The sequence below is a fragment of the Chionomys nivalis genome, chromosome 5 (assembly GCF_950005125.1).
Source record: "Chionomys nivalis chromosome 5, mChiNiv1.1, whole genome shotgun sequence".
Classification (NCBI taxonomy): Eukaryota; Metazoa; Chordata; class Mammalia; order Rodentia; family Cricetidae; genus Chionomys; species Chionomys nivalis.
The window spans coordinates 93,714,285-93,786,373 of NC_080090.1; the positions used below are offsets into that span (position 1 = coordinate 93,714,285).

At 42.2% G+C, this 72,089-nt stretch overlaps 2 protein-coding genes across 3 annotated transcripts; both read right to left on the minus strand.

Moving 5' to 3' along the window:
- Positions 1-4,676: 4,676 nt before the first annotated feature.
- LOC130874851 (60S ribosomal protein L26-like) lies at positions 4,677-5,132 on the minus strand. Its single transcript, XM_057770382.1, has one exon. It carries the CDS (start codon positions 5,112-5,114, stop codon positions 4,677-4,679), a length of 438 nt encoding a protein of 145 aa, XP_057626365.1. The 5' UTR covers positions 5,115-5,132.
- Positions 5,133-10,624: 5,492 nt separating this feature from the next.
- Slc35f5 (solute carrier family 35 member F5) lies at positions 10,625-45,893 on the minus strand. 2 transcript variants are annotated; one of them, XM_057770812.1, is made up of 16 exons: positions 45,629-45,893; positions 44,539-44,629; positions 44,269-44,410; positions 39,463-39,606; positions 38,049-38,111; positions 35,909-35,990; positions 34,491-34,681; positions 32,535-32,616; positions 31,249-31,336; positions 28,103-28,167; positions 24,699-24,803; positions 23,879-24,038; positions 21,532-21,622; positions 16,552-16,706; positions 15,254-15,350; positions 10,625-11,522 (listed from the first exon to the last, which is right to left on the minus strand). In XM_057770812.1, the coding sequence occupies exons 1-15, from the start codon at positions 45,666-45,668 to the stop codon at positions 15,275-15,277; spliced, it is 1,575 nt and encodes a 524-aa protein (XP_057626795.1). In that variant the 5' UTR covers positions 45,669-45,893; the 3' UTR covers positions 10,625-11,522; positions 15,254-15,274. The 2 variants fall into 2 exon arrangements, 1 of the variants encoding a protein (XP_057626795.1); XR_009057168.1 differs by lacking the exon at positions 10,625-11,522 and having other exon boundaries at positions 16,552-16,678.
- Between the last annotated feature and the right edge of the window lie 26,196 nt (positions 45,894-72,089).

The window sequence follows — 72,089 nt, forward strand, 5'->3', positions numbered from 1 at the left end:
GGTCAGAAAAGAACACCATGTGCCCACTTCCGTCACCTTGCTACCTCCTTGAGCCTGGGCTTACGTCTTGACTAGGTGGACACCAGCAAGTCCTAGTGATCTTCCTGTCTCTACCCTCCTTGAGGTTGAGATAACAGACATTGACCAAACTCCCAGTTTATTTGTGGCTGATGGGATCTGAACTCTGATCCTCATGATTTACAAAAGCAAATATTCCTAATAGCTAAGCCATCTTTCCAGCTCAAAAGGAACCATTTCAAGTGCTAGTACAGAAATATCCTCTCACTCTCTTCACTGGTGATCTTTCTGCAGGTACCCAGCACTGGTTAAGGATATAGCTCAGTGGCAGAGCGCTTGCCTAGCATGCACAAGACCCTGGGTTCAATCCCCAGCATCCTCGGCATCCCTAGAAGTCAGTAGATAAGGACACTCTTCTGGATGGACACAACTTCTTAAGTCTTGTATGTCTCCAAACTCAAATCAATGATTTATCCACAATTTCTGTCTTAGTTAGGGTGTCTGTTGCTATAATAAACACTATGAGCAGAAATAACTTTTGGAGGAAAGGTTTAGTTTAGCTTTTAAGTCCGGACAGCCAGGGCTACCCAGAGAAACCTTATCCTGGGTGTGTGTGGATGTGGGGGCACTAGTCCCAGGAAAAGCCAGTAGAGAAATATCAAACACTTAGCATTCCGGATACAAGGATCTAGCACAAGTTCATAAAAGTAGCTGACTGTCAGAAAGAAGCTACATATGAAATGAAATTAAAAAGTAAAGCTCGCCATTTAAAAACTGGTAAAGAATTCAGTGATACACTTTTCTAAGCATAAAAGCTTGTGCAGGAGGCTGGTGCTAAAAGTGCTTGTCCCCAAGACTGGCAACCAGAATTTTGGGGTCCAACTTCGACGGGTTCGTACGTTCCAGGGTAGGGGTGTGTGGATTAGAAATGTCAGGGAGACCAAACAGAGATACAAAAGAAATATACAGAGACACAGAATAGTGTCAGGCGGGCAACCCAGCGGATACTGAATTCGCCCGTAGTTATCTTCCGTATGGTTATAGACCCCCAACCCAAACGGGAGGGTGAAGAAGGCAAAAGACTGCTTTACCGCGATACCAACAGAGCAATTGCATCTTCAATACCAGAAACATCAAGTAACTATAGATCCAACTCCCGCAAGTTGTCCCCTACCCGCCTCATGCGTGCTCATTGTGTGCTCTGGCATGTGTATGCTCCCACCCCCAATTAATATTTAATAAATAAATGTGATTTTAAAAAAAACATGAAGGAAATGCCTTCTCTACTCTAAATTCCTGTCTCAAAACTGCAATCACATTTAGTTATAAATTAAATGCTCTCGTTGCCATTTCGCTGACATTATGGTAACTATGTCCACCCAGAGAGTATTCGTTAATTTTCACATCTAGTCTTTCCTTCTGAGCTATACCCCAAGGTATCTGGGAACATGGCTCATTGGATAGAGGTGCTAGCTGTGCAAGCCTGGTGGCCTGAGCTCAGTCCCTTGAATCCACATGCAGATCTGGACGTGGTGGCAACATCTATAATCTCCACACTCCCATGGCAAGATGGGAGCAAAGACAGAGTAGCCTAGAAACTTCTGGGCTAGCTAGTCTGGAATATGCAGCACAGCAGGGCTTTCCACCACTGGAAGGGAAGATTCTGGAAAGTTGTCCTGCGCACTTGTGTCCTTGTGTCCTTGCATTTGCATACCTGCATGCTCAAGTATGCACACATACACATGCACATGCAAACACACACGCATGCAGTGCTGTCAGCGCTTGGTAGTCTGATAACAAATGTCTACTGAGCATAGGAACATTTTAAGCATTACTTTTTAATGTGGTAGTGTTAAAATGGTGTTTAACTTTGAAGGTATGCAAACCACAAGTTTTTAGATGATAAAAAAAAATCAAAATAAAAACAAGGTAAGCAACTATGAATTTTGGTAAAATTACTCCTATCGTTAGAAAATCTTTGTCTCCACCAGCGAAACAGAAGCCTCCAATTAAAATAACAGAAAGTTCCTGGGGTCATTATTTACTTCAAATTTTTAATGAGCCCTTAAATATATTTGAGATTTAAAGGACATTTTCCCGTGTCTGTACAGTAGTCTCGTGGAGCATGATACTATTAATTCTTACACAGGGAAATAGAGCTGATGCTCTTAAAGAGAAATATGGAATCAAAACTTTCAAATCTACTTACAAATGGACCTTTGACCTGGGGGGCTAGGTAAATGGACCTTTGACCTGGGGGGCTAGAGGCCAGCTTTTGTGGTATATATAGTGAGCAATGGAGACTCTATCTCAAAGAAGGTTTAAGGGACGAACTGAAACCCAAGGTTGTCTCTCGCTTCCACATACACACTATGGCATGTGCAAACCTACACTCATATACACAAGCACAACAAGAGAGAGAGAGAGAGAGAGAGAGAGAGAGAGAGAGAGAGAGAGAGAGAGAGAGAGAGAGAGAAAATGGGCCGTAACTACCCAGATGGAATTCTGAGGACACCAAGACAACTATGACTACTGTAGAATATATAAGCTCTATCTTCAAATCCTATAAACTGACCAGGTCGTATATGCCCCATCACTATTAAAAACCCAGCATACAATATTGTACAATATTTCACAGTATAAGTTAAGTCCACAAACATCAGAAAATATTGGTCTCTTATGTCTGCAAATTCTGGTAATATTACCTGTTAACAAAGCCTACTTCAAAGGGTTAGTAGGAAGAAATGACAGTGGCCAATAATGCTTAGAATGATGATGGCATTCAATTCATTTGCTAATAAGATTATAGAGAATATTGTTTCCTAATTGGCTTCTGTGTCCTTTAGGGAGGCTTTATTTGTTCGGCAGGCATGCCAAAGATGGGTGCTATAGATCTGATGAGAAAAGTGCCTTCTAGAAAGTCCCAACCCCAAATTGGCCCTGCATGATTGATATCAAAGTGGACATTAGCATTCTTCCTGAGACAAGGCCAGACACCTCTGAGAACATTTTCACTTAACCTTGTGAGCTCACTTCTACTAAGACAAAGAGTCCTATCCATCAGCTGCCAAACAAAAACCAGTTTAATGTGCAGAATTAATTATACCAGGCTGACAGAAGCCAGTATCTTAATAAACACTTTTAAATTTACTTATAGGAGAAGCATAGATGCCCAACACACACTGAAAGACACCCCGCCTCCTGCAAACTCCTAGAGACATCCATCCAAGCTCTCATGACACTGTCTTGTATCTGTTTTGTTGTCCTTGGAGTTCTGTTTATCATCAACCAGGAACTTTTCCAGACAAAACCTGACCGTGGTGATACTTGTTTATGTTTTAACAAATAAAGTTTGCCTCAAGATCAGAGTGCAGAGCTAAGCCATGAGAGGCCAGTGGTAAGTACACACATTTATTCCCAGGACTCTGGAGACAGAGGCAGGTGGATCTGTTAGTTCAAGGTCACCCTGAGCTACGCGAAATTGATCCAGTCTCAAAGAGAAACAGAGCTCACACAAAAGTGATCCCAACACTTGGGACCACACGCCTTTACTCCCAGCACTAGGGAGACGGAGACAGAGTGATATGGCTGGGCAGAGAGAGGAATAGAAGACAGGAGGAGAGAGGAGTTCATTGTAGTCTGAGGGAGCAGACTGAAGCAGTCAGTCTGAGGATGCAGTCTGAGGACAGGATCGCCCCTTTGGTCTGACCATTGGTAGAGGTGAGAACTCTCTAGAGGCTGGCTGCTCTGCTTCTCTGATCCTTCAGCTTTCAGCCCCTGATAGCTGACTCTGGGGTTTTATTATTACAAACAATTAGAACTCATGCTATACTTGAGTATAATTTCTGGGATCTGTGATAGAAAAGCATAGACTCCCACAGCTTGTCCTCTGACCTCCACAGGAGTGCTATGGCAAGCACATACACAGAAAGATAAATGAATAAGTAAAAATTTCAAAACCTAAGGTAGATAGTGACATCTACTGTGAATTCAGGCTTAGATATGTGCACACATGTGTACACACTTATACATATACCCCCCAAAAAAGCCCAAACCAAAACACAAACACACTGTCTCCATTGGGACCATAATTTGAGATACTGTAATAACAAGTTTTAAATGATGTGGGGGAACAAAAGGAGAAGACTGAAAACAGAGTGCAGAGATTCTGTCAAGACTTGGAAAACTAACTACAGGCCAATGCTGGAAAGGTCATTAGCTGCTGCTTGAATGGGACTTGTCCCCAACTTTAATTTATAGCATTTTTCTTGGCATTTACTTATTTGTGCGTGCCATGGTGAACTATGGAGTTCAGAAGACAACTTTAAGAGTCAGTTCTCTTCCTTCACTGCCTGGCAGCAAGTGTCTTTACCTACAAGGCCAGTTTGTTGGCCTCCCTGCTGTTTCTAAAGGTCTACAATGAGATCTCTAAGATCACAGGGCCAGCCAGCCTGTCTGCCTTCCTCACTCTCCCCCTCTTTCCCTTATTTATTTATTGTGATAGCTAATCTTACTTGTGAACTTGACACACTTGGGAAGAGGGACCCTCAGCTGAAGAACTGCGTCCATCAGACTGGCTTCTGTGGGGCATTTTTTTTTTTTTTTTTTTTTTTTTTTTTTACTCAAGCAGTCTTTAATGAAAACTGTATGAGACGCCCCTATTCCTGCATCTTCTCAATCGTTTCTTCCTTGTATTTGCCCTTCTCCTTTCCTACTTGCCGAGACTTGGCTTTCCTTTCCAGGATCTTCTTTCGGTGTTTGTCCAGCTTTAGCCGGGTGATCACCACCTTGCTGGGGTGGATGCCCACGTGGACAGTTGTGCCATTAGCCCTTTCTCGCTGCACCCGTTCAATGTAGATGACGTATTTCTTCCTGTACACTTGGACCACTTTGCCAATCTGCTGGCCTTTGTAGTGTCCCCGGACAACCTGAACCTCGTCATCCTTTTGAATGGGCATCGAGCGAACATTGTACTTCTGTCTCAGCTCTTTGGAAAGGGGGGGAGACATGATCTTCCTCCGAATATGAGAAGGTGCATTGAAATGCCGTTTGCGGTTCTTGCTCCGGTCGGAAGTCACAAAGGGATTGAACTTCATTTTGGCGGCTGCGATCCAGCGATGCCCGCAAGAGGAAAGAGCTGTGGGGCATTTTCTTAACTGCCAATTGATGCTGGAGGGCCCAGCCCACTGAGTGGTACCATCCTTCTATAGATGCACCTGTGCTGTGCGAGTCTAGTAACAAACCAGTAAAAGGTACTCTTCTGTGGTGGTTGCTTTAGTTCTTGCCTCCAGCCTTGAGCTCCCGCCCTAACCTCCCACCACGATGAACTGTATCTGTACATAAACTGAAATCAATTCCCCGCCCCCACTCCAAATTGTTTTTGGTAAGAATGCTTTATCAACAAGGAGGGTTCAAATGGGGACTCTTTCCCTGGGAGGTGGAGATAGAAGCCATATCCTGGGTAAACTCAGGAACAAGGTTGGGGTGTGGGCAGGATGGGAACTTGAGAGATCTGTTGGGCCAACTGGGTGAGGGAGGCAGGTTGGGAGCAGGACAGAGCAGTAGAGTAATGAAAAATACTGTTTGACTGGTGGGTGTTGGGGGAGAAACCGGGTGCCAGGGAAACTCCCAGGAATTCTCAAGGATGACCCCAGCTAAGACTCCTGGAGAGGGTCCCTGAACTGGGCCATCTACTGAATTCAGATTGATGACTACCCTAATTGTCATCAGGGAGCCTTTATCCAGTAACTGGTGGAAGCAGAAGCAGAGCTCCACAGTCAAGCACTGGTCCTGCTGAAGAAAGGGAGGAGGGATTATATGAGCAATAAGAGGTAGGAGGGAGTCAATCATGACAGGGGTGGGGGTGGAGTGGGGAGGGACTGGACCCACAGAGACAGCTGACCTGAGCTCCTGGGAGCTCAGGGATTCTGGACTTAGGGAGCTTGCATGGGACTCACCTAGACCCTGCATGTGTCTGATAGTTGTGTAGCTTGATCTTACTGTGAAGTTCCTACCAGTGAGAGCAGGATCTGTCTGTCCCTGGCACTTAGCTGTTTGGGAACCTGTTCTCCATGCTGGATTACTTCGCACAGCCTTGATACAGGGGGAGGAGCTTGGTTCTGCCTCAACTTGAGGTGCCTAGTTTTGTTCGCACCCATGGGAGGCCTGCCCTTTTCTGAATGGAGAGGGGGGAGTGGATAGGGAGTGGGGTAGATGGGAGCAGGAGAGAGGGAACTGTGGTTGGTATGTAAAATAAATTTTAAAAATAAAAAAGGGAATGCTTTATCACAGAAAATTAGGATATTTGTTTATTTATAATTAACTTTTGAGGTAGAATCTTGCTACATTATACTAGCTTCACACTCTAGGGTTCAAAGGTTCCTCCTACTTCTGTGTCTTTAGTAGGTAGTACAGACTATGGTGCCCAACTTTCAGCACTCTACTTTTTGAGACAAACCCTAAAATAGAAATCACAGAGGTCAGGCATACATCTGTAATTCCAGCACTTCAGAGGTTGAGGCAGGAGGATTAGGAATTCTAAGGAAAATTAACTAGATGATGAGTCTGGGGCTATCCTGAGAGTACAACCATCTCAAAACAACACAAAGAACAAGAAGGAGATGAAGGAGGAGGGGAAGAGGAGACAAAAGAGGAAGGAGGCTCTGAAGAAGGGGGTGGGGAGAAAAGGAAGAGGATCAGAGGAGGCTGCAGCATAGACAGTTGCTTAGCCAATGGCTACAGCATTTACATATAAGAATTACCCAGCTAGGGTTTGGAGAGATGATGACTTAGTTTATAAGAGCATAAACTGTTCCTACAGAGAACCCAAGTTCATTTCTCAGCACCCACAATAGCTGACTCACAACTACCCATAACTCTACTCCAGGGGATTCAACACTCTCTTTTTGACCAAAGGCACCACACTCATGTGCATATATCAACACAGAGATATACATATATTGACATAATAAAAAATGGGCTTCCAGTTGGCACAGCAGGTAGTAAAGAGCAGGGTCTTCAGACCTCTATTGAGCCTGCAGGTGGTGCATATTAGTCCAGAGGTTATGGGCCACCAGGGCTGGAACAATAAACCCTTCTTGTCAACTTCTGGGCAGGCCACAGCAGGACTGGAACCCAAGTAGGTGTGGGTTCTGTCATATGTCAGCTGACTGCCCTACAGACTGCCCCACATTGGGTGTCATTTGTCAGGGGCCAGCCTTGACAAAAATACATAAGGGCATGAGGATTTAGAAATATAGTAAACAATATGAAGACATGAATGAAAATAATAAAACAGAGAAACATATAGGATAGTATTGGGAGGGAATTCCAGTGAGTATTAAAAATTCACCCACATTTAATTTCCAATTGCTTAAAATACCCTTGACCCCAAAAGGTAGGAGTAAAAGACTGTTCATAGTTAAACATTCTGTTGCTAGAATCAAACAAGTCACTAAGTCACGCTCACACCCTAAACCAAAACATTCGGTAGGCAAACTACTCCCTGGAGGGAATCCCAAGTTATCTCCATAGAGGGAAGTGAAACTTAGTTGGATCCTTAGACTTTTGTTTGAAGTAGGAACAGATCTACTTCACTATTCCTGGAGCACAAGGTCTGGCTATTAGCCACATTTGTTGACAATAACTCTCTGAACAACACCTAGGTGGGGCCTTTGTTTGAGGTAGAAGCACAACAACCTTGTAAGTTTCAACTCTCTGATCTTTTGTCAACATGGAAATAGGCTGATAATTTTGGTCCTCCACATTCATACACTATTGACCTAACACCCCAGAGTACCTGCAACCTATAGAAATGACCTACCTGAATGTGAGGTCTTTACAGGACACGAGGGTGCAAGGAGTCATTGCTACCAATGTATGTAGGAACCAGAATAAGTGGCTGCTAGGTGACCCTGGTAGGGTGAGGCTGAGCCAGGGAGGTTTCTTTGTTCACTGTCTAATGTTAGAGGTCAGCAGGTACACTGAATGTACACTAAAAAGTTCATCACGGTCAATGTGCTTACCCCCAAAGTAAATGTGAAGATCCTGCTGCTGAAAACTTGATGTGCTTTGAGAGAAATCCTGTTGGGACCAAGGTAAAAGTTTCCTCCCTGCTGGTTACCTTCCATAGTACTCCATGTGCTATGCAAGCTCAGAAGGAGAAAAGTCATCAACAGGCTTACTGAACTGTGGACCTTGAAAAGCAATATGCCCACTGGAGTAATAATGGTATGGCCACTAAGGGGGAAACCAGCTACTCTAGTTGCATTTGAGGCTGTCTCCACCAGAGGGAATCTGCTTGTGTATAAAGCTGTTTAGCCTTGGCTGGAGACCTAGGCCCTACTGAGAATATCCTCCTGGTATCTTAGATGAGGTAGGGGCTCCAGGGGCCCCTACCCTACCAGAGGAGATAATAGCAAAGAAGGCTGCTGGGGGAAAGAAAGTCATTGTCATTAGTGATGTAGCCACCGGTAAGTGACTAGTGAATCAGTAGACAGTGTCACAGTGGCTAGAGAAGCAAAAACAAAACATGATAGAAATGTGGGAACTTGTTGGAAGGATGGGGTGGGAAGGTGGGTTTGTGGGGAAAAAAGGATAAAAGAGGGTGGAGGTTGAGGGTGCCAGAATATATTATATACATGTATGAAATATCAACAAATCAATTAATTTAAAAAATAATAAATCACCCAGAAAAATAAAACTTGAGGGGAAAGTTCGCAGGTAGGAGAGGAAAGTGGTGGTAATTCACCCAATGTTCACTCACTCAATGGTTCTTCCCCCAGGATCTGCTGCAGATTCATCTCCCATGTTAACTGAGGCTCACTCATCAGTCCCTACATCCCAAGTGGCAATGACCATCTGTGAGACATGAATGCAGAGCAACCAAATTACAACAAAACCACCCACTCCGCCCATTGTGTTCAGGCAACCATCAGAAGCTTGAGTTGTACTTCCATGGTCTCAATTATTTCACCCTGGAAATTGCTGAAGATTTTTGTAAACTGTGATAGCAAACCCAGAAAACTACAGATACAGATAATAAGCAACCAGAATTAGTCTGAGTAATTGACATGTGTGGTAGTTTGAATGTAATTGGCCCCCATAATGTCACAGGCAGTGGCACTATTAGGAGGTATGGCTTTGTTGGAGTGGGTATGGCCTTATCACTGTGGGGGTGGGCTTTGATGTTTCCCATGCTCAGGATACCATCCAGTGTGACAGTCGACTTCCTATTGCCTGCAAGATGTAGGACTCACAACTATTTCTCCGAATCTAAGTAAGACAACATACTGCTTCAGTACGTTATTTCAGAAATCCACATTGTGTGTGTACACGTGCGCATGTATTCACGTCTGCAGAGTGTGTAGAGATAAGATGTGGAGAATGTGGGTAGGTCATTTTCAGTTGCCAGTCCTCTGGGACTGCCCACCTTGACTTTCAAAAGTGTTATTGTGTGTTCATGTATACAGTCACACACAAGCCAGAGAGTGTGTGGTGACCAGGAACAACCCTCAGAAGTTCTTTCCCACCTTGATAATAGTTTCCCTTGTTTCTAATGCTGCACTGCATACTTTACACTAGTGGGCCGGCCAGCTTCCTGGCAAGTCTGTCTTCACCTTCCATATCACCAGAGGAGAGCAGGGATTAGAGAGGCAAATCACCACAAGCGGCTCTTTTACAGGGATTCTTGGTTCAAGTCAGTTCACCAGGCTTGTGCAGCAAGCTGAGTCATCTCCCTGACCCCATGACTTGTTTTTTGAGGTAGGGTCTTCTACTGACCTGGACCTTATCAAGTGGGCCAGCAGTCCCCAAGGGTCCTCCTTTCTCCATCACCTCCATGCCTGCTATTTTTACATCAATTCTGGAGACTCACCCAGACCCACATGCTGGGCAAGGCATACTTCCCTGACTAAGACATCTTCCCATCCTTTGTACGTGTTTTACCCTGCCAACCAGCATTGGTTTTAGCATAAGAATTACTTGTGCCCCCAAATGAAAAACACGATTGTCTGCTATTTAAGTTAATATAATACAGTGGACTCAGGACTAAGCAGAAAGACAGCTAACCTTCATTTTAGATTCAGGTTAACACCAGATCAATTTTAAGAATGTGAACAGTATAAAGTGGAACTCTATAAAGGGAATTTTTAAAAATAAGATTCATTAAGTGATTTGGAGAATGGTTCTTACTTCACTTGGAACCGGACTGGATTCTGACTGCCCAGAAGTCAGAGTCCTCAGACATGAGCTCACTGACCTGACAGGAAGCAGTTCCAGAAGCACACACTGAGTATGCCTAAAACCTCAACTAGGAATATTTTATATAATTTTGAGATAGGCCTCACTATCCAAGGCTGGCCTTAAATTCACTATGTAGCCAAGCATGACTCTGAAATCATGATCCTCCTGCCTCCTAGGATCCCGCGTGCTAGGATTACAGGTGTGCACCACTTCGCTTGGTTTATGCAGGCTGGGGATGAAACCCAGGGTTTCATGTGTGCTAGGCAAGCACTCTGCCCTGAGGTTAACTCTCAGTCCCGTGATTTAATAATGACAGACAAAAGAATCAAATGTCATCTTTTCACCAGAGTATCTCCTTGTCTTGTTTTTTTCTTTATTTTAACCATTTACATTTACTTAGGAAAGTAAGATTATTTAAGGAAGCAGCACCCAGTTTTAGAGTAATTTATATGTGGAAAAAATACAAAATTACTTGATACATCTTTAATACACAAATACATATACAAACATTTTATTCTAATAATATTCTTTATCGCTTCAATTTAAACCATTCCATTATGAAAATTTCTTAATTGAAGAGAGAATATTTCTTTAAAACTCTAAATTAAACAGAGCTTTCTCAACTAATTTATAGCCACACAGCCTTTAGAAATATGTGATTTTTCCAGTCTGCAGTTTTTCCCCTTTAAAACTGTTAGGGCTTGTCACATTTTTAAAGATACAAGGCACCAAACACCAGGGAGGGATCACACAGTGAGTGCATTCGGACCAGATCTCTTCTCAAACATCTGTGCTCTAAAGCACCACCAGCTTTGTATGAACATATGTGTGACATTAACTAGCATTTCTTCTGTGTGGTTATTATGCAATCTACGAAACTCAAAATTATAATCTGCACCCCCTGCAGGCAATGCCGGTTAGCGTCTGCCTGTCAGGATGCTTACCTACTCCGGTGATTTCTCGGAAAGAGTACTACTCAGTCTGAATGAGGAGTTTAAGTCCCCAGAAAGATTGTGTTCCTTGATTTGCTCCAGTGATTTCATGAACTGAACTGATACGTAAGGCAGGTTGGTCCTTTAGAGCAACTAGACTGCACACAACCTACATGGAACATCCTTCATTTTGAAAAAGAAGAAAGCAACATGAGGAAAATGTATTTAGAGTTTCAAAGAACTGAAACTGGTATTGTTCAGACTAGGCACTGAAACACTTCTACAAAGAACTTGCCAGATTGTCTCTTCGCTGTAGAATGTTCCATTACGCTAAAAACAAAAGGATACAAAAAATGGTTATTTATCATTTACGTCATCTCACTTTTCTGTAGCACAGAGTCTGAGAAGCAAATTATCTTAATGCTGAAACACCCATTATATACAATGCTTATATTTAGTAACTAGATACTTGATCTTGAGTTAAGAATTCAGGACAGGGCTGATAAGATAGTTTAGGGTAAAAATGTGCTTGCCACTGAGTCTGATGACCGGAGTTCAGTTTTTGGAACCCACATATAGAAGGAAATCCAAGTCCCTCAAGTTAGACTCTGAGCATCAAGTAAATAAATATTTTTTAAAAAAATAAGGAACTAAAAACAAGTTTCATAGCAACAGCAGGTCTGACACCAACACTAGCTGGGTACTGTGTACTAGCATTCAGTTTTATTTCTGGCATATTCTACCGTTACCCCTGTAGCAACAAAGCCCCCGTTCAGCCTGTTCTAGTCTATGCTACTTGATGGTTCTTCACCTTTTCTAGTCTTCACTATCTCAGCTTTCTCTGGCTCTGGCTTTTCCAGCACTGAACACATTCTGGTGGGGAGGCAGATGAACGTGACTCTGAGAGTGATGAGGAGCACTCCACAGAAAGATAACCCATGAACAATGTTATGACACAGGACACTCTAAATAACCACCTTCACAGTTATTTATAAGCTAAAGATTTTATTTCTATTTGTGTTTGTCTGTCTGTGTACACAAGAATGCAGTGCCTGAGGAGGCCAAAAAGGTCATGGGATCTCCTGCAGTTGTGAGCTGTTAGGGAATATTACTTTCAGGTGTGTGACTTTTTTTTTACGCTGCATTTGTTTAACTCTGTGAAGCTGTGCTACTGTGTCAGTCTAAAATACCTGATGGGCTAATAAAGAGATGAATGGCCAATAGCAAGGCAGGAGCAAGGATGGATAGGGCCAGCAGGCAGAGAGTATAAACAGAAGGAGAAAACGAGGAAGAGGAGGAACAAGAGAACGAGGAGAGGAGGACACTGGGGGCCAGCCACGCAGATACACAGCAAGCCATGGAGAAAGCAGCAAAGAAAAGTATACAGAAATAGAGAAAGATAACTCAGAGGCAAAAGGTAGTTGGGTTAAATTAGGTTAAGAAAAGTTGGCGAGAAACAAGCCGAGCTAAAGCTGGGCATTCATACTAAGAATAAGCCTCTGTGTGTGATTTATTTGGAGGTGGGTGGTGGGCCCCTCAAAAAGTCAAAAGAGAAAATCATCACACAATAGTGAGATGCCTGAGATGTGTGTTAGGAACCAAGCTCAAGTTCTCTGCAAGAGCCCCAAGCACTCCTAGCACTGAGTCATCTCTCCAGCCCGATTATTTTTAATTTAAAGATGGCGCACCTGTTCCACAAGCCTCACTTAAAAGACAACGGATAATAAAAGGCCATTTTCCTTAAAAGGAATGAACTACATAAACAAAGAGAACAAAGAACGGCAATCAACCCTTGGGTGGCCATGAAGAAATACAGCCATGCCAGAAAGGGTGAGGAGGTAACAGATAGCAGGAATCGGGTACATATTGCACAGAATGTCAGCTATGCAGTCAGGCTTCCCTGTGCTTATACAAAAGAAAAACTTCAAAGTTTATTCTCTAAACACAGTAGCAAGAAAAGCACTAGAGAAAATATCAGGAAGAATTTTAATTCTTATTTAGTCATAAAAAATGTAAGCACAGAATATTGAGCTATCCCAAAGTATGCAGCGACTATCCAGAAGTAGTGGGACGTTTCTGTTTGTTCTGTTGTTTCTTGTTTTTGTTTTCTGAGACATGGTCTCATGTAGTCCAGGTTGGCCTCAAACTCACTGTGTAGTAGAAGATGACCTTCATCTCTTCCTGCATCTACTTCCCAAAAGCTGGGTTTACATTATGTGTCACCATGCCCACCAGAAGATGGAGAGGCCAGAATGACTTGGAATCAGGATGCAAATGTGGTGTGGGAGTACAGATCCTCATCTATCTTAATGAAAATGTTTGCCAACTGGAGATGGAAAGCTAGACAGACAAGCAACAGAGACGTTAGCACAATCTGCACAGAGATAGGCAAGTCCAAGGGAATCAGCTACGACTTGGGTTTCTAGGCAGTTAACATTTGGCTCCACCCCTACTGAAGGAACTATGGGAAGTTAGTGTCTGCTGAGGAAAGAAAAGACATTTCTTCAGTGCTGTACCCACTGGCAGGTTGCTCATGCTCTTATAAAATAACCCCTCATCATGTTTCTATAAGAAAACTGAAGTTCTCTGTCTCTCACACACACACTTTCTCTCACTCTGTCTCTCTCTCACACACATATATACACACAACATGCACACACGCAAGGTGGGAAGGGGGAAGAGATTGATTCACTCTAAAATATTTTATGTTTTCTTTGTTGTATGGTAAGAGAAAATGTTTTTCTAAAGTTTATCTTTAGATAAAATGATTTAGCATGAAGAAAAATGGAATAAGAGGTTGGACAGATGACTCGGTCTGTAAAGTGTTTGCTACATATGTGTGAGGACCTGAGTTTAGATCCCAGAATCCACATAAACAGCCAGGCACAGCAGCACATGCCTGTAATCCCAGCGCTGGGAGGTGGAGACAGGATGATTCCTGTGATTTGCTAACCAGACAATCTAGCTGAACCAGTGAAGTCCAGGTTCAGTAAGAGACTGTTGAGAATAATAAAGGGGAGAAAAGATGTCAACCTCTGGCCAGAAGATACACAAACACATGAATGCACATGGACATACACAGTTAAAACTCACTGGTATCTAATTGGGAAAGGCACTCAACACCTGTAAGATTGTTCTAGCACAGTGCCACTTCCCAAACAAGGAAACAGGCTAAAGGAGGCCAGGAAGCTCCCCAAGTGTCACACAGCCAGCTGTGGAACAACCTCAAGATCCGGAACCTATGTGGTTTTGGTGCGAGAGAATTGTCTGTATTCTATCAATCATATTTTAAATAAATGCTGATTGGCCAGGCAGGAAGTATAGGCGGGTCAACCAGACAGGAAGTAGGGCGGGGCGATGAGAACAAAAGAATTCTGGGAAGGGGGAAGCCCATTTCTCCCAGTTCAGCCCAGACCACCAAAGAAGCAACATGTGACCTGCCCCAGCTGTGAAAGGTAGTGAGTCATGTGGCTAACATAGATAAGAATAATGAGTTAATATAAGCTATAAGAGCTAATAAGAAGACTGAGCTAATGGGCCAATCAGTTTTATAACTTATGGAGACCTCTGTGTGATTTTCTTTGGGGCTTGCCGACTGTGGGGTACTGGGTGGGACAGAAATCCCCACGAGCCCTGGCCCTCATGTTACATGGTTTGATTCCAGGGGCTGTAGCACTTTGGGCCACTTCAAGCAACTCACTCTAAAAAATCTCCTCTGGATGTTGTTATGAAACTTTAATCCCAACACTCTGGAAGGAAGAGGCAGGGGGATCTCTGTGAGTTTGGGTTAGCCTGGTCCACATAGCAAGCTCCAGCCTATCCAGGGCTTCATAGAGAGATTTTGTCTCAAAAAAGAAAGATGGAGGGAGAAAGGGAGGGAGGGAGGGAGGGAGGGAGGGAGGGAGGGAGGGAGGGAGGAAGGAAGGAAGGAAGGAAGGAAGGAAGGAAGGAAGGAAGGAAGGAAGGAAGGAAGGAAGGTCGGTCAACCTGCCACATCTGAATACTTGAATATTTTCAAGAATATCATGAGGAACTGGTCTGGGGCTGGCTCACATACACACCTGGACTACAGATGACAGCAGCTAAGTAGCTCCATCTTCCTGAGAAATGCTGTGCATAGGGATGAGGCTTTCACACTGTTCGCTGTCTTCTGGAACTCTAATGAAAAGGCAAAAGTTAAGAAAGCTTTAGGAAAAAAAAACCTTCAGAAATAGCCTACTACTACCCTGTCTGAAGCCGGGAGGTCAAGATACTGTTAGTGGGAGAACCAGCAATTTCCCTCATGTTTTTGAAATGCAATATAAAAAGCTTTATCTCTTAAAAAGAAACTTAAAAAAGAAAATGTGGGTCGTAGAAAAAGACAAGATCTCCTGAGTAAATTGGGAGCACGGAGACCTTGGAAGAGAGTTGAAGGGGAGGGGAGAGGCAGAGAGAGGAGCAGAGGAAAATGTAGAGCTCCATAAAAATCAATTTAAAAAAAAGAAAAATGTAAGACAGTGATAATATATTCTATTATGAACTACACCCAAAACAAAGTTTTCTATATTTAAATTAATTACATACCACCTGCATACCAAAACACTTGCTTCCTAAAAATTAGCAGTGAAGAAATTATCTCACCATCCAAAGGATCCAAATGCATCTTTTTCCTTACACAACAAAAAATTATATAATTCATTCTTTCAACAATTCCTGTCAAAATCCCTAAAAGCCAGGCCACTGTGGTGATTCACAGTTTTCTCAGCCAACCCACCACTGTTGTTTTGTCTGTTGAGACAGGGTCTCCCTCTGTAGCCCAAGCGGCCCCAACCTCAGAATGCTACTGGTCCTCCTGAGTTGCTGCGATTACAAGAAAACAGCCACACACAGCTGCAAACATTGTTCTTCTATGTTGTGATTCCAATGCTCAGAGGACAGGCACGAGGATCAGGAGTTTAGGGCTAGCGAGGGTTACATGGTAAAACTCTCTCTCAAGAACAAACTAGGGACTGGGATAAGGCTTGGCTGGCAAAGTGCTTACCTCACAAGCATAAAGAGATGTAAATTCAATCACCCCTAACCCATATAAGATTTCCAGGCAAGACAGAAACATTGCAGTCACAGTGGTGGAGATAGCAGGGTCCCTGGGGCTCATTGCTAGCCAGCCTAGTCAAACTGATCCAGGCTACCCCAACTAGCTAACCAGTGAAACACTCAAACACTAAGGTGGAGCTTAGGGAAGACTCTGACAATTTGACATGGACCTCAGGTCTCTTCTCATGCACGTACCCACACATGTAGGTGCATGCAGACACGAATGGATGAATGTATACACACAAACTTAAAAAAAAAAAAAAAACTTTGTGGGGATAAAACATACCTCTGAATTCGATGTTTTCTGCATATGAAGGCAAAAATTCTTCTGACTCCTACCATCACAGGATCCCAATTATTATAATGGCATAGGAGAGTAACAATAAAAAATGAAAAAAACACAGGGATAGCGCCTGCAAAAAATAACCAAGAAAACTGCACCTAAAACAAAAGATTAAAATAAAACCTCAAAATTATCATTAAGGCAACTTTTACCTTTAATACACATTAAAATACCAAGAAGATAGACTAAATACTGATAATACGTTATTAAGTATTATTATATAAAAGGATTTAGGACTTCAATTTATAATTCTACTTTCCTAAATAACTAGTAAAAATACTTATTGCATTAAAAAAATGGGCAAAAAAAAAAAAAATAGCAGCAGAGTTATCCCAGTATTTACTGGGAGCAGTGCCCAGAGTGGAAATGTCCACAAATGGGGTTTTTGACTCTGGCACCATGGTACCCATTTCTTCTGTAATGGTCACTCCTGCTGATAAGAGGATTTTCCTCCCTCAGTTTCCAACACTATCTTCAAAATTTCAGATTTGAAATAAACATTATGTTATAGCTGTGCTAACAGTTACATCACAGTTCTCAATGTTAAAAACAAGTGAAACCCTTACAGACAACTTCTGTAAGCCTATCAGTAATTTGTTAACAAATTTTAATTATTTCTCATTTTAGTCCTTTTTGGTTTTTTAGACAGAGTGTGTTGATGGAGGAAGGTCATTGGTTAATTAATAAAGAAACTGCTTGGCCTCATAGGTTAGAACATAGGTGGGTGGAGTAAACAGAACAGAATGCTGGGAGGAAGAGGAAGTGAGCTCAGATGCAGGGCAGCTCCTCTCAGAGCCAGACGCGATGCAGCCAGCCGCCAGGTCAGACATGCTAAATCTTTCCCGGTAAGCGCACCTAGTGGTGCTACGCAGATTATTAGAAATGGGCTAAATTAATACGTGAGAATTAGCCTAGAAGAGGCTAGATATAATGGGCCAGGCAGTGTTTAACAGAATACAGTTTGTGTGTTGTTATTTCAGGGCATAAACTAGCCAGGCGGCCGGGAGCTGGGTGGCAGGAACGCAGCCTGCAGCTTCCTACAACAGTGTGTAACATCCCTGGCTGTCCTGGAACTTGCTTTGTAGACCAGGTTGGCTTTGAACTCAGAGATACACCTGTCTCTGCCTCCTGAGTGCTGGGATTAAACACATGAGTCACCACCGCCCAGTTATTACTCACAATTTTAAAGATTTATTTAGTTATTTGGTCATGTGTATGTGTATCTCTGCTGGGGTGTCAGCAGGACCCAGAAGAGGGCATTTGATCCTCTGAAGCTGGAGTTACAGGAAACTGTGAGCCTGCCTGACATGGATGCTGGAATTTGAACTCAAACCCTCTGGAAGAGCAACAAGTGCTCTAAGAGCTCCACAAATTCAAAATATAACAACAAAAACTGGTAATTTCCCCATCAACAGATGAAAACATGTTTAGAATCAGAGCCAGAGAGCTAGCTGAGAAGGTAAAGCAGCCAAGCCTGGAGACATCATTCATGATTGGGACCCATCCAGTGGAAGGAGAGAACTGACTCCTGGGGGTTGTCCTCTGACCTCCACATATATACTCTGGCACAAATGCATGCGTGTGCACACACACAACTGAAAAAAGAAGTTCAGAATTAAATTCTGACCAAGTGAACAAGAGCAGGCGAGAAGCACTAAAGCCCTCTGATGCAACTTGATCCTCTCTCTCATCCTTCACTGATCAAGGTCCTCAAAAAAACTGAAGATAATGAAAAGCTTAAAAGCCTTTGTGTTTAGAAGTTACCTCTAGTGTCTAGATCAGACTAAAGTATCCAAAACAAATTTCCAAGCAGCCTGTACTGACTGCTGAGGCTGACAAGAGACACAGTGGTGATCTGTTTTACAAAAGGAAATGGCCATTTCTGTTTGCTAAATACAGAAAAGCACTTATTTGTTCTCTTCTGAGAGTTACAGAGGAAAATAAGGGATAAGAGATGACTGAATGAAGTGCTTGATTTTATAAGCTTGAAAAATTAAATTTGATCCCCAGAATCCTAATAAAAATTCTAGGTGATCCCCAGAACCCTAATAAAAATCTTGGGCAAGGTGGTGCACACTGGAAATCCTAGTACTAGGGATGGAGGCACAAGAATCTCTGAGCCCACTCCCCAGCTAGTCTACTTAGAAAACCCCAGGGTCCAAGGAGATACTCTTATGTTGCCTCTGAATACACACATGTGCACATATGTACTCATTCAAACACACATGCATAGAAAAGAAAGGAAAAAAGAGTTTTCAGAGGCAAAATTCCCAATGCTGGAAAGCACATGGTGGCCCATTTAACACCACTATTAAAAAAGAAAAGTTTCATGAGAAAGATGTATTTGGTGAAGGCTTTTAAGAAGACACAAAATAATTCTCTGACATACAAACCGATTTGCACAGTACACGCACACAGAGGCTCAGTGACCCACAGAACACTCAGGGATGGGTCCTCATAAAGAGAAACTGAGAAGCCCACAGTTAGCTACAAAAGTACTGATAAAATGTAACATTTTTTGGAATGATTACCAGAACATCTACTAATCTACAAATATCAGCACAGAATTATTTTGTAAATATTTATTTATTTAAGTGTATATGTGTGTGCCTGAGTATATGAATGTGCATCCCATGTGTACAGAGACTAACAGAGGCCAAAAGAGGGTGTTGAATCACCTGCAGTTGGATTTACAGGTGGTTGTAAGATACACAACAGGAACTGAACCCAGTCCTCTGTAAGATCAGTAAGTGCTCTTAACCACTGAGCCATCTCCTATCCCTAAAGAACCATTTTAAATAAAGAATATCCACATGACTGAGAGCATTTTGCCTTTATCCATAAGGTATAAAGACCTAAATAAAAATAGTACTAAAAATAAGGTGACTAGAATACACTAGAAACATGTAGCTTTCAAATATTTCCATTTTCAAACTGTATTAAGTCAACACACATGTACCCTATGATTACTTACGACTTAAAATATTCAAATTCCACATGCAGAATTAAGTGGCTGTCTCCCTCCTGCAGCTTTAGGCAAAGGCACACCTCTCTCCTCTGTCACCCTTAGAAGCACTAAAGAAACTTTTCATAGGGTGAGGTAGCACATACTTTTAATTCCAGTACTTGGGAGGCAGAGGCAGATCCCTGTGAGTTCAAGGCCAGCTTGATCAATGTAGTGTGTTCCAGACCAGCCAGGGTAATACAGTGAGACCCAATCTCAAGAAAAGAAAATGGGGGGAAAAAAAGAAAAGAAACTTCCCATTTCTCTAGGCTGCAGGCAGAGATGCCCCTGAGTGTTACTTCTGTACCATAATTCATCACCAGAATCCCCATGTCCAGAGCAGGACTTCGTTTAAGAGGGCAGGGACACCTAGGCTAAGTGCAACAGAGGTGAGCATTTGCCACTGTTGAGGGAGCTGTGGGCTGCGTTTCTGCCACCCAGCTCCCGGCCGCCTGGCTAGCTTATGCCCTGAAATAACAACACACAAATGGTATTCATTTAAACACTGCTTGGCCCACTAGCTCTAGCCTCTAACTGGCTAATTCTCATATTTTGACTAACCCATTTCTAATACTCTGTTTAGCTCCAGTCTTACCGGGAAAGATTCAGCATGTCTGACCTGGCGGCTTGCTTCATCTCATCTGCCCTGGAGAAGAGCGGCATCACATGTGTCTGAGGCGTCTTACCTCACTTCCTCTTCCTCCCAGCATTCTGTTCTGTTTACTCCACCCACCTATGTTCTAACCTATCAGGGCCAAGCAGTTTCTTTATTAATTAACCAATGACCTTCCTCCATCATGTCATGACACCACATCATCCTCCTGGAGTTCACTTCTATGGCAGTGTTAGCACAGTGTTAAGCAACCACTGGAGCTAACCTGAGAAGCCAAGTTAATTTATCCCTACTAGTGTGCTAGAGCAATCTCCTATTGCATACAATGGACCTGTACCAAAGACACTAGGAACAAGGCAGCTACTCAAAAACTAGAAGTCTCGTATAAAGCCACTTCCCTTACCTAGAAACTAAGGGAAAATATTGAATGACCAAAATAAAGATTATCTATTTCTTTTGAATTTTATATCTTACTTGTTTGCTAATTTACTTATTTATTTAGTGTGTATGCAGGTACATGTGGGTGTATGTACATATGGTATGTCAACGACTGGAGAGGCTAGAGGTCAACTTTGGCTGTTATGGTAGTTTGAGTGGGTATAGTCTTCAGAAACTCATGTGTTTGGATACTTGGCCCATAGGGAGTGGCACTATTTGGAAGTGTGGCATTGTTAAAGTAGGTGTGACCTTTGGGAGAAAATGCATCACTGTAAGAGTGAACTTTGAGGTCACATATGTTCAAGCTAAGCTCAGAGTGAGACACAGTTGCTTCTACTGCCTGAGTATTAAGATGTAGAACTCTCAGTTCTTCTCCAGCACTATGTCTGTCTGCACGCCCACATGAAGAGAATGGACTAACCTCTCAAACCCCAATTAAATGTTTTCCTTTATAAGAGTTGTCATGGTTATGGTGTCTCTTCATAGCAGTAGAAACCCCCTAACTGATACAGCTGTCTTTCCTTAGGTGACATTTTCTGAAAGAGTTATTTGCTGACCTAGGACTCTCCCTGTGGGCTGGTCAGTAAGCCCTGGGATTCCTCCTGTCTCCACCTCCCCAGCACTGGGGTTATAAGCATGCAACACTACTCCTGGCTTTTTTTTTTTTTAACATGAATTCTGAGGATCAAGCTCCAGTCCTCAAGTTGGCAGAGCCATTCTATCGGTTGAGTCATTCCCTCAGCCCTACTATTTCTATATGCTCGAGTCCCTCTCAGAGGCAGGGAGAAGCATCAAGTATCACCCATATGACCCCCTTATTATCTAGCTGTCAGGGGTCCTAGAGCACCTCAGGAAGAGCCAGGCTTACCTTTCGCATGCACATGTCGGCTATGATGGAGAGAGGTATTGTAAGGCTTAGTGCAAGTGTGCCTATCAACGATGAGGTAAGAAAGCAGCCCCTGAGAAGAAAGGAAACATAACTTCCATATTATAAACATTTTTTAAAAATGCCACTCAACAAATTAAACTAAGTTTCCTATCCTATAATATGTGCCTGAGAGATCCCAAGCAGAAGTGAAAGCTGTGTATGGACAGAGATACAAAAAATAATAATTACTAAAATGATTCCAAAGTTTGTCCTTGACTATTAAAAATACAAGCATGGAATTACACAGTATTCTGGGTGCTGTATACTATTTTTAAGATCTGTTTGCATATATTACTCAATTTTGTATACATATATATAATTTCATTAATTTAAAAATTACTGAGCAGAGTTTTTAGTTTTTTTGATACCTAACAAAACCACATTACCTTTCTTTAGATTTTAAAAACTAATTTTACCCTTTGCTGCCTTTTTACTCTTTAAATTTTCTTACAAATATTTCAATATTTGTTGCTACAGTCTTATTTTGGTTTCATTTTAATGCTTTTTGTCAGTTTTGTTCAATAAAAATGAAAATAAAAAGCTAATTTTTAAATTATGTATATGAGTGGGTCTGAAAAGATGAATGCAGTTCCTTTAGGGACCAGACAAGGATGTGGGATCCCTCTGAAGCTGGCAGTGGTAAGCTTCCCAATATGGGTGCTGGGAACTGAATTCAGGTCCTCTGCAAGACCATCATGCACTCTTAAACAGAGCAACATCTCTCTAGCCCCCGCCAAACAGCATTATTAAAACTGAAATCATACACAAACTTTAAGAAAGTGATAAGCTTATGCCATAAGGCCCAGCTCTTTGAAAACTTCAATCTGACAGAAACAGTACTAAAACTATAATGGAAGTCTGACAAACTCCATATGGGATACTGTGTTCAAACTTATGGTCCTTAAATGAGAAAAAGTCTAACATAGTATAATACGCTAGCATCCCAATTGATTCATTCATGATTTCCACATCTGACTCATCCATCTGTAAAGTTCTGAATATAAACATAACAACACAAAAGAAGCCTGGGAACAACCGAATATTACCAAGCTCCCTAAGTAAGCAACACCCCTGGAGTTGCACTAAGAATCCATGAACTCTCACATCAAAACATATGATGTCTACTAGTCCATGGCTACTTTCATTTGTATAACACTAGTCTTCACGTGTTCATATATACACGTTCATGTGTGTACATGTGCACTCAGGTATATGTACACGTGTGCATGTATAGACCACAGGTCAACATTCAGTGTCTGTTTCACTCTTCACCTTATTTTTGAGACTAGTTCTCTCACTGAACGCAGGTCACTGATTCAGCTAGACTAGCTGGCAAGTGAGTTCCATGGCTCTCCCCATCTCTGTGCTCCCATGTCATTCCGCCCTGCCTAGACACCCGAACTCAGATCCTCATGTTAGTGCAGCAAGAACTTTATCAGCTGAGCTATCATCACAGACCCCAACACTATGCTTTAAAAATGTATCTTTTATTTATTGATTGATAATTTCATACACGTAAATTAACACCTTGAAAGCATTTTTACAAATTTAAACAATTTATATTGTCCTATTTAGCTTCAGCTCTCAACACAGCCTAGACCAGTGATTCTCAACCTTGCCAATGCTACGCTTTAATACAGTTCCTCATGTTGTGGAGACCCCCAACCATAACATTATTCCATTGCTACTTCATAAGTGTAATTTTGCTACTGTTATGAATTGTAAGGTAAATATCTAATATGCAGGATATCTTATATGTGACCCTTTTAAAAAGGTCTTTTGGATCCTCAAAGGAGTTACAACCCAGAGGTTGAGAACCACTGGCCTAGAGTCATCTGAGGAAGTCTTAAGTAAGGGATTGGTTGGCCTGTGTCTTGTCTGTTAAGAAATTGTCTTAACTGATGATTAACATGGGCAGGTCTTCCCTGACTTCCCTCAGTGATGGACTGTGACCTGGAAGTGTGAGTTAAGGAAACTCTCTCCTCTCCTAAGTCACTTTTGGTCAGAATAGTCATCACAACAGCAGGAAGGAAAGCAGGACAGTATTAGTTTGCATAGTAATATTCACACATTTAGTAAACATCTGAGCTTCTTTTTATGTATCCTCTTTGTGATGGGCCCACAAAAGTTAAAAATCAAAGTCCCTACTCTTATCAGAATAAATATATATTCAATTACAAGTACCAATGTGGAAGGGATCTTCAGATCTCAGAAGACACGGAAAGATCCAAACTACTCATAAGTCAACAAAGTGAAATAAATGAATTGCAGAAGTAACAGAACCTACCATAACCACAGAAACTCGGAAAGAACTGTTCCAATGAGGCCGTTGATAATGATACACAAAAGTACCACTTTATTGGGAAACTCGAAGTCCTCAAAGCCAGTATAATGAAGAACAAAGAACCCTGGCCATAAGAGCAGCAGATTAAACAGACCTACAAAACCTGAGTATAAAAGAGACACAGGTTAAAATCATGGCTGATTTCAATTTTCCAAACTTGATAACACTATTAGAAATGTGACATCTCACAAAGGGCTTCAGTAGGTTGCTTAATTGGAGCTTGTGTTGGTTTGAAGATTAGTTCTACAAACAGGTCAATTCCAGGGAAAAACAGCATCAGCACCTGGTGACTGTTGACTGCAGTTTAGCTGGGCAGATAGCTCAGTAAAGTGCTTGCTGCTCAAACATGAGTGCAGTCCTCAGCACCCAAGTGGTGCTCACTTGTATTCTCAGCTCTGGGTTATGCAGACATGGCTTTCTAGGACCCACTGGCCAGTTAGTCTCGGTGAATCGTGAGGCCCAGAAGGTTCAGCGAGAGACCTTGGAATTCATAAGATTTCCAAAATAAGGAAGGGAGGGAGGGAGGGAGGGAGGGAGGGAGGGAGGGAGGGAGGGAGGGAGGGAGAGGGGAGGAAAAGGATGAAGGGAAGGAAGAAGGGAGGGAGAGAGGGAGAGAGAAAGGGAGAGAGAAAGGGAGGGAGGGAGGGAGAGAGAGAGAGAGAAGTCATATAGAGGAGGAAAAAAGTCTCCATACTCTCTCAAAAAATAACCTATGAATTTATCATTTCAAGTAAATAACCAAAAAGGTTAAACATATACTTGCCAAAGAACATTGGAATATCCAATTTATCTTCTCTGTCTACCTTTCTCTTGATCATCACAATGTAGATAGCATAGAGCATTGCTCCAGCAAGGGACCAAATGGAACCTGTAAGAACCAACACATTATTTAAACTCTTGTACCCATTCAAGAACTCTTTCAACATATATTACTACATATACTTAGAGTCTACTGGTACAGTGAATACTAAATGAAGAAATGAGGTGGCAAAAATAAAAAAACAAACCTAACTCATTCCATCCAAATCCTCCTGTAGGATAGGAACTGAATGGATAAATAAAAAAATATGCAAAAGCATTTGCCTTAGTGACCTAACAGAACACCCACAGAGGTTCTAACAATGAAAGTCAGATAAGTAACATTTTGTCTTTAATTTTGAAACGTGCACTTCTTAATTTTCTCTACATCAGTGATTCTCAATCTTCCTAATGCTGTGTCCATTAATACAGTTCCTCATGTTGTGGTGTCCTTCAACAATAAAATTATTTTTTGCTACTTCACAACTATAATTTTGCTACTGTTATGAATCATAATTTAAATATATGTGTTTTCTGATGGTCTTAGGTGACCCCTGTGAAAGGGTCATAGGATGTCCCCAAAGGGGTTACAACCCATAGGTTGAGAACCACTGCTCTACATGAACCAGGTTATTGTACACTGTAACTAATGTTTCTCTTCCGCTTGATCTTGTTCTTCCCATCCCTCCATATGGACTTCCAGATACTCTACTACCACATCTATAAGGTCACACTTCTTCCACCAAGAATCCTTCCTACTCTGCTAAAATTCCATTGATTTGTCTTCTGTTTTAGGCAATGGAACATTTACTAATGCTAACTATGATACTATGGGTTGAGGAGATGGCCCAGTGAACAAAGCACTTGCCACACAAGTATGAGGACATGGGTGTGAATCCCCATGACCCACATCAGGTCACTCATGGAAGTGCATGCATCTGTAATCCCAGCACTCCTGCAATGAGATGGGAGGCAGACAAGAAAATCCCAGGAAGTATACATGCCAGCAGTCAGACATACACAGTAACAAGTAACAAAAGACCCCATCTCAAACTAGGTGGAAATTAAGAGCCAACACCTGAAGTTGTCCTCTGACCTCTACACAGCATGGTGTCACACATGTGCCTATAACACATTCACTTGTACACACATACACACCATATGTCCACACAAGGTAAAAATATTCTCTATTGGCTTCGTTTGTAAATCCCGTATCTTCTCTTAAACCAAGAACTGTTTGAAAACTACAAACACATAATGATTGCTTATAATTAGTTGAAAATGTGCAATATGATGTGAGGCTCACAGAGCATGAATAATTAGTCTTACTTAATTAACTCATGTTCAACAACCCTTAAGTAAGCCCTTAAAAACGATTAAAGAATGTGCCAAGTGACCATTCAATACTTTAATCTGTTTGAAAGAACAGAATATTTATTGGAGGAAGTTAAGGCCTATGAGGCTAAGAGGAGCCAACCTGGAGTCTGCCTAGTGCTGCTGGAGGTCCTGATGGTGCCTAGCCAATGAGGAGTGACCATGAGATGTCAATGGATGGGAATGCCTGGATGCTGGGAGAGTATATAAGATCCCCCTCCCCATTGTTAAATAAACAAGTCTGTTGTATGCCTTCTACCTGACTCCCCATGTCTGAGACGTTGACACTGCACCTTTTACCCCCTCCCCCGAAGAAGATGTTAGGGCCAAGCAACAATTTATTAAGTCTATTTTCTTTTTATTGCTATCAGAAAAATTTTAAAGCCTGTCAACAAAATCTTATACTCCCAGAACAAGGATATATTGTAGGTATTTCTTTGGTTTTTGGTTGGTGTTTGGTTGATTGTTTGTCTGTTTGTTGGTTTTTCGAGACAGTGTTTCTCTGTGCAGTCCTAGCTATCCTGGAACTCGCTCTGTAGACCAGGCTGGCTTCAAACTCATATATTCGCCTGCCTCTGCCTGCTGAGTGCTGGGATTAAAGGCATGCACCCCCATGCTGCACTGAATTAAGTTTTATATGCACACAGAGTGGCTCTGGGTCAGAAAGAGAAGATGTAGGTCAAAGCACAGCTAACTGGGCAGTCCAGGAAGAGTTTGGAGAGCACTTCACATATCTAGAGATATTAACTAAGTTGGGTTCTAGTTACCTTTGTTTTTGCTAAATCCAGACAGCAGATCAAAATTAAATGTTTACTATAAGAGTAACTGCTAAGAGCCGGGCGGTGGTGGCGCACGCCTTTAATCCCAGCACTCGGGAGGCAGAGGCAGGTGGATCTCTGTGAGTTCGAGACCAGCCTGGTCTACAAGAGCTAGTTCCAGGACAGGCTCCAAAACCACAGAGAAACCCTGTCTCGAAAAACCAAAAAAAAAAAACCAAAAAAAAAAAAAAAAGAGTAACTGCTAAGGCAACAAACCAGACTGGATGAGAAATTAGTGGGTGAGAGTTTGACAACAGGATATTTCTATAACCTCACAGTATTTATCTCCCCATGAGATGCTTGCTATTTCACCAACTAGTCACCTCGCCTGGAGCACCCTGACAGACACACTTAATACCTACATCACTAGCAAAAGATTAAAGCAATGTCATTGGTCTTCAGAAAAAATGCACCAATGCCAGCCAGATCAGGAACTATTATTACCAATTTGTACAACACCAGTTTAACTAGAAAGAATTCAAGATGAACCCTAACTCCAATGGAGAAACACTGTACAAGATAAATAAGCTGTACCCATCATACGTGTCAAACCATAGAAGACAAGTAAGACTGCATAAAGGCTTCTGCTGACAGGACATTAGAAGAACAAGACAACTAAATGTAAATCAAAAAAAGATCTTAGGCCACTAAAAGAATGCTATAGGAAGATGGCTATATTAATGGTGGGTCTATAGCCCATACTATCAAAATTAAGTGTTCACTGTAGTAGTAACTGCTCATAAAAGATACAAAAGTGGATGAGAAAATTAGTAGGCAATGTTGATTCCTGATTTTTGTAATTGCTTGTAGTTTATATAAATTAATGTATGGAGAATTTGGGTGAATTTATTAGTATCACTTCCAAAGGAAAAGTTAAATTAAAAGACAAATTTTTTAAGACCCTGTTATTGGGCCAGCAAGATGGCTTAGTCAGTAAAAAGGTGCTTGTTTTCCAAACCTGGAAACCTAAATTTAGTCCCTGGAAACTACAGTGAAAGGAAAGATTTGATTCTTATCTTCTGACTTTCACTCCGAAGATGTGTCACACATACACATAAATAAATGTAATAAAGCTACGTGCCTGTCGGTGACACGCTGTATGTGCATGCATCTGCATGCATTGCAGTAAGCACAAAGCTTGCTTGAATGCCCTAGAAGAGCACACTCATATTCTTACCTATTGTGTCTCTTCCAGCAGACTTTTCCGACCCCGACAGGTTCACGAGCACTACGCCTCCAATACTGTAAAAGTAACAGCCATTACTGATGAGCAAAATAATAGGTTCCTAACAAACTAATCATCTAGATTAAAAACTAAGAACTCATCTTAACTCTGGGTAAAAGTGACTGAGAATTCAGTAGTTAATTGATGAGTGTTCCTCAGCACCGTACAGGATAGTGTCGCGCTGACAGTTAACCCTCACAAATGCACACTGATGACTTATGGGGAAGGAATTCATGAAGAGGTGAAGTAACTTGACCAAGACCACATGACAGGGCTGGAACACAGGCAGCCTGTTCCCAAAACCCAACACGCTTACATGCTACTCTTTTAATTACGGAAAAGATAACTTGCCATCCCTTTGCCAAGCCTTCTTTCAAAGAGAAATAAGCCAAACCCAATAGAGCTAGCAATGGCACATTTTTGCACATGAAACCTAACAAACAGAAGGCTGTTTTTTCACATTTGATCAGTCTCATCAACCCCAGGGTTGTAATGGGCAAAAGGAAGACCACTGAAGGCTGTTGCAAAGTCAGAGGACAGTGATTCATCTGACTGTCACTTGTTGAGCATCTAGAATAAGCAAAGCAGTATGTTCCAGTGGGGAACAAGATGGACATGGTTCTAGTCTTCAAAGAGCTCTCAGGGCCTTTCTATTTCTAGGTAGTTTACTGTGTATATTTTTGTCAAACAAAAAGAAATTTAAAAGATAGTCCCGTTCTCTTGCTACTGATCAAAGAGACCTGGGCACATTTGAGGAGCAGTATGGAGGAAGAATATTTTTTTCTCTTATGGAACAATGTGAGTAGAAGCTAAACAGAACACTCCTTACACTGAATCCTCCTACTCAGAGTGGCAGTGTCAGGTTTCCCGCTATGATCACTGTTTGGATTAGAGTCCGCTGCTGTTTACCGAGTTCCCACAATATAATAGAAACCATTTCATTTCCACTCAGAAGATGATGCCATGATGGTGCCTAAAAATACTGAGCACACATTGTTCTTAGAAACAGTTTAGAAATTTGACCTCATCCATCCACATAACTGTCTTATGAGACAAATTCTACTGTGATCCTCAGTTTATAGAAGAGGAAACAGGCAGAGAGATTTTAAAATGATGTGCAAGATCTCAAAACTAGTAATGGAGGTGGGACTGGATCACAGACAGCAGAATGTGATCCCTGAACTCTCTCAAGTCTGTTGCTATCTCAAATTATATACTTGATCAAAAAAATTCAATCTCATTGTTTAAGGCCAGTTCAAAATAAAGTATTAGATGGTATTTATTACAGTTTCATAAGAACAAAATAACACAAAAATTAAAATCAATTATCCTAAACTACAGAGATTCTTTTATAGGGCAAAAAGTAACTATTGGCCATGTGGCTTCTCTTACAACTCTGCTGTCTAGCAACAGTCACAGATGATAGTAAATGAATGAAAATGACTGTGTTTCAATAAAACTTTGTAAAAACTGGCAGGCAGCCGACCTCTCCTGGTCCTCATTCTTAACCTACTTTAACAAGAATATTCTGTCAAACACTTGTAGGTTCAACATTTTATATCCACTCTCTTCTTTATCAAACCTTTCTTTATTATATGGTACTAAGAAAAGTTAAAAATCAGCATCTATTTCAGGTAAAGTTCAATAAAACCTCATTTATGTGGTTTTATAGCCTCAACGTAAATGTATTATATTTTCAAAATGCAAAAACACGTTTGGTTAAAACATTAGTCAAGCATAGAAAAGAATATATCCCTGGTAGTTATAAAGAGTAAATATAAATTAGGTGGGTCAACCAGAGTGTCACTGAAAGAGCTTGGTCAGCTTTCCCTTGTGTCTAAAAGCTGTAATATAGAACAGAAGAAGAATGGCCCATCTACAATGGCCAAGTGCAAGTCCCTTGGATACTTTACAGACATTGCTCCACACTTTACAACAAGGACACAAAGCAGGAAAGTTCTAGACCTCTCAGGTAGAGCAGGGCTTAGGGGAAGCAGACTTCGATTCAGTCTCAGCTACACTAAGAAACAGCCTCATCATTAAATGCTCTGTTACCTTCTTTGCTCTCTCATTTTCCAAAATAGCTGCTTTGTCAAACTAAAGCATCACCTTTGAGTACTGTCTATGGGAAAAGCCCTCTGCTAGGCTCTCGGAATGAAGCCAGGTATTAGTCTTTAAAGGTTTACAGCCCAACAGAGAAGACAAGAAAAACAAGCTCACAGTTACGTATGTAGTTATTGGCAATGAGGCTGCTGTGCCCTGAGATAAAATTGCCAAATGAATTAAACAGAAAGTAAGTGAAAAATCACTGCAGGCTAAGATAACTGGAGAAGATCCAATTTGACTTCTAGAAGAAAGGGACGAACTGAGCCAACATAAAACGGGGACTTGTGTCAGGAAAAGGAGATAGACAACTGATGATTACGCTGGCACATGAATTTTTTTTTTTTTTTTTTTTTTTGGTTTTTCGAGACAGGGTTTCTCTGTGGCTTTGGAGCCTGTCCTGGAACTAGCTCTTGTAGACCAGGCTGGTCTTGAACTCACAGAGATCTGCCTGCCTCTGCCTCCCGAGTGCTGGGATTAAAGGCGTGCGCCACCACCGCCCGGCCTGGCACATGAATGTTAAATGTGAAAGCCAGTTCAACACTTAGTAATTTTGCAGTCAATGAGAAGCAGTGGATGGGAACCATAGCTGTCCTGGGATCTTTCCCTCCACTTACTCCAAACAGCATCTTGTCCACGTGAAGCCTTCTTTTGCCTCATCTTTTTTTGCTTATGTATTATGACATAAATTAAATTGTTTCAACATCATATTTTAAAGGCTTTATTATTTGTTTATGCCTACAAAGGTGTATGAGTACATGTGTATAAAAGTATGTATGTTTGTGTGAATGCAATGAGTGGCCAGATGAGGATGTTGGATCTGTCAGAGAAAGCATTATAGGCTTTATGGAACAGCCGGCTTGTTGGATGGGTGTTTAAATTTGATCCCCAGTCTTCATGATTATCCAAGCAAACTCTCTTAACTACTGAGTCAGTTTTCTAGATCTAATATCATATTTCTGAGCAGAGCAAATGAGCGCATGCTATATTCTTACCTTAAAATTACAGCTAATAGTTTAGAGAGGGTAAATCTGTCTCCACTGTTACTTGGAAACACAGCTGCAAGAATTAAAGTAAAAAGTCCTACAGGGAAGAAGAAAGGGACAGAAGAAGCTGTTATATTTACTTCTACCAACATTCCTCACCACCACCACCAAGAGCAACATGAGGAAATCACACATTTAACTTTTAAGTTGATTGTTTTGCTCTTTCAAACAACTAATGCTGCACTGAGAAAAAGTCAAATAAAGAAGAGCTTCTAAACTAAGCCACGTTTATTCTAACAGTGCAGATAAGGGTAGGCCTATTTATTTTTAAACCAGTAAGTACTAAGTTGAGCCTGCAGAGTAATTGTGACCTCATCAGTCATGCCCATGTTCTAAGTTATTTCTACAGCTTTAAAAGTACTTCTTTTATCTTCCAGATTTGGAAGGTGAGTCAAATGTTAAAAATAAAACACCTGCTAGAGTGCAAATTTTAGATAGGAAATAAGCAGTGGCATTTAGCCAAAAAGAATCTGGAAAAAGATCTCCGAAAAGGAAATATGCGGGGTAAGACTACCATAAAGGGAGGACAGGCCTAGGAACCTTCATACACTACAGAATAAAGCCACAGAGGGTCAGGTGTGGTGGTGCACACCTTTAATCCCAGCACTTGGTAGGCAAAAGTAGGAAATCTCTGAGTTTGAGGACAGCCTGGTCATACAGGCTGAGTTTCAAAATAGCCATGACTACACAGAGTAACTCTGTCATAAAAAAAATGGAAAAATAAGCAAACAAAACCCACAGAGGACCAAGGGAGATTATATGCCTGGTATACACAGACCTAGAAAATGTTCATGCACTGCAGGATAAAAAACACAGAGGCCAAGGGTGTATTTGAGGGAGAGCAAGTGCCCAACATGTACAGGCCTGAGTCTGATCCCCAGCAATGGACAAAGACAACAGCCAAACCAAGAACTACACAGTATCTGAGGGAACACCAATAGCACAGAGGTCAGGCAGTGAACTCTAACCACGCAAACATGATTGTGCATTCCTGTAATACTGCTTGGAAGACAGGCACAGGCAGGAGGATGGCCACAGTTCGAAGTCAGCCTAGTCTATACAGTAAAATAGCTACAGCTAAAAAGTAAGGGTGTAAGTAACAACCCCCCCTTATGAATTATAATATGCTAATGCACAGCAGAACTAAAATTTAGAATTGTGTCTACATATATACAAATATCACTAGATATGCATACATCAACTCATAATGCAGATTTTGAAGACATGATTCTTACCGGAAGTTGAAGACAAAATATTCACTATGGCAACCTGTGTGTCTGAAAGTGCTTCTTGATATGACAAATTCGCCAAAAACCACTATACAAAAGGGAAAAAAAGTGAAACCTCATGAAAAACATTTATAGCTGCCAGTTCAATTTACAGTCGTCCCTCTCACTTCTAAGCACTATTATTGTATGACATTTGTTTCTGTTTTTAAGATCTATAAAAATCCTATGTATGTGTGTGTCTGTGGAGGTATGGAAACTTTCATACAGTGCCAGCAGAGGCCAGAAGAGGGTGTCAGATCCCTTGAACTGTAACCACAGATGGTTGTGAGCCACCCAGTGTAGGTACTGGGAACTAAACTTTGGTTCTCTGCAAGAGCAGTATGTGCTCTGAACCCATCGCTTCAGTCCCCATAAGTGGTTTCAAAAGCTGCTCTATGAGAAAAAAACAAATCACAGGCCCCCAAATAAGGACAAGCATTAATAATCATAATTGAGAACGTTGAGATCTTGCTACTCAATTCCCTGAAGACACTAACCAGGCTAGACACAGCAACACAATCCCAAGTGCTGAGATTAAAGTTGTAACCCCAGCACTCATGGTTGGGAAGATCACAAGTTTAACAAATTGAAGACTAGCCTGTGCTAGTGGGACCTTGTCTCAAAAGATTTAAATTAATTTAAATTAAGTTGCAATTAAAAAATAAACCAGAACTTATTTAGCATGCACAGAACCTGGTTTCAATTCCCAGCACCACAAACAAAAAATAACTAACAAAAGTTGGTTTTAAAAAAAGCGTTTGCAGAGGACTTGAGTTTGGTTCCCATCACCCAGAATACATGTCTCAGAACTTGCTGGAACTCAAGCTCCAGGCAGTCTGACTCCCTCGTCTATGCTCCACAGGCACATGTGCACAGTGCTCACACACACACACACACACACACACACACACACACACAAAGACAGATAATTTTAAAAGAAAAATCAGCATTCAGGTATTGTATGTTTATGTAAAGGAGAGAGACTGAATATCAAATCACTTTAACATTTTTTATTCACGTTCTGATCATACTTTAAGTTTATGTAAGTCAAATTCAAGTTTGGAGAAATTCTATTACATTAAAGCCTACAGGGCCTAGAAAGACGGTTTGGTGAGTAAGAGAACTTGCTGTGTGATCATTTGGATCTGAGTTCAGATCCCATATTCAAGAAAAGAAGCCAAGAACGGCCATGCCTACCCCTGCAATGATAAATTCAATATTCCTCAAATTGTGGGCAAGCACGGATGCACATGTATACACGTGCTGTATTCTAGGAACTGGCTTCATATCTTTATTTATGGGTTGGGCTTTGTGTATAAATATATGTGTGGAAGCCAGAGGTGAGCTGTGGCTGTCATTCTTCAGGTCCCTCACTTGTTGAGCTCACGGTATCTCACTGGCCTAGAACTCACCAGGTAGCGATCCATGTCCCTGTCTCCCTAGCCCTAGGATTACAAGGGTGTAGCATCACACTTAGCTCTTTTACAGGGTCCTGCAATGGAACTCAGCTCCTTGTACTCACAACACAAGCACTTCACCAGCTGAACTGTCCCTGCAGCTTTAACTTCTAAATTCTCTGAGGCACTGTAAGTATTTACTCAGTCTGATATTCTGACATCCCAGTGTGCCAGACAGCAGTTAGCAGAAGAAAATGAAGAACTCTAGGAGACTTACATTTCAATACTGCACTGTTGGTATGCACACCATCTTAAAGATGTAAGGAAGAAAACAGGGCAGACAGCTCAGCAGCTAAAGCCTGATGACCTAAGTTCAATCCACAGGGCACACACAAATGTGGAAGGTCATAAGTGACTTCCTCAAGTTGTCCTCTGAACTCCACAGGCATACTGTGGCAATCCCTCCCCTCCACTCACATAGCATACATATGCACAACAATAATAAATCTTTAAAAAAAAAACCTACCACAAAGCAAAAGAAAAAGCTGATTTTTGCTACTTGGGTTGCAGTAAGTTTCCCTACAGTCTTCAGTATGGATTCTTGATCCTTCATAGTAGGATAAGACATTCGTGACAACTTGGCCTCTAACGCATGGCTCGATGGAAGCTGTCGAATCTCCATGATATTGCTGAACCTTACCCGGGACTTCTTGGGAGCTAAAACATAAGACAAAACATTAACTGTGCCTCATATCCTGTAAAAATGAAACAGTGTTTAGTGATAAATACTATCTCGATCACTTATAATCAAAATAAGACAATAAAAACACTAGAGTTATATTGTTCCCTGGTGCAGTTATGCTCAGCCAAAAGAGCTAATGGGAAAAAAAATGATTTCATCTGTGAATGTTTTAAAGAGTTTAAAACAGGGCAGGCAAAATGGTTCAGCGGGTAACACCTACTACCAAGCCTGAGGGTCTGAGTTTGATCCCCAGGAACCACATGATGGAAAGAAAGAACTGACTCTTGTAATTCGTATGCTGATCTCTAAACAGGCATACAAAATAAATTTAAAATGTAATACAATTTTTGAAGAGTTTAAAATGATTAAAATTCCAACAAAAGGTTTATAGTTGCACATGTACACAACCACCTGGTTCAGGATTTTACCATGCTTATTATTTTAGCATTTATAGGAAAGTATGATTTTGGTTATTCTTCATGGTTCACTAATTAAGAAGAACCTTCCCAGCAAGCATTCAGAACACTCCTCTACACTGCAGGTGAGCGCTGTGCTTTATACTGTGCTGACACTCTGAAAGAAACTCACAGAAATTGAAAAACTCAAGTAATGTTTGTATTTGGGTCTCTGAGGACATGTTTATGAAAATATTGATCATTTAAATAAATAAATAAATAAAAACATATACATGTATGGTTGGGAGTGTGGCTCCATTGATAGAATACATGACTAGCTGGACTACTGGGTTCCATTCCACAGCACTGACTAAACCAAGTACGGTAATATATGCCTATAATCCCAGTATTCAGGATGTTCAGATGGGGAACCAGAAATTCAAGGTCATCCTTGGCACATAGTAAGGTTGAGGCCATCTTGAGCTACATAAGAGACTATCTCAAAGGAAAATAAATAAATAAACTTATTTAATAATCTATATATTAATTATTAATTTATATATTCCTTTATATATATGATAATGAAACCATAGAGCTTTCTGGTATCTGGAAAATACTTCCAATTGAATTAATACAAAAATTAGATTCTATCATATTCACAACCAAGTCAAACTTCCAGAAGAATGAAGGCCACGTCAATCCCCATAGAGGTCAAGACACACTATATGAACCCTGTGAGCTCACAGCAGCTCAAAAGAAGCTAAATTTCCATTCACTCTCAAGCATGGAACCCTAAGCTTGACTTACTTTTTTCAGTCCCTATGTTTGTGCTTTCGAGCTTCTCACTTGGAAGATCATGAAACTTCACAGGAACATACAGAGGTTCGCTCTGGAACACAATGCGAACAGAAACAAGCATTAGCAGCAAAATCCAAAGCCAATCTATCGGGCAGAGTTTAAGTGCAAGGCACACAGACACAGGAACTGCCACAGCTCAACTGTTCCTCAGACATCCATCTAGTCAGCATCACTTTCCCCAAAGCCTGGGAAAGCAAGCTCAACCAGTTCACACAGGCACAAGGAGACAAAGAATGTCAGTCATGAGAGGGCTCAACTGGCCAAGTGCTTTCTGTGTAAGCCTGACAGCCTGAGTTCAATCCCTAAAATCTACAGTGAAAAGGAAGAGTCAACTCCCCAAAGTTGTCTTCTAACCTCCCATGCATGCACACGACTCTCCACTCCCTCACCTAATAATAACAATAACTAAAATAAAGTGTAGAAATGTCAAAAAGTATCTTTGGCACTTTCTGGGAACATTAATACCTCAATATCATATAATCAATCCTCTCTCCACCAACAGAAAAACGTTCATATTTTGGATATACACACATAGCATGCTGTGCTAGAAGAAGAATAAGTAGGGGTATGAGGTATATGTAGCTGTACAGTTGTACAGGTGTGGAGACCAGAATTCGATCTCAACTGTTATTTCTCAGGAGCTGTCCACCTGGTTTTGGAAGCTATCTCACTGGGACCCAGTGCTCACCATTAGACTGGCCAGCCACTGGGCATCTTCACCCCTCTCATTGCTGGGCCTGCAAATTCCTGCCACCACACCTTTGAAGCTTTGTAGGTGTATAGGTGTTGAAGCCTGAGCTCAGGGGCTCATGCTTGTATGGCAAGGGCTATACCAACGGAGTTATCACTCAAACCCCAAACCAACAGTTCTTGAAAACATTTAGATAATTAAAAGATGGGAGAAATGCTACCACTGATTAGTTCTTACTATCATAAGGTTCGAATACAAAAGGCTAAAAATATTTCTCACAATAACTTAGAAAAATAAGTATTTTAGAGGAACTGTCCTCAAAGCAGAGATACAAAAACAGCTAAGCAGGAGACAAAATTTGACTCCAAGACCCAAATGCCGTGACATTTTTACAAATATTCTTATTTAAAGCATAACTCCCCCAACTAATATGTTTCATTTTTAAAAATCAGACTTCTACAACTTTCTTTGATTTTTCTTTTAATTCCTGGCATAGAACAATGACAGGACAACATGTTCAGAAAACAAAATATATTCACAAAACTAAGTCCATGAGTTCTAACAAGTGACACGGTCTTCTTGCCACATATAACTTTTGATTATAGCATTTGGCCTAACCCAATTTGACTTATCAGTCCTAGAGATAAAAGCAAAAGCTATTAGAACACTCGTCAGCACCTTGCACTCTGAGCAGAGCAAATGACATTACACCATCTTGATGCTTAAGATAGCAGAGAACAAACTTCTTCTCCAAGTTTAATAAAGTCCTCACTTTATTAACCTGCTAACTCTTCTGACACACAATGTAGTTTAAAAATGAGCAAACAACAATAGCACAATATTTTAAAAACTTGTATTAGAAGGACCAGTGAGATGGTTCAGCAAGTAAAGGAAATCACTTGCCATACAAGCCTGATAACCTAAGTTCGATCCCCGGAACTCAGCTGATGAAAAGATAAATGACTGGTTGTCCTCTGACCTCCGCATGCACGCCGTGGCACACACGCACACACAAACATACAAAATAACTAAAGAAATGTTACAGCAAACAATCAGTGTAGAATAAGTGGATGAACAATTGGCTTATTCTCAGGGTCAAGCACCAATCCTGGTTTCCAGATGGTAATAATAATGAGCATTAAATTGAAAGTTGGTAGAGATACAGGCCTGGCCTGGGCTTTACTATTTTCCTTCTGTAACTAGCTTTCCCCCTTCCTTCTCTCCCCACAGGTAGCTGGTCTGCTTACCCCTAGGCCCTGAGCCTCCCTAAGGAAAGGAAGTGCAAAGCAGTTCTCTCTCAGAAGGCACACACGCGGAGCCATATCTCTCATCCAACCGGGTGACATCACAGCTGTCTGGTTATTCCTGCTATGGCTGAGCAAGAAAGACAGCACTTACCAAAGAACTATTCACACTCGTATCTGCTGTACAAGCAGCAAAGTAACCTTCAGGGTCTGCAAACTAAGTACAGAGAACAGGACATCAAATTCACAGAAACTCATGTTATCATGCAGGAATACTCAGCTCAAATGAACACAACAATCCAGAATAAATTTATGCATCTAACTATTGCATCTAACTATTGTCCCTACAACAGTAACTAATGCCAAGGGTACAGCCATGCAGAATAGATTTTATCTTGTCTCTCCTGATGAAGAAATTGAGGCTGGCTGTTTCGTCAAAGTAGTAGCTACTAGATTAAAATTGCAGTGAGTCATCTAAGGCTAAAGCTCAAGTCCTTTCCCTTATGCTATTATAATATTTCAGACTCGCAGGGGAAGAAGGGTTAGTGAAAGAAGACAGCAACCCTTTGGTATTGTCATGAGACTAGACCGAGCTCAGGGACATGCCCACACTATGGGAGCCACTTAACACTGTGAAGGTATGATTCCATTTCATAACCCCTGATTTTCCAACAACAAAGTACTATTTAAACCCACACAAATTAACAGAAACAAACAGAAAATTAGACCATGGTTATTGGGGCCTAGGGCAGGGGAGACAAGGAATTTTTTTTTTCTTTTTTATGTTCTAATAAATCTTTATTTAAAGAACATTTGAAAGGTTGGAGAGACTATATATTCTTGTTTATTGGACACAAAGTTTCTGTTTGGAACAATAAAAATTCCTAGAGATTGACAGTGCACAGCAAAGCAAATGCACTGAGTGCCATTGAACTGCACAACAACAATAACGGTCTGAGGGATAAATTTGATATTATATATATTTCACAATAATAAAAAGGGGAAGAAATGGCTAAAATTTAATGTTACATATGTCTACCACAATAGTGAAGAAAGAGAAATAATTTTTTTTTTGGTTTTTTTTTTTTTTTTTGGTTTTTTTTTTTTTTTTGGTTTTTTTTTTTTTTTTGGTTTTTCGAGACAGGGTTTCTCTGTGGCTTTGGAGCCTGTCCTGGAACTAGCTCTTGTAGACCAGGCTGGTCTCGAACTCACAGAGATCCGCCTGCCTCTGCCTCCCGAGTGCTGGGATTAAAGGCGTGCGCCACCATCGCCCGGCTAAATAATTTTTAAACAATGAAAAGAAATGAAAGTTTTTTAAAGAATGAATAGAACTAGGCAGTAGTGGTGCTCCCCTTTATTCCCAGCACTCTGGAGGTAGGGGCAGGCGGATCTCTGTGAGTTTGAGACCACCCTGGTCTACAAAGCGAGTTCCAGGACAGCCAGGGCTGCTACACAAAGAAACCCTGCCTTTAAAAACTAAAAACCAAAAATTTTAAAATAAAACTGACTTTAAGAAAACTGATACACCACTAAACCTCAAAAAATAACACTTAAAATTAAAAACTTACAAAAGCAGCAGGTTTTCCTCGAAATCCTCTTGTACACTGTTGCCTCCAAGGTTTCCAAATAATGAAGCCCAAGAGGTACAGAACAAACATGGATGTTTTTGCAAAGGTGCTGAAGAACGGCTTGTTGTACTGAGTGAAGACATACTGTGGAGAAAAATGTAACATTTTATACAGACAACCATAAGAGCTTTAAAACCTTTCTGCACGCCTCCATCTTGTCATCTCTTCAGAAGTCCATGAGAGGAGGAAAGATCAAAGAGATAAAACACTTTAAGTTCCTCTCTGAATACTGCATGTGTCTTGCATACAAGAAGGAATATTGTCAAATGAAGCAGCAACAACCACAAAAAGCAAAACAAAACAGGTTTTTCAACAGATCTATCAAAAACCTGCTATGCAAAAATATCTGCATTAGGGACTGAAGAAAAATAAAACTGACCTCCCTGCTCCTGAGGAGACACATATACGAAGAGATGTGCTAAGTACCATTCAGAAGCTTTAGGGTGCTGTGAAAGTACCCAAGAGAAAGAACAGGTTAGGGTATGAAGTTTTCAAAAAGGCCATCCCAAATAGTCTGGGGAGGAGGGGAACATGTGTGTGCTGGTGTCATCTTTCAAAAGCCATCCATCTGTTATGAGACATAGCCACTCGTGGGCCTAGAACTCACTGAGTAGACTAGAATGGCCGAGTCCCAGGGAGCTGCCTGTCTCGGCCTCCCCGGCACTGCAATTACAAGTGCATACCACCATGACCACACCACAACACCTGGCTTTCAAAGATTCATCAGGCCAAGCAGAAGGAACGACATGAAGAAAATAAAGCAGATTAGCATATAACAAAAATATGAATGTTAATGTTATTAGGAAGCTATATTTATGTGTAATTTTCTTTTAAATGGTGTGAAAACTCATCATATTTTTTATTTTGTCTCCTAGGAAACAACAACAGCAACAAAACCCAGATACATGCACCTAGAAAGATGACAAGTCAGAAGAAATAGGAGCTCCAAGACCCAGATGGGATCCTAGACTATATCCCACTGAAGAAACCATAGCTCTCAGTGACAAAGGCCAAATCTGCGGATGGGGACAGATACATACAAGACGAGCCTGAAGCATCGTGAGCCGGAAAGCAAATGAGATAAAGCTGAGGTCATATGAGAAAGATCCCAGAGTCAACCTGAAGCCAACCTCCTACTAATGAAAGTTAGGGCAGTGTAAGGCTTAAAACACAGTAATGACAATGATTAGAGATACATATCAAACATATAAAATATGTAAAAACCCATGAGCTATAATGTTCTAAAAGGGATTTGTTGGCAGTTAGCACTAGAAGTTCCTCATAATTCTTTTCTAAAGTAAAAGGAGGTGAAATAATGAGATTTTCCCAATATTTTATATATTACCTATGTTTTAGGATGACCCAACAATAGTTGTAGAAAAGTTATCACTAAAAAAATTCCAGATAAAAAATACAGAAGGAATGGTTCTTAGAAGAATCCCTATTCTGCAAATCCTAAACAAATCTCTCAGAGCAATCATTACACAGAAATATTTAACTATGAGGTTGGTGAGAAGTTTTATTTTTAATTATTTATTTATTTTGTATGGGGGGTGAGTGTGTATGTGTGTGAGTGTAGTGATCAGTCAACAGCTTGTAGGGGTTGGTTCTTTCGATTTATTACAGGTGCCTCTGAGCTCAAACTCAGGCAGCTAGGCTTAGTGGCAAGCACCTCTATCCAATGAATCATCCCATGAACCATCCCACTGGTCAGGTGATGAACTTTATACTACTTAAACTGGCATCACCCAAAACAGCTGTGCAGACATATGCCTCCTGCCCCAATGTCACAGAAAGTACCTAGTACTACCAAGATATTCTTGCCTAAAAACTGAACCTAAATCAAGACTTTATACCTAACTACATTTTATACAAACTGAAAGAACAAGTTAGCTGACAGGATAAGGAAGCAATCAGCAAGACCAAGGAGGTCATATGTCTCACAGGACAAATGACCCAGTTTCTTTAGTACACAAAGGAGAAGAAAGAAAAAGGGGAGTGACATATGCCTCAAAGGTACAACAAAGCATGGCAATGTGGATCCTTGTTTAGATCCTAGCTGGGTTGTGTGACCTTTGATACAGCAAGAAAAATGAACTGGTCATCAGGTGATTTTAATGAATTAAAGTTAAATTTGTTAGAAATGTTAATAGCAATAATTATATTTTTAAAATAAAAACAATATGTCTTCAGTGTGAGATAAGTAGGAAAGAAATTATATGGTGAGAATTTGCATAAAATATTCCAGGAAAAATATTATGAACATGGTTGATGAGATTAGAAATATTGATCACTGTTAAAATGATGAATCATGAGGATTTATTATATCACTGTGGGTTTCTCCTTTTTTTCATGTGTATGTGTCTGTAGTGTGCATGTGTGTACAAGTGTGTGTGCAGATGCTGAAGCTGACATTATCTTTCTCCATTCCTGTCTACTTTATTGAGGCAAGGTCTCTCCCTGAACCTGTAGCTTGCCAATTCCAGTCTAGCTAGTCCTGGGAATTTCAGCCTCTGTCTCCTGAGTGCTGGGATTATAGGAAGCCATCGCACCTGCCTAGGTTTTCATAGGTCCTCAGGATTCAAACTCTGGCCCTCCTGCTTGTAGGCAAACACTGTCTCAAAGTCTGATACGTTTGCCTGGCTGAAGACATAAACCTCTGACATATGCTCTAAGACGACAAAGTCATACATTTTTCACTAAAGCATGTTACGTGTTTAAGAACTGATTTCTTTCCTAGCTCCACTGACGTATAACTGGCAAATGAAAACTACAGCTGTGCACAATGGTACACACACACAGTGGTATACACATACCGTGGTTCACACACACACACAGTGGTACACACATACAGTGCACAGCACCTAAGAGAAGTTAGCTGGGCTACACTGTGAACTCCAGATCAGCCTGGGCTACACAGTGAGAACCTATCAAAAGAATATACTAAAAACTGAACAAACAAAACCCACCCTAAAATATATTTACTGTGCACAATATAATGCTTCGATACACACATAGACAGCAAAATAACTGTCAGAAATAACTTGGTGGAACTTTTTTAACCTTTAGATGTGAATTGCTACATTATGACTTAATCTAATGTTTCCTTGTACTAAATCCTTTCTTTTGGGGGTGGGACAGGGGTGGGAGGAGTACGAGTTTTGCTGTGGGCTGGAACTGACTACTAGACCATGCTGGCCTGAGAACTCACAGAGATCTACCTGCCTCGCCTCCTGAGTGCTGTGATTTAAAGGCATGTGCCACCATGCCCAGCTTTGTTCTAAAGCTTATTACCTGATAAACAAAACAATTTAATACTGCAAAATTTAAAAGTTATGTTAGGACCCTGTAAACCTTAAGGAGATTCCTCTAAAGCGAAATTATGGGATGTTAATATTACAAAAGTTTACACGGAGTTTTTCAGTGAACTACATGGGACCTGTGGCGTTCCGCCAGAGCCTAATCCCAGAAGGGCAAAAATTTATTTCCTCACAAGACAGAACCCCAACTCTTAAGTGAGCTGTGACATGAGATCCAGGATATCAAATGGCCTATCCTGACATTTAAGTTCATTGTAAAAACTTGAGATTCCTCTTGGGTCTATCCTGCAATATCTGAGTCCTCTGTGAGGATTTCGAAGAGGAAAGTGTGAGAGCGGCACCTGCTGCCAAGCCTGGCAGTATGAATCTAATCCCCTGGACCCACACAGCGGAAGGAGAGAACTAACGCACACAAGCTGTCCACTGATTTTCACAAGGGTGTCATGGCACATGCATACACACACACTCTAAATACATAAGTAAATATAAATATTATTTTAAAAAGTTGTCTTCTTACTAAGATCACTAACCAAATAGAAGTATACAAATACACAGTAAAATTGACTTACAAACACTAGGTACCACAGTACTACCAAGGAGACAACAATTAACATAAGGCTTAGCTTCAGCCAATCACACACTGGGAATTTCATAAAAATGCATGAATCAGCAATAAATGTGAATTCACCAGTGTGAATAACAGTGACTTGTACATGAAACTTGGATGGATAACTCATGTTTACTTTTCCAGTAATACTCTCCTTTTCAAATTTATTCGTGTGTGGCAAGTGCTCTACTAAGTTACATACCCAGACACAAGTATTCCTACTTTCTACTAGATGGTGAAAGACTGTCCCTTAATGTTTGCTCATTAGGAAAATAATATTTATGAAAAAATAAATTCAATTTTGATTTTAAAAAGACATCTTTACACAGTAAGAAAATATACTCTGGGTAATGCTCCCTACAAATGTAAGAAAACTGCAGATAGGGCTGTAGAAATGGCTCCATGGTTCAAAGAGTTTACTGTTCCTTCAGAAGTTAATCCCCAGCACCCACGTTATGTGGCCCACAATTGCCTGTAACTTTAGTTCCAGGCATTTAGAAGCCCCTCCAGCATCTATGGGCATGTGTACACACAAGGGCATACATACAGACACAAACATGTATACATACAAAGCTTTTGTAACTTTAGGAAATAACCAAGAGCATCATCCCAGTTTTCACTTAAAATGACACTAATATAGTATCAAAGAAAAACAAAGCACTCAACAACACCTAAAATACTGATTTTAGATGCATGAGACAATAACGGAGATATACAACAGGCTGACACTGGTTGTTGTCCTAATGCAACCCCGTCACTAGCGAAATACTACTGGTTAACTCTATCACAATGTAACTTCATTGGTAAAGAAATACATACCGAGGTGAGCTCTGAAGACGCCACCCAAATCACATCAACCAGCAGGAGAATCACTATCCCCAGGGCCATTCTCCTGCGCTGACTGAAGCCACTGTTCTGGGAATTCACACGGTTCATGATAAACACACAAACCATTTGCAGTCTGTTAGTTTAGAAAACAGAGATCTCATTAGAGTCCCTTTTAAAAGAACCACACGAACATCAGAAATCTGGTACACGGAAACATGAGACACTTGCTAGCGAATGCTCAGGGCGAAGTGTAGAATTTACCTTGTTGCCAGGGCTTCTCTGAGCTCCTCAAACGCAATGCCTGCAAACCTGACAGATCTCAGTCTAAATGGAGGCGCAGAACTCAGACCCCCTGAAACAACACCACAGACACCATGCTTAGGAAAATTTCCAGTGTAAGATCACATCTTTTTCATTCTTCATCTTCAAAGATGATCAAAATGAGCCACACTCTGGGCATGTAGCTCTCAGTAGCAGGATGCTGGCCTAGCATACAAGATGGTCTGGGTTCCATCCCAACCCCTTCCCAAACTGGAGAAAATGGCACAGAACTATAATCCCAGCACTTGGGAAGTAGGGGAGCGCAGGAAAATTAGAAGTTCAAGGTCAGTCAGAATACCTAGTGAGCTCAAGGCCAAGCAAGGGGGGCGAAAGATCTCATCGCAAAATAACAACAAAACAAACAAACAAAAAACCAGGATGGGGTGTAGTTCAGTTGGTAGTACGGGTTGCCTAACAGGCTAAAGCCCTGAGTTCATTCCCAGCACTGCATAAATCAGGTGTGGTGGAGCGTGCAGGTAAGGCAGGAAGATAAGAAATTCAAGGTTACCCTTGGCTACCTTCAAACACCGCGAGTTTGAAGCCCTTCCCCGCCCACTCCCCACCCCCCAAAAAAAGATTACACCCAAAGAGGTCCTGGGTAACAGGCAGGCAAAAAAGCAACGTTCAACATATGGCACTTTTACGAGTGTCATAAACCGATCCTCAAAGTCTGGTAAACAGAACTCCCTCGGTTCTCCCTTCAGGACGTTCACCCCCAGGCAGTCTAGACACGCGTGCGTGCACCAGAAAGTGTCCATAGCCCCATCTCCAGTGGATCTGGCTCGCTGACAGGAAGTGATGCGCGAGGTTCCACTCAGCTCACGTGAGGACGATGATCGTCCTGGCTCCCACCCGCCCCGGTCACTACAGCCCGGCTGCAGTCCCAGAGGACGACGGAAAACAGCTGGAACGGGGAAGCCTCCCCTTGGTGAGGAAAAGACGGGGAAAACCAAGCGTGTAGCCAGCTTCGCGAGGGGCGAGAGGACTCTGACCCGTTCACCGTGACCGCAGACGCCTGCCCGCCGCCTACCTGGCCTTCCTGCCCCTCGCTGGAGTCGTGGCGGCACCATGAGCGGCCCCGGCCCGGCCCGCCACCCAGCGCCGCCGCCTCACACCGCACGCAGAGACCCGGGCATCTCGCCGCGCCGCGGGCCCAACTTCAGAAGCTGCGCTGGCCCTCGGCGCCGGGCAGCGGCTGTCAGCTCTCGGCCGGGACAGAGGGGAGTGACCCAGGCCACCGGACTGCGCGGGCAGCGACAGGCCTGGAGGCCCGGATTGCGGCCGAGGCCCAGGCCCCGCCCCCGGCCGGTCAGCCAGACAGGCCCCGCCCATTTCTGGCCAAACAAGCCCTGCCCACTGCTGGCCAAGCAGCAGGCCCCGCCCCCGGTCCGTCAGTCGGCCAGGCCCCACCCCCGAACTGTAGACCCACCCCCAACAATTAGCTCGGCAACGCTGCAAGAAGATCGGCCGCCCCTGGACAGCGAACCTGCCCAACCCAGGCAGAAAGGCCCCCCGCTTGTCCACCAACGGGGTGACGTCCTCCCCACCACTCAGCGAGTCAACCGACTAAGCCCCGCCCACGCGCCCATCCCGGTCCCTCCCCCAGTTGACAATCCCTGCCCTAGGCCTGCGTGGTCAGCCCAGGGCCCCGCCCCCAGCAGCCGAGCAGGCCCCGCCCCGGCCCAGTCAGCAACTGAGGCCACGCCCCCTGCACTAGGACAGCTGGCGCACGGGTTACGTCACGCTGGGCGCCGCTTCAGACCAGCTAAGGGAACTTCTCTGGGTTGAAGTAGCGCTTATGTGGACTCCAGCAGCGAGCAGGCTTCTGGCAGGGAGACGTAACGGTTACGCGGAGGAAGAGACACGTGAGGAGAGCGGAGGGAAGCGGGCGGAGGTGTCTAAGGGAGAGTCCAGCCCTGACAAGGCGGCCAGACATCTCCACAGCCACACCCTGAAGCGAAAGTTGGCTGCAGCATTTCCTCCAAAATTTAGGAAGCGTACTCCCAGTATCTCTTCCTGCAAAGGACAGGCTGAGTGGCTTGGCACGCTTTGAATTCCTGGATCGTTTTGTGCTTAAACTAGATCATCATTCTTGGAGTTAGAAGTTGTGTAAACCAACTTACTCATCTCCCTGACCCTCGTTTTCCTCACCCCAAAAGACAAAGGATCATGTCAGTGCCTCACTGTGTGTGTGTTTACACTAAATAAATTATCTAATAGAAAGGGTTCGGGTCAACCTTTGGCACATAGGAAAAACGCTACAAATGCTAGCCTAACTAAAGAATGGGATTTTGTTTTTATTTCTAAGTATTGTAGTAGCATTTCAATTGTATTTTAATAAATAAAGCTTGCCTGGGGATCGGGACAGTAAAACAGTCCCCACTAGTCAGCCTTACAGACCAGGCAGTGGTAACACACACCTTTCATCCCAGCAGCCACACTAGTACCCATAGAAGCCAGCTGGGCAGCGCATGCCTTTAATCCCAACCCTAAAAGGATTATAAAACAGGAGAGACAGCTCTCAGTCACAGTCTCATTCTGAGATTCCTGGAGGAAGGATTGCTTTTTTCGGACTGGGGTTGAGATAAAAGCTGGCTGCTTTGTTTTTCAGATCTTTAGGTTGAACCCCAATTTCAGTCCCTGAGCTTTTATTAATCATGCTTCAGAGTACCTTGAAGCTCCCATAAGAAAGAAAAGTTGGCCAGCATCCTGATTTGTATTTAGAAAACAAACACGGGACTTTAGGCTTTCATAACCAGAATTGCATTATTAACATTTTTATCAAATGAGGCAAAGAAATAAAAGTTTCTTGCTCATGTAGTTATAATGTAGTTCATTTCTTCTCTTTAAACTTTTTGTCTACATAGTCTAGTGATTAAAATAAGGTGAACATTGTTACCTGCTCAGATTCTCATAAATGATAGGCAGTAAACACTTCCAGTTTTTACTCGTTGCTGGAGCAGAGAGAACATTGTGGGTAAAAATGTCCTTACTGTGCATGAGGTCCTGGGTTCAGATCACTAGCACACATGTAAAGAGCTGGGTTTGGTCATGTGCACATTTGTAACCCTAGCACTATGGGAGATAGACAGGAAGATCACTGCTTGCTGGTTGCCAGACTCTTCCAGTTCAGTAAGAGATCCTTTCTCAGAGCAGTAAGACAGAGAATGATGATTGTTTGTTTCTTTGTTTCCCTCAAAGACTTAGAGATCAAACTTAGAGCTTGCACACACTAGGCAAGGTCACTACCATTTCTAACATCTGCCTACAGATGTTCTCAAATTGCTGGGCTCAAGGGGGCCTTCCTTCTATAGAGTAACTGGCACCACCATGCATATGCCACCATTCCTGGCCAGTTCCATCTCTTAATTATATGGCAGATAAGTCTTAGAAACATATGTCATTGCCTTTCCCTTCTCCCCAAATCCCATTGGCATGCTTTCAAATATTAATCCCACAACAGCAAGGATTTTTATTCTGTTCTCCACCATGTACAAAATAGCACCAATCAATGAGTTGGTAATTAATATTCCTTAAATGAACTTGAGCATCCTACTGCTTCTTGATCATTTCAGTAAATAATTCCTTTCCTGTCTCCATTCCTATCACTTGTAGCTCTTTTTCTAGTTTCACAGGTTTGATCTTTATTAATTTCCTTTTCACTCCTCAGAGCTGATCTCTCTAAAAGGCCCTATGAAATCAATTATAGTTGATTAAGATCCATCAGATATTGACTTTGACACCTTTTAAAACACCCCCAAAAGTGCAGTCTAGTGAATGCAATCCCCCAAAGTATTTGTGCCATAAGAAATGAAATTCATTTGTGTCCAGCCTAGTGCCTCCCTGATTCTCAAGTACATCAGTCTCTCTCAAAAGCTATAATTGAAGTTTGAGGCCTAGGAAATTACAGATGATTCTACTCTTAGACATTGGAAATAAGTGAACACCTAAATGTAAAGAAGCAGAGATATTGACCATCCTTGTATCTGTAGGTTATATGCCCTGGATTTAACTAGCCACAGATAGAAAATGATCAGAAAATGGGCACCTGTATTGAACACGTGAAGAACATTCTTGTCATTTTCACTTAAACAATGTGATATGGGAACTGTTTATATTGTAGAAAGATTAGGTTATGTATGCAAGCATGAGGACCCAAGTTCTATCCCCCAGAACCCACATTTAAAAAAGAAAAGGCTAAGGGTGGTAGCACACTCATAATCATAGTGTTGGGAAGGCAGAGACAAATCCCTGTGGTTCTCTGGTCAGCCAGCATAACCCCTTCGGCGTGTTCCAGGCCAGTAAAAGACCCTGTGTGAAAAAACTAAATCCTGAACTGGGGAGACGGCTCAGTGGAAGCTATTGCTTTCCCAGAGGATCTACCTTCAATTCCCAGCACCCACATGGCAACTTGCAACTGCCACACCAGTTTCAGGGTACCAAACATTCTCTTCTGGCATGCACTTGGTTCATATAAATTCATACAGGCAGAACATTCATACACGTAAAATAAAAGAGAGTTCCACCTGGGGAATAAGACCCAAAGTTGTCCTCCAACCTCCATGTAAACACACATACACACGCCTGTGAGCACAAGTGATTGTACATTCATGACCTACACACACAAATACAGAAAAACTACACCGCATTTACTTTGTATTAGGTACTATAAACAATAGAGAAATTATTTAAAGATGGTGAAGGTAACTTTGTGCAAATAATACATATATGTGGGACTTGAGTATCCTCAGAGTTTGGTATATGAATGGAACCAGACCCCCAGGAATGCCAAAGGATCCACTTGTATTTAGGCCTGTTCCAGCCGGCCAGCATTACCTGTATTTGGCAGTGACTCAAATCAAGCAAGGCAGGGAGAAAGCTTTGGTGGGAGTGGGAAAAGATGCAGGTATGCCCTCTAAACCAGGGATGCCATTAGTTGGGCGCCAGTTATTAAAAGTAAGCATACAAATAAGTCGGCCAGGGGTGTGTGATTGACCTTCTCTAGTCTAGTCTAAGTGGACATGAAACATCTAGGGAAGCTGGCAGTTAATTTGTTGACTCCTGGCCTCCTGGCATTGATTTGTTGCAGATACTGTTACTGTATGTTCTGTTTGCTGCAGAGGTGGTGGGTCAGCCTTGTTTCTACATGGGTCCTGGCTAGGATCTGTCAGCATATTCAGCCTCTCCCCTGTGTCGACTTGTGATGCCATACTTTCTGCGGTACCTACCGGGCATGCTGGGCACATGACTTACTAGAGAAGTGCCAGTTTATTTGGTTTGCTTCTGAGGTATGATTAAATGATTAAATGAAAATCATCTATCTTTAGAAAACATGTGTATTGCTTATACAATATTTCTTTTAAAACATGAAGCGTATAGCATTATATAGGTAAATGACACACTGCATCAGACTCCATGAACTTAGGCTGTTCTTAGACACCTAGAGTATGAATTGTAATTGTACGCAATAAAGCCCTCAATTCTGTGAAGTTTCTGGGAGAGCTGGAAAAGTAAGCCTGTGGGTTTTTCAGATCTAGATCTGTGTCTCTCTACTTTGCTCACTTCACCGGTCCTTACCCTTTCTTGTATTACCTTCCCCACTGGTTTCCTTCCTGCCCCCACATAGTCTCCTCTCACGTTCATATCTTGCATACAAATATTTTATTTTAACTTCCACAGTAAGAGAAAACATATGATTCTTGTTTTTATGAGTCTGACTCACTTCACTTCAAATGACGGTCCCCAGGCTCATCTGCTTCCCTAAAAATGACATGATTTCATTCTTTATGGATAAAATGCCACTGTAAGTGTGTGTGTGTGTGTATGTGCATGTAAAGTATATGTGCGTGCACACAAACAGTGCATAGGTACATAGACTAGGTATCTCTAATCAGTGCAAGATATGTTTCTGTATATGAACTTGGGGTGTGTGTGTTTCTGGGACTTGAACCTAGGGTCTTAAGCATGCTGCCCAAGTGTTCTACCATTGCTGTATAGAAATTTCCTCCAAGTAGAAATATTCCCAGCAGGAAGTGGGGGAGAGATTCAGGAGACTCAGGAAGTAAACACACCTCCTGGTCTGGGGAAGACCAAGTTTATAGGAATCAGGAATGCCCCTCCTCAAGGTTAGAGAAGCAGTAAACAATGGCTGGGGGAGGAGACTGACCAGCTGAACTGCTTAACTGGGACCTGTTGAGCTGCCTGCCAGTCCAGGGCTGCAACTTCTGTGAGTGGTCAACATATTGAAGTGGGCTTCTTAGTGGGTGTTCTCTAATCCTGTAAGTAACACCTCACTCGTATCATATAAATAACCCTAATGTCTCATTGTTTCACCAAGTTGGGCTTTTTATTTTTTTTATTTTATTTATTTATTTATTTTTGGTTTTTCGAGACAGGGTTTCTCTGTGGTTTTGGAGCCTGTCCTGGAACTAGCTCTTATAGACCAGGCTGGTCTCGAACTCACAGAGATCCGCCTGCCTCTGCCTCCCGAGTGCTGGGATTAAAGGCGTGCGCCACCACTGCCCGGCTACCAAGTTGGGCTTTTATAGAATCATTACTTTGACCAATTTTTGGTTCCCTATCTGGCAGGAGTAGATATGTGTGCTTATGCTGTGTCTCCCCAGGAAAAAGGTTTACACAACAACCACGGAGCAACCTCACCAGCCTTGGCTTGACTTTAATGATGGAGACACAATGTTAGTAAAGGTGAACGTGGTTTTTTAAGTCAGTAAAAAATGTATGAGGAAGAAGAAAAGGTGTGGCCAGAGAGTCATAAAACTGGTTTGGCAGAGCAGACTGGGTGTGCAGGGAAGCAAATGAAAATCAGCTTGGTCAGGTGTTCCCTGGGGAGGCCAAAGTGTACTCTAGAAATGTGAAAACAAAGTTTAGAGATGAAATCTGTACGCGATGAGAACCTACAGGCTTTGGAGTAAGAGATGTGCACTTGTAGGCATGCTTCCTACCAGTGAAGTTCCGTGCCCAGCTGGTGAGAAAAGTAAAGCAGGCTTTACGAGGTGTCCACTCAAAGTTGAGCAGCATGGTGATAGTGTAGGAGCACCCTTGGACCTGGCCTCAAGGAAATCATACCAACAAAACTTACTGTCAAGTCAAGGTGGTATTTGCTGAGCTAGAGAAATAAACAGACATTTCTCAAGACACATAAATGCCCAACAGATATATGAAAAAATTCTCAAAACCACTAACCATTAGGGAAATACAATTAAAAGCAGATAAGGGCCAGAGCAGTGGCTCAGCATGTAAAAGTACTTGCCCAAAACGCCAGACAACCACCAGAGTTTAATCACAAAAAACCCTGTAAAAAGCCAGATAAGATGGCTAGTGTCTGTAATCCCAGCATAGAGAAGAGAATCACCAGGGAGCTTGGAGGCCAGCTAACCTGGAGTACCTACCATGGCAGAAATAAGAGGCCCTGTCTCAAATATATTGTGTGAAGTTGTAACTACTGGCTCCTAGAAACTGTCTGCTGGTATCTACACACTAGAGCATGTGTGTTCCTACCCTGGAAAAATAAATAAGCAAGATCCCAGTAAGATAGCACTTCATATACATCAAATAGTTAATATAAAAAGACAAAATGGGGTCTCAAGAAGTGTTTCAACAGGTAAGAGCACTGATGCTCTTCCAGAGGACCCAGGTTTGGTTCCCAGCACCCACATGGCAGCTCACAGCCATCTGTAACTCCAGTTCTAGGGGATCTGATACCCTCTTGGCCTCCATGGGCACTGTAAGCATGTGGTACACTTTCATACATGCAGGAAAAGCACTCATCATATACATCAAATGAATTTTTTTAAAAAGAAGGCAACTTTGGAACTGTACAGAGAAGGAAGCTTTTTTTTTTTGTTTGTTCTGTTTTGTTTTTGTTTTTTGAGACAGGGTCTCTCTGTAGCTTTGGAGCCTATCCCAGAACTCACTTTGTAGAGGCAGGCTCGCCTCAAACTCACGGAGATCTGCCTGTCTCTGACTCCTGAGTGCTGAGATTAAAGGCATGTGCTGCCACCACCACCCAGTGAGAAGGAAGCGCTCTCTCTCTCTCTCTCTCTCTCTCTCTCTATATATATATATATATATATATATATATATATATAACAATAATAATGTATACAATATTCTGACTGTATGCCTGCAGGCCAGAAGAGGGCACCAGACCCCATTACAGATGGTTGTGAGCCTCCATGTGGCTACTGGGAATTGAACTCAGGACCTTTGGAAGAGCAGGCAATGCTCTTAACCTCTGAGCCATCTCTTCAGCCCCGAGAAGGAAGCTCTTATACATCATTATTGAGAGTGTAAATAGATGAAAGCCTTATGGAAGATAGAATTTAGGTTCCTCAAAACTTTTAAATTAGAATTATGATATGATCCCACAGTCAGCCCATTACTGTGTGAAACCTCCAAAAGCAGTGGAATCATTTTGTTTGCGCTCTTGTGTATCTATATACAGAGTGGGATAGGAGCCTGTAAAAGGAGGCTTTTCATCCCACCTGGTCCTGCAACCACTTTTAAAATAACCACTCAGAGGCTTAATTATAAATGTTTGGCCAATGGCTCAGGCTTATTACTAACTAGGTCTTACATTTAAACTAACCCATTTCAATTAATCTGTGTTGTCACATGGTTGTGGCATTACCAGTCTGCTGGCGTGTTGTTCCTTGGGCAGCTGGATCTTCTCCTGCATCTCTGTTTGGATTTCCCCTCTGGCTCTATCCTGCTTTGCCATAGGCCAAAGCAGCTTTATTTATCAAACAATGAGAGCAACACATATTCACAGCATAAAGACATCCCACAGCAGTAGCCTTTAAGAACAGCAGTATTCCTTTAATAGAGAATTTCGTCCTTTATGACATAAATGAAGCTGAAAATATTAGGCAATTTAGACATGGGCGGACAAGTACTGCATAATGTTACTTCTGTGAGACATCTAAAATAGTTGAATTCATACAGTGGGTGGCCTTGAACTGGCTATGTAGCCAAGGAAACCTTCGAACCACTGATCTCCCTGAGTCCACTTCCCAAGTGTTGAGATTACAGGCTTGTGCTGCCACACATCATTTCTGAGGTGCTGGGAACTGAACCCAGGGCTTTGTGTGTGCTCTGCAGGCACTCTACCAACTGAACTCCATTCCCAGTTATAGAGGAAGTTGGAAGCCAAGGATGGCCTTGACCTTCTGTTTTTCCTGACTCTACTTTAAAAAGCTGAGATCACAGGCATGTGCCACCACCCTTGGCTCTTTTAACAGTGCTTGAGGAAGAGCATTGTTCTCTGGAGTCAGTACCTAGCTCACACTGGTACCTAGAGGCAGTCAGTAAATACTTGTTCACTGAATAAATAGAATCCTGTCTCTTCATTTACTACTTTCTTTTCCTGGTCATCCATTTAAATTCTTGCTCTCAGAATCTTGCCTTTGGCCAAACTCTGATAGTTCTTTTCCAGCATTAATCACACTCCTGGACTTTTTCCAGAAATAAATACACCAGCTACTGGTTAGCAGCTGAGCCTTTGGCAGCTGAGGTGAAGGACACAGATGCTATTCTGAAATCTAATCTCTGTGCCTCAGAGTTGGCTTGCCAAGAAACTGATCCCAATCCTGTGTTCCCAGCCAGAACCTTCCGTTCCAGGGTGGCTAGCCTTCCCACCAGGTCCCAGGGCATTTCTGTTCCCTTCATTTTAACTGTTCCTGCATTTCTAATTTTGCATTTAAAATAACACACATTCCTTGGAGTTTAGATCAAAGAATAACCCTTATATAGATCTACTTCTTTTATTATTTTACTTTATTTTGTACTGTGTATGTGGTATATGTGCTTGTGTACCAGATCATGTGCGCATACACAGACCATGTACACCTGGGCGTGTGTGTCTGAAGAGTCTAGAGGTCTCTTTAATCACTCTCCTTATTAACTAATTTAGATACATGGTCTCTTACTGAACTAAAACTTGCCAATTTGCTTAGACTGTCCAGCAAGCTCTGGGGATTTGCGTGTCTCTGTCCCCCAGCCCTGTGTTTATAGGTACACAACACCATGTCCAGCTTCATGTGGATTCTAGGACCCAAACTCAGGTGTTTCAAAATATGCCTTATACCAACTGGAACCATCTCCCAAGACCTAATACTTTTAAAGCATATTTTATCCATATTTTTTCTGGTACCAAAATAATTGAATCTCTCAATGTTTAAAAGTAGCATCTCTTCAGATGCACTAAAAATTGATTATTAGATTCTTTGTATACATTATAAAATTAAGTAAATACTGAATGTTTGAATTCAGCTCTGGGATAATCTGTCAGACCACAAAAAGGGAAGTGACTAAATATAACTGTTGTCATGGCAGAAAGACTTAGAGACATCTGCACATGACTCCTAGCGAGAGATGGAGCAGCTGAAGTAAGAGCAAAGGAATAGATTAAAGTGTATCAAATATGTCTGAGGTCATGGGTTATCTATTATAAGCCACGTGGAACTCATTCATGTATTTTCTTTTTAAAGTTCTAAGTATCAGATGGCTATTTTTAAAGGATAAATTTCTAGCTAATTAATATAATTAAGTAGTCTAGGTGATTAAAAAATAAAGACTAGGGTGTTGGGATGGCACTTACTACCAAGCCTGGCAACCTGAGTTTGCTATCTGGAATCCCCACATGATGGAAGGAGAGAACTGACACCTGCAGGCTGTCCTGTGACCTCCACATGCAAAACCACACAAAAATGTTAACAAGGAGGGGAAGGGAAGGGAGGAAGGGAGGGACCCATGAATGGAGGCATCTACATGGACATGACAATGTGGCGAGCCTAAGGAGGTGTGGACTCTTCCATGACTTCTGCAGAGCTCGCATCTCACTGGAGCCTCTCTGTAGCGGCCTGCCAGGACAATCTGGCCATAGCCTATGGTCTGGCCTGAAAAACTACATTGAAGCTTCAAGCCTCGTAAGACCTACTTCTGGAAGTGCCAGAATAAGATTTGTGCCCTCAAACAAGTCTCTACAGCTGAGGTCCAGGGTGAGGAGCATTAGACTCCAGTCCTCAATGACAGAAAGGAAAAACAAGGGGCCATCTCTAATCTGCTGATGTGGCTTTCTGTATTTGTACATGTGTGTTGTGTTCATGTGTGGTATATGTGTGTATTCTGCGGGCAAGAGCATGGTGTCTGGAGGACAGCCTCTGGTATTCGCTTTCACAGTTCACCTTGTTTGTTTGTTTGTTTTGGACTTTTGAGACAGAGTTTCTCTGTAACTTTTGGAGGCTGTCCTGAAACTTGCTTTGAAGACCAGGCTGACCTTCAACTCACAGAAATCTGCCTGCTTCTGCCTCCCAAGTGCTGGGATTAAAGGTATGCACCACCACTGCCTGGAAAGGCAGGGATTTTTTTTAAACATAATTTCTTTATTGAGTCTTTAGGCATTTCACATCATGCACCCTGTATTAGTCAGGGTTCTTTAGACTCACAGAACTTATGGAATGAATCTCTCCCTTCCTCCCTCCCTCCCTCCCTCCCTCCCTCCCTCCCTCCATATGTATATTGGAATGACTTACATGTTTCAGTCCAACAATGGCTAGTTGTGAATGAAAAGTCTGAGAACCTAGTAGCTGCTCAGTCCCACGAGCCTGCATGTCCCAGCTGCAAGGGAAGCAGGTAAAGAATGAACCCTTCCTCCTTCCATTGTCCTTATATGGACTTCCAGGAGAAGGTGTGGCCCAGATTTAAGGTGTACCTTCCCACCTCAATATCTGGATTAAATACCTGTGTCATGCTGCCTCAAGATCCGGATCAAAAGAGTGTGTCTTCCAGTCTCAAGGTCTGGTTCAAAGGCATGTTGCCTTCCTGCCTCAAGATCCAGATCACAAGTGTTCCCTCCATTTCTAGATTGTAGTTCATTCCAGATATAGTCAAGTTGACAACCAAGGTTAGCCATCACACACCCTAATTCTGCTCATCTTCCATATCTGTCCCCCACTGTTGCAACATCCCCCCAAAAGAAAATTAAAAATATTAAAAACAAAACAAAGAACAACAAACCTCTTCGCTTCTTTGTCTTTCCCACCTCTCCAGCACCCCTTCATTAATATTAGTGGCATTGGGAGCTGCGTGTATCACACAGTACACCCTTATGTCCAATCAGCTTACTTGCAAATGTTCATTATGATGAGTCATTGGTTCAAGGTCTCTGGTTTCTGGCCCACCATCATCATTGACCCTCACCAATACTTCTTTCAGCTATCCGGTGCATGGAGATCCTGCGGGTATCGTTCCACAGGGCCATTCTCTTCACAGGCTCCAGCAGGTCCCAGATGGGGTAGATGTTAGGGTGGGCCAACCCAAAGCTCTGGATGTGGGCCAGAGTGACAGCTAAGATGGTCCCTGGGGCTGCTCCCCTCAGGCAAAGGATGGAGCCAGATGTTCTAAACCTGCGCCATCAGGGCCAGTTCTCCCAGGCCGGCGATGAGGAATAGGGCCGTCGCTGCAGAGCAGGGCAGGGTAGCTCTCTCGTGTGTGTCAGGGCCAGCGTCTTGCTGCAGTGTGAGGCAGGGTCTCTTGTTTGCAGATGTGTATGCCCAGCTAGCCAGTCCATGAGCTTCTGGGAATTTTCCTGCCTCTACAGCCATTTCACCATATAAAACTGAAGTTATATGCCGGGGCGGTGGTGGCGCACGCCTTTAATCCCAACACTCAGGAGGCAGAGGCAGGCGGATCTCTGGGAGTTCAAGGCCAGCCTGGTCTACAAGAGCTAGTTCCAGGACAGGAACCAAAAGCTACGGAGAAACCCTGACTCGAAAATCCAAAATAAAAACAAAAAACAAACAAACAAACAAAAAAACCCTGAAGTTATAGTTATGTGCTACTGTGTCTGGCTTTTGGTGGGATCTGGGGATTTGAACTAGGGTCCTCATTATGGAGCAGCAAAGGCCTTACCCACTGAGCTATTTCCTCAGCACAGGTGCACTTTTCACAACCATAAACTTTGAGGGCAACAATATCAGATCACAGCATCAAAAGCTGGACACACCTGCATGAAGTATGTAGTAACTAAAGTATTTAACAAATGTAGAAAACGCAGTGTGTGGACTTCAAAATATTTAGTGTAAGAAAGAGACCGGGACAAATAGATATAAATAGAACACATGATCAGGCAAGAATCTGTCACACCTGGGATCAGATGACAGGTACCCGGGATATCGTTACATCAGTCAACTTTTATGTATTTTTGACATTTTCCTTAAGAAGAAAGTCACCAATAAATAAAATTTAAGTTTCTGTGCTGGTCAGATTCAACTGTCAACTTGAGATAAATAACTAGGACTTACCTTAATTATACACAAACACTCACATATACACTCAAATAGATCTTGTGTTATTTTGTTCTGCTTTTAGTGTGGAAATTGAATTTAGGGCCTTCCTCATGCTAGACAAATACTCTACTAAAATCCCCAAAGCCTTTTTGCTGTTGTTGCTGCAGCTTTTAAGTTTTAGGACAGAGAATGTCTTAGGATGTCGATAGCTGTCATGAGCACCATAACCAAAAGCAAGTTCAGGAGGATCGTACACTTCCACCTCCCAGCGCATCATCCAAGGAAACTAGAGCAGGAGCGGAAACACAAGCCACGGAGGAGTGCTGCTTACTGGCTTGCTCCTCACGGCTTGCTCACCTGCTTTCTTATAGCATCCAGGACCACCTGTCCAGGGGTCACACTACTCACAGACGTCCCAGATCAATCATTAATGAAGAAAACACCCTACAGACTTGTCGATCTGATGCAGGCGTTTTTTTAAATTAGGATTCCCTCTTCTCAGATATGCCTAGGTCTGTGTCAAGTTGACAGAAATCCAACCAGCTCAGACCTCAAAAAGTTGGTCATGGACTCACTATGCAGCCGAGGCTGGCAGTGGATTCACTATGTAGACCAGGATAGCCTTGGATTAATGATCCTCCTGCTTCAGCCTATGGCATAGCCTGGATTATAGGCCTATATGGACAGGCTTGATTTAGAAAGTTTTAAACACTGTTATATGCCAGGTCCTTTCTGGGAAGTAGTCAACTATTCTTCAGGTAAACATTAACTTGCCTTAATAGCAAGGCTTTCCCTGAAGGCCAAACACCATACTTCTTTTCCTTCCTGGTGGACTCACAGCTCACAAAGTCTCTAGTCCAGGCACAATAAAAATGAGTAAGCGAATAGAAAACACGGCATTATACAACCCCTGAATGTGAAAATCCAGAGTGCTTCTGCCACCCCAAATGCACACTGTGTCTCAGACTCTCTCAGTTACTCCAGCTGCCCGTGACGTGTTCTACCTGCTTTTCTGTTGCTGTGGTAAAATAGCCCAACCACAGGAAGGAAGGGTTTATTTTGGCTCACGTTCTATGTCAATCCAGGGAAGTCAAGGCAGCAAGAGCTTGAGGCAGCTGGCCACATTGCTCAGAAGATGGCAGGGAGTGCATGGCACAACTCAGCCCACTTTCTCCTTCCTCCACTGTCTGGGATCCCAGACCAGGGAATGATCCTACCCTTCGTTAGGATGGAATTGCCAACTTTAATTAGCGTGATCAAGATAATCCCTGACAGGCATTCTCAGAGGCTAATCTTAATTCTACATAATCCTTCAGAGTGTGTCCAGAGGCTTGTCTCCTAGGCAATTCCAGAATTTGTCCAAATTGACAATTACACTAGTTACCATATTCTGCACAGTCATTTATTTTCATATTCCCAGCCTATTGTCGAACAATCTGCAATTGTAAATAACCTGACCCTTGTTGCCTCTTCATAAGCAAACGTGAAGGCCACACTGACAACACTTTAGTAGGTATATGAGTGAATGTACTTATCTCCCCCAAGCCGAAACTGCCTTTTGGAGGATCCTAAATCTACACGGTAACCTGTGCAACCACATCTGATGCCAACACTTGTTGCTACACCGCAGTGGCAGGATCCCAAGTAGGTGGTGACTTCAGCCCTCGGTAATAAACACAGTGATTCGGAGAAGAGCGGCTTGATGAGAAAGCTGCTGGTTTTGCGGGTTTGCCATTGGGCCGTCGACATCAACTTTCCTCCCATCCCAGGTTGACCGAGGCCCTGTGGGAAACACTCTTCATCTTACAGTGCTCCTACATGAAGCTAAAGTGCAAAGAGACACACGTGAGAACTAGTAGCCTTGCTGTCTGGAGGAAGATGTTCTTCTCTGTCTTAGTTTCATCGTCCATAGAGTAAAGATGGCAACTCCTACCCTGCCTGTGACACAGGGTTCCTAGGACCATTGATTGTACAGTGTTGCCTGGGATGGCTTTGGAGACAGTCTAGCTCCAAGAGAAGGTGTTATTAGCACTAATGTTATAATGCGGCAGGAGAGGGAGAAGGAAGAATAGCTGCCAGTTTCTAGTATTTTCCACTGTTTCTATTTAGTTAATCAGATGCTGTGACTTTTTTTTATTTTTTGTTCTTTGCAGCACAGCCTTATGTAACCCAGTTGGCCTCAGATTCACTGTACAACCACCTGATTCTGATCCACCTGCTTCTGACCCACCTGCTTCTGATCCACCTGCTTCTGACCCACCTGCTTCTGATCCACCTGCTTCTGACCCACCTGCTTCTGACCCACCTGCTTCTGACCCACCTGCTTCTGACCCACCTGCCTCCTCCTCCCTGGAGCTGGGATTACAAACAGGCAGCCAGTACTGCACTGGGTTTATGTGATGGTGGGGATAAAACTCAAACCTTTGTGCATGCTAGGCAAGTGCTCTACCAACTGAACTACACCCCCATTCCCAACTATCAATTGTTATCACTTTAAAAAATTTATTCTGTGCCGGGCGGTGGTGGCACATGCCTTTAATTCCAGCACTTGGGAGGCAGAGGAAGGTGGATCTCTGTTGAGTTCGAGGCTAGCCTGGTCTACAAACACTAGTTTCCCGGACAGCCAGGGCTGTTACACAGAGAAACCCTGTCTTGAAAAACCTAAATAAATAAATAAATTTAAAAAATGTAGTTCGTGTGTGTGGGTGCATGTGCACTGGGGCCTGAGACTTAGAGACTTGTCTGGCTGGCTAGTGAGCCCCAGGAATTCACCTGACTCCCAGTTCTTGGATTAGGACCATACACCAAAACTATTTAAGGATAGATGGGTTTAATATAATTTTTCAATTTGAAAGAATAAAGAGATTAAAAATGTGAGGTCCTTATGTACCATAGCATAAATCCACAGCATCTAGAGGAGACACACGGAGGAGCCGCATGGATGGATGGACTGAAAACCCAGCAGTGTCTCAGCGTCCAAGGGCTCTGCTGGCTTCTGGAGAAGCCTGTCAAGATGTCCCCAAGTGCTGGGCTTTCGTTTTTTTTCTCTCTCTCTCCTTCCTCTCACATTCAAATGAGAGCTGTCTTCAGGACTGTGGTCAAGTGAGGCAGGTGTCAACCTTCAACACCCCCAAACCTAGAAAAATGATAGCTGCATTCTAGAGAAACAAACGGAGCTAGCTGTGAGAGAAGGACAGATCTTGTTGCTTATGTAACAGCATCTGCTATGATAAAGAAGTAAATAAATACTCAAGTTTCCCACAGCAGTGCTTTCCCGCCTATTCCCTTCGTGAAACCTTCAAAAAATAAATAAATAAAAAGTCTCTTGAAATGGTTAAATTCTGTGAGGCATTGTGGCTCATGTCTTTAATCCCAGCACTCAAGAAGCAGAGGCAGGAAGATTTCTGTGAGTTCAAGGCCAGCCTGTTCTATAGAAGGAGTTCCAGGGCAGCCAGGGCTACACAGAGAAACCCTGTCTACAAACACACAAACATAGCTAAGTCCTTCCTGAGCCTGAGCCTGAGCCTAAAACAGGAGTTTCTAAGCCAAAGCCTGCCAGCCACTTGTGTCAAATGATGGCTGTGGACATGGTGAGACATAAAATCATACATTTAGCGTGTGGTGTGTGTGTGTGTGTGTGTGTGTGTGTGTGTGTGTGGTTCTCAGGTATGGAACTATGAAGATGACAACTTACCAGAATGCCCTGCAAAATAAATGCACATGTGCACTTTCAATTCCCAGGCCACAAATTAGACACCCATGGATTTAATGTGTAACCCAAGACAATTCTTTGTTTCATGGGTGCCACTGCCCCAGGAGATCTCTTGGTCTCATGCTGTTCTTCCCTTTGCCCTTGTTACCACACTCTGCGACAGAGGCTGGCACGGTCAACTGAGAGTAAGGGAAGAAAGGAAAATGTTCTGTGAACACATCAAATCAATCCTTCAGTGAGTTACCCTGCCACTTTAGGGCAACTATTGTTCCTACTCAGCATGCAGTTCCTCCTTTGGCCCAAGGAGAATGTTTTTGTCTTGTTTATGCATACAGGTGTTTTGCCTGCAGATCTATCTGTGCATCACAAGCATGCAATGCCCTTGGAGGTCAGATGAGGACATAACATCCCATGAAACAGGAGTTATAAACAGTTGTGAGCCACCATGTGAGTGCTGGGAATCAAACCCAGGTCTTCTAGAAAAGCACCCACCTTTCCTGCTTAGCTACCTGCCAGCCCCAAGATCCCATGTCTTCTTATGCGTCTCCTTACTAATTCCACTGTAATCAATCAGGCTCCTTCACAATTCTTTAAAAAAAATACTTATTTTAATTTAAATTGTGTGTGTGTTTCTGTGTATGTGTGTATTTGTGTGTGTGTGCATGTACATATGTGGGTTTATGCCCACAGCATTCAACAAAGGTATCAGATCCCATAGACCTGGAGCTACAGGTGGTTGTGGGTCACCCAGTATGAATGCTGGAAACTCATATAGGTCATCTGGGTGACAAGACCAAGAGTCAAACTCAGGTCTTCTGGAAGAGCAGTATGCACTCTTTCCACTGAGCTATTTTTCCATCCTCTCCTTTGTGGTTCTTGACCTTGTCAGCATTCTCCCTTCTCATGGTGGCCAGTCTCTAGATGTGATCACTGCCTCTTGGTTCATACCCGCATATTGCTCCCTCCCACACTAAAAGGGTTGATTTGCGTAATGGTTGGATATTGCAGAAATAAGGGCATCCTGAATGTGCCATGAAGACACATCTGTGCCTTTCTTCTTGTCTGGGGGAAGCTAGTCAGCTTCTGTACTATAAGTATACTATCTCAGTGCCTTAAGCAGACTTGCCCAATGCATGGAGAAACCCCGGCAGAGGGAAACTGACGTCTCCTCCCAGTGATCGTCATCAGGCAAGTGAACCATTTCCAGTCCTCAGAACCAAAAAACCCTTAAGAGTCCCTGAGCCAATGCCACCCTGACAACCCACTTTCAAAGTATCAGTTCACAAAAAAAAAAAAATGTGCAGTAATAAACATAAGCAAGTAGATGGGGACTGAGCGAGACGTAATGGGGGAACTGGCGCTCTTTAGATGCTTCTCTCTGTCTAGCTACATCAAGCGCATCCCTTCCCCCATTACATCTTGCTCAGCTTCTATCTACTTGCTTTCCTTTTTTACATTGTCACTTATGACAACTTGACATGCTACTTATTCGCTGGTTTGTTGGCTGCCATTATCCTCACACTCAAAGGCTCACTGAGAACAGAGACTGTCCTGTCCATTGTGCATCTCAGGTTTGTGACTGTGTCTGTCCTCTAGGAGAAGAGCCACAAATATTAGTTGAGAGAAAAGGGAAATGAATAAAGGGGTTGGGAAGAGGTCGCAGTAGGTAAAGTTCTTGCCATAATAGGGTAAGGACCTGCATTTGGTCACCAGAACTCACAGAAAAGCGCCAGGAGTGGTAGCATGTCTGCAATCCCAGCAGTAGGGAGCCAGTCAGGAAGGTCCCTGGGGGCTCTCTAGGCCAATCTGTCAGCTCCAGGTCAGTGAAGGACCCCACCTTTAAAAAGAACTTTTGAGGTGGCGACTTCAAGTGGAGATGTGTTTAGAAGCACTAAGTGTGTCGTAGGTTTGGAAAGTATAAAATTAAATGAAATATATGAATTGTGATGGTAATGATTAGTGTACTGTTGGCATGCTGAATCGATGATAAATTGAATACACAAGTTAAAATGCATTATTTAAACATATCAACAGCTTGTTTTCTCATTTTTATAATGTGTCTGATAAAAAATTGAAACACTTAAAACAAAAGAATGAGGATGACAGTTCTGAGGAGCAATAACTGCGGGTGTCTTTCAGCCGCTACATGTGTATGCACTCACATGCCTGTACAACTCTCTCTCTCTCTCTCTCTCTCAAACACACACACACACACACACACACACACACACACACACACGCTACACTCAAAAAAGGAGCGTCATGAAATCATGGGGTCCTGCCAGGTATATGAGTCCACTTGGCCTTGAACATGGTAATAGATTGGTATTGGAGTGATGTGTTTCAGCTCAGTCTAGGCAATGAACCGGAGAAAGACATGTGGAATTCAAGGAGTAACAAGAGGCTGAGCAGCTAGAGGAGACTGAGTTGATGTAGAAAAGTTGTCAGGGACAAGGCGGAGGAGACAGCAACATCTCTCAGTATCATGAAATGTGGAATGTGATCCCAAAAAGACCATAAAGCATCAGAGAAGGATGCTGTCAGAAGGTCTGTGAAAAATCCTGCTGGCTCTCCTGATATTCTTCGCTGCCAACTTAACTCTCACTTTATGCAAAAGAAGAAAAATGTATATAAAGCCATTCATACTTCTATAGGTTGACCTAGAGTATATCATGGGTAGGCAGAAGTTGTCTTTCAGCAGAGGGTACAAGGAAACACACCTATTAAATCTAAGGCCCAGGCCAGTGAGTTGGTTCAACAAGTAAAGTCACTTGTCACCAAGGCTGATGACCTGAGCCGAATCCCTAAGACCTGCATAGTGTCAGGAGAGAACTGACTCTCACATGTTGTCCTCTGACCTTCACACGTCCAACAAGCCCAGAAAAATATAAATAGAATTTCAAAGTTAAAAGCTGTATGTAGCAGAAAATGGTGGCATAAGACTTTAATGCCTGTACTTTAGAAGTAGAGGCAGGTGGATTTGTGTACGTTCAACACCATTTTTGTCTACCCAGCAAGTGTCAGAACAGTTAGTGCTACACAGAGAGACCAGTCCCAAAACAAGATGAAGGGCATATTTATAAAGATCCTTCCTAACTGACAATTTCATTTGCTTGAGCATTACTCTCAGCTCTGCAGCAGATAGACACAGAGAAAATGGCCAACGAGATCCTGGTCTATACATGGCTAATCCCACCGGGACAGTTAGTACCTTCATTGTCAGGTAGATGTAGGATACCTAAAACCTTACAATACAATACAATATCTAAAACCTTACATAGTGTTGAATAGGAAAGCTTTTTAAAGCAAAACAAAACCTGTTATGTTGCCAAATATTCAAATAGGGAGTCTTTTTTAAAAATATGCAACTATGTATATATATATATATATATATATATATATATGTATATATATGTGTGTGTGTGTGTGTGTGTATCTAATATCAACCATTCTCTAAAAGAAAAAGGGCTGGAAGAAAACACACTAAAGATCTCCAGCATTTCTATCTAGACAGTATGATTAAAGGTCTTTTTGAATTTGGGGAGTATCTTTAACAGTTTCTTGTTGAATATGTATTTTGTCATATATATAGTTAATATGTATGTATATATACATTTACTATATATAATATAGCACTGCACATTAAATATACTGTTACATAATAATAGTAATATATACATAACTGATGCAGAGAGATGATGTTTGGGTACAGCAGGCTTTCTTCCAGAATATAAAACAAAGGCACCAGTTTGTGGGAGCCGGGCAGTGGTAGCACACACCTTTAATCTCAGCACTCAGGAGGCAGAGGTAGGTGGATCTCTGTGAGTTCAAGGCCAGCCTGGTCTATAAGAGCTAGTCCCAGGACAGCTAGGGCTGTTACACAGAGGAACCCTATCTCAAAAACCAGAGAGAGAGAGAGAGAGAGAGAGAGAGGAATGTAGGAAGACCTGTTCTTTGATGGTAATAGAGGAGTGTAGGAAGGAAGTCGATTGCTGAGGAGATGAAAGGCGGGGAAGAACACTCAGCAGAACCCATTGCCATGTTGGCTTGTGTCTGAGGAGAACTGCAGGGGGCACTAAGAGAATACTGAGATTTTGAAGGAGCAGTTTTAGAGTGACTTCCCTCCCATAGGACGGCTGCTGGGCTTTCAGACTCCATACCTGCATGAGCTGTTCCCTGCCTAAACACCATTTCATAACACTAAGGAGTCCGTGCATGTGTCAGAGGCAAAGGTCACCACTGTGGCGAGCATGTTTATTGTGTTTTAGTGTCCCCTAATTCCTGCTTTTTTGTCCTCATGCCTTCTGTATCTCTCTCTTCTTTTATAACCACCCCTCTATGAGTCCCTTAAAGGCTTGATCTCTTCGAATAGTAACTTCTTTCAAACTGGACCTGTGATCTTGAGAAACCGGTGTGATTCTGGGACTCATTGCCTTTCCTCATTGAAGGAACTGGATCCAGGTCCCCTCCTACTCCCAGGACCAGAGATACTGTGACGATGAATCACCATAGGAAACTGGGAATTCACCCAAACTTCTAGAAAGTCTCCAAGAAAAAGAACCAGCCTCCTCCGTCCTCCCTCCCTCCTCCTTCCTTCCTCTTCCCTCCTGCCTCCTTCATCCTTCCTTCTATTCCTAAACACTGAAGGATTTTGAAGTATCCGTTTAGATCTTTTGACCCACTTTTTATTTTCATCTTTTTATTGAATCATGAGTTCTTTATATATTATAGATATATATCCCTCATCTGATAGGCTATCTTTTCACTTTTCCTTAAGCAACCTTTTAAAGCACAAACCTTCTACATTTTTATTGTCAATGACTCTGTTTTTTTCCCTCTTGTTTGTGGTTTAGATGCCTTAGCTAAGAAGTTTCTGCCTATCAGCACAAAAATGTATGTTTGGTATTTTTTCTTTTTTATCTAAGGGCTGGGAATTGAGTCCAGGACCTTGTACATGCTGGGAAAGAGTTTATCATTGAACTGTAACCCCAACTATTTATGTCTGTGTTTTCTCCTAAAGACCTTACATTGAGGTCTTTAAGAATTTTCATTTAATTTTTCTCTCATGTCTTGCATTTGGATAACTAGTTGTCCAAGCTTTATTTGTTGAAAAAATAGCATTCTTTTTATTATGTTATTAGTTTAATTCTGTTTCTTGGGTTTTCCTTTTGCAGTTCTCCTAAGTACCTACTGCACAGTGAGCAATCCCTTCATATGCCCGCCTTCCATCAATCCCCTTAGTTAGTCTAGATACTGTCAGTTCTGTTTCACACTATAGACACACAGGATTTTTTGATTCTATATTTGATTTTATATATAAAAGCTAAGACCCACAGGCGAGAGACAACAGTATTTGCCTCCCTGAGACTGACTTAATTCACTTAGTAGAACTGTCCTCAGTTGCATACAAGGTATTGTAAATAACACCACTCTGTTCTACATCATAACTGAGATTTTTTACTGTCTACATAAACCACATCTTCTCTACTCACTCTGCTGGTAATGGACAGCCAGGCTCGTTCCATAACTGACCTCTTGTGACCAGTGCGGCAGTCAATGCGGATGTGCCAGGATCTCTGTGATGTGTTGATTTAGTGTCCTTTGATAAATACCCAGGGATGGTCTATCTGGGTCACGTGGGAGATCCTTTTTAGCATTTGAGGACACTTCCTGATGATGCTCGTGGAGCCTGGATTAGTCTACCTCCCACATCCATGTGTAGGGCTCCTTCTGGTGCATCTTCTCCAGCATTCGGTATTAACTTTCTTAGTGACTGACTTCTGACTAGGAAAAGATGGGTACTCGGTGCAGTTTTAATTTGTTTTTCTCTGATGATTGGTGAGGATGATGTCTTTCATATGCTTATTGGAAAGGCCCAGCATTTTTTTGTTTTGTTTTGGTTTTTTTTATTTATTTATTTATTTATTTTTTGGTTTTTCGAGACAGGGTTTCTCTGTAGCTTTGGTACCCATCCCGGAACTAGCTCTTGTAGACCAGGCTGGCCTCGAACTCCCAGAGATCCGCTTGCCTCTGCCTCCCGAGTGCTGGGATTAAAGGCGGCAAGGCCCAGCATTTTTAAAGTTTTGACTTCTTGTAATAATTTAGGATAGATTGCCCAGGGGTTAGGAACACTTGCTGCTCTTCCTGGGGATCCAAGTTCATTCAGTTCCTAGCACCCATGTCAGGGGGCTGGCAGCTTCCTGTAACTCCATCTGTTGTTCAAATCTGCAGCCATGCCTGTAACTCCAGCTTCAGATCTCACCCTTTTCTCACCTGCATGGACACCAGCACACACGTGGCATTAGTGAATATGTACACAAAATAAAATTCCACAAGGACTGCAATCCCTTGTGGAATTTCCTGAGACTGTCTGTACTAGTGGCTGCCTTGTTTTGCCTTCAGACCACGAGCCATGATCACGAAGCCAGGGGAGTGACTCATAGCAAACGAATTATGAACTGGAATGAACGAATGTCTGATTGCTTAACCAGAGTTGGAAGAGACACTATGTTGAGACATGGATTTCAGTTGTGTGTGAACATGTGTGTGCACATGTACCCATAAGTGTTTGCACATGTGGAATGAATTAATGTGGAAAGTATATATCTGACACATTACAGTTTTTAAGCTTACATACAAATTTGGAAAAAAACATTGATTTAAAGTATTGTGTTTCCTCATTGGTTAAATGAACTAGCCAAGCCTGACTTCTCTTTCTCATCCTAGAAACACACTTATTGGACACATCAAAATGGAGTTCCAAATGTCACGTGTGTCATTTACCTAAACCTTCACATTAGGGCAAAATCATGAGGGTTCATAGGAACTGTCAAGTTGACAGAATCTAGAATCACATAAAGAAAAGCTTTTGGGCATGTCTGTGAGGGAGTTTCTAGATTCGGTTAACTCGAGCGGGAGAACCCACCCTAACTCTGGGTAGCACCATCCAATGGGCTGAAGGCTTGGACTGGATAAAGTGAGAAAGCAGGCTGAGCACCAGCGTTCATTGCTCTCTGCTCCCTGGCTGTCAGTGAAGTGTGACCATCTGCTCACACTCCTGCAATCCTGCCTCCCCTGACATGGTGGACTGCATCCTCCAACGTGAGCCTGAATACAGACTTCCTTCCTGAATGAGCTTTTATCTGGAAATTTAGCACAGCGGCAAGAAAAGTAACTAACAAAAGAATGAACACTCTTGAGCCTGTCTGCAAGCAGAATACAACTTGCCCTTCATCGCCAACATTTTTAGGTGATAATGAAGATTACACGCAGGTGCCCAATAGGGCCTATCTCTCTCCTCTGGCTGCTCAACTAATGAGTTATGGTTTCTGATATGGTATGTAATCTGAGTCACAGACTTGGCGTCTTTGATTCTTATGGTGGATCTTGTCAGCTCATACCATTCTAACAACCCTAACCCTCCCATAGAAAAGCAATCTGTTAATTATAGTCAATGAAAAAATGCAAGGCTATTCAAAATATGTATCCAGGTATAAAAATAACGTAAGAAAGGTCTCAGAAAATATTCAGTATCACACACACACACACTACCAGTTACCAAGCAGTATCTCATACGACATAAACTAAAATTGGAATAGTTGCTAATACCATATGCTTTTATATTTTAGGTTAAAATATATGATAATGTATAACCTGTGCTGTTATGTGACTTTTCTGGGAAATCATGATACAGCAGTAACAACAGACCAAAGGAATGTCTCCACACAAGTCTAATGAGCTGGCTAGTTTCTTAGGGTTACTTACAGGGGTACAGGTGAAGGGCTATTCCCAGGAGGATGAATGACTCACAGGCAGCCTCATGCAACCCCATCAAGGGTGATGATTCGTAAAACCTGCATCTCTGGACAACTTGCTACAGGCAGGCAGCTTCCCAAGTGAGAGAGTCATCTCCCCAGCAATTCGTATGTGAGCCTAAATAAAATTGCTTATAACCCAGGGAAAGAGCCTTGAGAATCATCCTGAGATTTGCAGGTTGTTTACTTCCTCAGCCTTGTAAGTGTTGCTTCTTTCTGTAAAGACAGAATGTTTCAGTTCAGAGGAAGTTGCTACTGAACACGTGGCACCACACAATATAGTTTAGATGCCATGTCTTAGCAGTCCATCAACTGAGTTTGCAGGTACTGGGAGTTCAGGCTAATTGGAAAGGACAATAAACCATAAACTACTGTTCAAGGACTTTAACCAGAGCATAGAATTCAGATAGCAATTTAGATAAGTAAGACCTTGCCCAAGGTTACCCATATCATCAACCCAGGGTGAAGCTGAAAGCAGGGGTCTCTGGACCTCTCTCCCAACACTCCCCCTTCTCAGTACTCTCCACTCTTTCCTTAAATTCTTCTGTATGCCACTTTAGTGAGGACTTCATTATTAATTCATAATGCACTAATCAAAAACCCGCTCAGTGAGACTGGAGATTTGGCTTAGTAGCTAAAATGCATACCCTCCCGTGCACAAAGTCCTGGGTTCCTTCTCTAGCACTGCAGAAACTGGATGCAGGAGCACCTACTTGTACTCCCACCGCTCAGGAGACAGAATAAGGAGGAGCAGAAGGGTTATCCTTCGCTACATAGCCAGATGGAGGATAGCCTGGAACGACTGGGAAACCCTTCCTGGAGAAATAGAGAAGGGAGAAAGAAGAAGAAAAAGAGGAAGGGAAAGAGAGAAAATAAAGAAAAAAGAACATTGAATTTTTACTATTTGTCAGGTTATTTTCTGTGGAAAAAGTCCTGGCTTCATGAAATTCCTTTTAGTCTGGGGGATGGTAACTAATGGACAGTACATTGGAGATCTTCCAAAGACGGTACCTAATGGAGCAGGACTTTAGGGTTTGGTTAATGGGAAGTGCTGGCTGACATTATACCTTTCTAAGCAGACAACGAGTGTTATGTAGAGTGTGAAAGTTCCAATTTCATCTAGACCCTTCCCCACCACTTCGGGTTTTTAGGCACACCCTAAGAGTAGAAAACATTAAGAAGACTGAATATCTCTGAGTGCTCCGTCTCCATTAGTGGAAGGACTTAAGGATGGAAATGACATCATAGACCAAGGAAGTTTTCAATGATCTGGAGCCATAATTATCTTTGTGATTTGATTAACTATGTTTTAAAACTCCAAATGAAAAAAGGGTTTGTGAAACAAGCAAATACCTCCCACAACAGTCTGCCCATAATTATCACGTTCTAGTTTCATCCTGAAGTCAATAATAGCAACCTTTCCTAAAATGGGGAAAATATGACTTGCAAGTACTATATTGTTCATTCATTCATTCATTCATTCATTCATTCATTTGGCAGGGTCTCACATAACCCAAGCTGCCCTCCACCTCAGTAAGTACCTGGGGATGACCTTAACCTTCTGGTCTTCCTGCCTCCATCTCCCGAAGGCTGGAATCAGAGGTATGCATACCTTACGCCTATTTTATGTGGTGCTGGGATCAAACCCAGAGTTTTATTCGTGCTAAGGAAGCACTCTACGAACAGAGCTACATCTCCAGCCCAGATAAATTGTGATATGGGATAATTTGTCCAATTTCAACATGTGTGCATAAAGGCAGACTTTAATAATAGTCTCATTCCTTAGAGTTTTAACTTTACTACTTCAGACTACGAAGGAATGTATCCATATGTTTGTTTATTCAACGTGAGAAAGAAGCTACTGTGAGAAGTGCGGTACAGGACAAGGAGCGTATATTTTAGACTAAGCTCTCCGAAGAGAATAGGAAGAGCAGTGAAAGCTGAAACCCTCAGATTTCCATCGTCAGCGTTTCCTTCGCAACTCCGACGCCAGAAAAAGATAAATTTTATCTACAAAGAAAACTACAGAAGAAGGCAAAATGAGAAAAAAAAAACTATCTTTCTTTCCTGTCCACTACAAGATGCTTGTTGTGATGGGCAATAAGACAAAAGTATGCTGGGAAATTCTCACGAGCCTAGGCAAATATCCAATAATGATTTCTGAGTGTGCCTGCAGCAACAGCCTCATGCCTCTGCACACCAGCAGAGAAACATCCAGGGGGAAGTACTTAGAATAATTTGAGAAATATTAAAGACTGAAAAACTGAATTTGATTAAGTTCGCTGAAAAACGGTCCAACAAAGCACCGCATTTTAAATGAACAGTTCCACACTTTCTCAGGAGCTATTTTGTTTTGCGGTTTAATTGTGCTTCTGAAAGTGTGTGCTGTGTGTAGCAGTGTGCACATGAGTGTAAGTGACTGAGGAGGGGGAAGATGGTGTCAGGTCTGAATAACAGGTGATTGTGAGCTGTCCAGCTTGGGTGCTGGGAACAAACTCGGGTCCTCTGCAGAGCAGCAAGTGCTCTTCACCATCAAACCATCCGTCCAGAACCGAGTTCCAAACATTTACTGCAGAGATCAAGTCAACAATATAGTCATATTTTCTTGTAAAACATTCCCAATCTACTATTTTTTACTATTGCTATATGACATTATAA

Bases quoted from the DNA above. Each gene is read 5' to 3' on its own strand.
- LOC130874851 (XM_057770382.1), bottom strand. From the start codon at position 5,114: ATGAAGTTCAATCCCTTTGTGACTTCCGACCGGAGCAAGAACCGCAAA.
- Slc35f5 (XM_057770812.1), bottom strand. From the start codon at position 45,668: ATGGTGCCGCCACGACTCCAGCGAGGGGCAGGAAGGCCAG. The intron at 44,411-44,538 runs GTAAATTCTACA...CTAAACTAACAG, and splicing joins AGAGAAGCCCTGGCAACAAG to ACTGCAAATGGTTTGTGTGT. The intron at 35,991-38,048 runs GTAAGTGCTGTC...ATTGTGTTCCAG, and splicing joins CGAGTGTGAATAGTTCTTTG to AGCGAACCTCTGTATGTTCC.